This window comes from Pseudoliparis swirei, chromosome 16 (assembly GCF_029220125.1).
Source record: "Pseudoliparis swirei isolate HS2019 ecotype Mariana Trench chromosome 16, NWPU_hadal_v1, whole genome shotgun sequence".
NCBI classification, from domain to species: domain Eukaryota; kingdom Metazoa; phylum Chordata; class Actinopteri; order Perciformes; family Liparidae; genus Pseudoliparis; species Pseudoliparis swirei.
Genome location: NC_079403.1, coordinates 10,692,432 through 10,751,864, shown reverse-complemented (window position 1 = coordinate 10,751,864; position 59,433 = coordinate 10,692,432). Strand labels below are relative to the sequence as shown.

Genomic DNA, 59,433 nt, shown 5'->3' with positions numbered 1-59,433 from the left:
GGGCGTCTCTCGTCCATGCATGCTCTCTCAGAACCTGAAACGAAAGGGACAAAATGCAGACCGCGTACAGTCTCTGCGTGGAGAGTCATTTGTCCTGCTCTCAAGCTGAAACGAAAGGGAAAAAGAACATTGCAGCCAACTCTATCTTGACCGTGGCGTGACAAACCACCTTAATGCATGCCTTCACGTTGAAGCGATCTTCTGTCCCTGCGTTGGGCGTCTCTCGTCCTGCTCTCTGAACCTGATGATTTGTGTCTATTTACACACTCTGAGAGTGAGTAGTGTGATGTCACACAGCGAGGTCATCAGCTCTCAACCAATGAGTTTTAGTCAAAGGCTCACTGTGACCTCTAAATCAAATAGGAGGAGCAATAAACTCTGTGACTTTGATGGAATCAAAGCCATTTGTGAGGTCATAAGCTCTCAACTCCACTGTACCACATATGTGTCACAGGGAATAGATAAACCATGAACAGTTGTATTTTTTGGAAAAGGCCGGGACGGCGGGGTACACGGTGAACCGGGACACGGCAAACTAGAACCGGTGAAGGGGCACTTGGAACTACAACCTGCCAGGACTGGGATGAAACAGGAGGAACTAGAGTCGGCCGGGAAGAAGAAGGGTAACGGGGAACTTGGATCGGCCGGGACTGCAGAACGGGGACAGCAGCGGGAACTTTACGACTCCTATGACAAGTACACACACTGACTCAATCTTCTTCTTCTTATCTTTTTCTTTTCTTTTTATTCTTCTTCTTCTTGATGTCTAACGGCGGTTTGCATCCATATATTCGTTGCATTACCGCCACCTTCTGACCCGGAGTATACAACCTAGGTAGATGCATATAGGTGGAGGGGCTAGATTGAATTTTCCAATGTTGGGCACCCGGCGACAGGACAGCCGGAAGCGGGACAGGGAATAGATAAACAATGAACAGTTGTTTTTTTCAGGATTTAAAGGATCACATTCAGTGCTCTACACTGTTCTGCTCAGTGTTCTATCCTCCTTCATTTATTTCGTTTTACTACCATTTTTTTTTTTTTTTTACAGTATGGTCACAAGTAATGTTCAGTCTTATGATGTCAAGTGTTGATAGTCTGCTGATCACTTTGTCAGACCGTATCGACAAATGCTCCAGTTTAGTTGTAAGTTTTAACGGTGAATTGGTTTCGTAGCACACACATCTTTCCAGAGGTCATCTCGACAACGCGGAAAACATCAACTGGCAAAATAAAGGTTACGTGCTTTGACCAGATACATGCGCATTTGTATGTGATTTTTTAAAGTTGAGGTCTGGGGGGGGGGGGCGCGTGTGTGTGTCGGCCCAATCGCTCTTTCCGTTTTTGTTGAATTTCCTGAAAAGACCGTCCTGCCAAGCACAGAGGGAGCATGTGTCCATCAAAGTCGGGCTGATATGAGGCGTGAGGGCTGAGGCCTGCTCGTGAGATGGAAAAGTGGGACTGACTCATACAGAAGCTCAGGAATCAGCACGTCGCTCTCAGCACAGCAAACTGCCCCCGTGTATCAATGCTGGGTCTCTGGAGAAACTTCTGGATCCAATGCCAACACAATATGTAACGATATCAAGAGAAGAGCAGGAAAAATATTAGTCGACAAAGAAGGAGAATAGTGTCACTGTTTATTCAGAGGAACATTTACAAAATGTGTCACATGCAGATATGCCGTGGAAGAAGTAACAACAAAATAAAAACTATCACTTTTTGATATCTGGCAGAGAAATCCTAACAAAATGTAAAAGTGTATATATATATATATATATTTATAGTATATAGTATTGGTTACATATTCTATATGAAAATTTGTGTGTCGTGACGTCCCCGTGATGTCACTATAGGTGTCTGGAGAGTCCTTGTGAAGCTCAGAGTGGGTGACTCCGGCCGTTGCCATCTTGGAAGTGACGACACAGTCTAATCCAAAAATGTGTAAGGAAGATGAGGCGATCCGGGTGACGCGGCAGAGGAGACGGCCTGGCAACCTGAGAAATGTTTAGATGATTCTACACATCTTCTAAACATTTGGAAATGTTCTCTATACAATAATCAAAACATTAATTTGGCAACAAACAACACTTTGCGGTAAAGAATAAGTGCAGTCAGGCTGAATGAAGACTTTCCCCCTCTGTGTGTGTTGTAACTGCTTTGCTTACATAGCGGTGTGGACTGCACATGCCTTTTAGTGCATGTGATGCATGGAGCTCTCGTCCGCCACTCTTCATTTATTTTATTGGCTGTAAAAATGCTGAATATCACAGCAGACGATCGGTTAACCCCTTCTGTGGAATCAGTTTTTTTTTTTCTCTGTCAAACTCAATCAATGTTCAGTCCTTGAGCTTTTGAAGTTGTTGAGCTGAAAACACACATCGGATCTTGCACACCCACAGACACACATACACATGCTCACCTGTCCGCTGTCCACCTACTCGCGAGTAGCAGGTCTCTATATCTTCCTGTCAAATCGTCTGCTCAGTCTCAGAGGCCCGGAGCGTCCATCAGGAAGGCCTGTCGCTTGTACGGTCTGATTGGTATTCATAACTTCTGTCAAAGCGGTGCCATTCAGTCGGGCCCCCCAGCCTCTGAAGAGCAGCAGCAGTGCTCCGTAACGTGGATATAATATCTAAAACTTGCTCAGATGATGTGGCTTCGTTGCCCGAGACCATTTGAATGTTACTGCTTGTCAAACAAGCTCAAAGGTCTTGAGTCACGCTACCCCTGTAGCTGGAGACCCAACCCCGGACCCTCATTTTCACCCTCACGGATTCACTCAATTTATGGATTCTCTCCATACCTCTACTCTGAAATTTAGAGGTTGGGATGTTTGTTGAGGAAACAGTGGGCAACGTTATTATCAAAAACATGGGACTTCTGGAAGGAATACATTTGTATGATTTTTACTGGCACTCTTTCACACATTTTGTCCCAACAGCTCCTGCTGAAAAAAAGTATGAATGCAATAGAAACGATACAGAGCAGTAAATAAAGTTGTTGTAATGACAGCAAAGTCCCTCACCTTGTGAGAAGCTTGTTTTCAACTTCTGTCATTCCGCGTTGCTGCGGGTGATTTTTCCGCTCTCTTCAGGGCCACACTTCAAAGAGGACATGTATGCATTGTAAACATGAAGATATGCCTTTATTGGGAGGTGTTTCTACTAAGGTCAGCTGCAGCAACCCCGTGGCACATTTAACTAAACATTGCCACAGGAAGGTTCATTCCCACTGGTGAAGTGTGCATGAAGGCGCTGCCCACATTGTACCTTTTCCTCTGAGGGGTGGATTTAATCAGTGCGCAGTCAAGAAAACCGCTCGTTAATTAATGAGACCTCCATGAGACATCAACATGCCAGAGCCTTGCAGATTCAGAACAAAATAGTCGTCGACTCAACAGTAGTCGCTTCAGGGCTGTGCTCAGTATTTATTTGTTGTTTTATTTTGCATGTTGTTGTTTTCCCTTATTGCAAGCCCAACTGGGGGCACCTTAATTCTCTAAATGACTTTTTAAGTAGTGCCTGTGCTCTGCATGACCCTGGCGATTCTAATCCTTTTCCACCAGGGGAAATGGTCTTTATTGCAGCCTGTGGTCAGTTTGTTTTGCCCCAGCCCACAACATACGGCATTTAACACTCTCATAATTAAGTAGCTGAAGCCAAAGTGCTCTGCCCAATCTGAGGCTATAGGCTGGCGCTGATTGACAGACGAGCAGCAGGACAGTTGAAGTCATGCTAACATTGTAAATGCACACATGAAAATGATTCCAACAGCTGTGAACAGACCTGGAAAACTGTGATTTTTGGATTTGATATAAATAACTCTGAATAATATTTTAGGAGTATTTGTTGTGTTAACAGGTTTCCGTTAAGCAGAGCAAAATTAATGTATTTGCTGGAGATAAGCACTCAAACAATAATTACATGCACTATTTGGGAGTCTCGACAGTGTCCCGCTTGCCGTTTATCCTGGTCTTTTCTAGCCAACTGGGTGAAGGATACTCTGCCTGTTTCCCCACCCAAACTCTCGGTCCCATCTGCTCACAGAAAGGCACAACATTTGTCAAAGTAGACTGGATAATGGCTTTGGCATCCTTATTATAATCTCAGCATAATCTTCATTTGTCCACTTTTGGCATTGGGACACTTCTGGGTTTGGGAAATCGGTCAGCACTCTTAAGTGTCCTCGTTTCGTTTTCATTAGCTCAAATCTAGGCATGAAAGCTCATTTGATTCCAATTTAAGCATGATCGTTCTGTGTTTTTCAGAGGCACACAGAGAGCTGAGGTTGTTTTCCATCCTACTGTGTTTTAGCACAAGTAAAACTCCCCAAATTAAAGTGATTTTACAAGTAAAGCCTCGTCAATCTGTGAGTCTGATTATGGACTTAATATTTTCGGGTTGTGTGTCCTGATCTTCTTCTGTCTGACAAATGTTAGGCATAACATCACGAGTGAGGCATTGGATACAAATCGGTATCATTGATCAACAAGACGCAATCATAGCCACGTGGAATATTGTCTTTCTATCGTTGAAGAAGCAATAACATACGAGCTAAACAGACTTAATTTATCGACTTAATGTGTGTAAAGACAATAGAGGGACACACTCCATATCATGTCTCTACATTCTCCATTAAGGTTGTGGCTCTCAGTTGGCTACTGCTCCCCCTGTATGTGGGTCACACACACCGTTCCCAGCTGTGCAGCCCAGTCAGCTGTGCCTTTTGCCATGCCCGCCAACATCTGCTCCACAAAAACAATATCCAGCTTTTAGCACTCAAATGGAGGTTACACCATATGCCAGCAAGCCACTTAGTTTCTGCCGAGGGAGCTGGGGCCTGGTCGCACTCGTCGAGGTAACAATGAAGGAGAGCATCGCTGGGATCTGAAGGAGAGCTCATCTCTCTCGCTACCCGCTTCCTTTTCTTCTTTTATTCAATCTTTACCTTTAGCTCTCATTTTTCTTTCTGACCTAAATCTTTAAATGTCATGTTCTCTCTCTATTTTCTTTTTGTGTAAACCCTTTGCTCTCTTGTACTGTTTCTCTGCAGCTCGTCACTCAGTGAGCATCTGCTTAAGGTGCTTTGGCAGCATCACCTTTTGAATATTAATACACCACCTAAACAACAATTTTCAAGCAAGGTATACACCTTTTATGTTAGAGAATATTTTTGTGTAACCCTGGTTACTGCCTTGCAGATGGGTGTCATTTATGCCAAGACTCTACATTACTTGTAAGTCTTTCTTAACTTCTTTTGGGGAACTGGAAGACCGATTGAATGAAAAGAAATGTAGCCATTTAAGACCAATTAAGAGTGCAGGTCTGGATAGTGTGGGCTAAAGTGCTGCTCACTATGCTGAGAGGTGATAATGGATTTTTAATTAAATATGGGAACCAAAGGTCCCAAAATGGAGCTTACAGCTAACCAAGCAATAGCCATTTGGTGACTGTACAGACAAGGTCCATTATTAGTCTCTCTGGCCTTGAGTCTCTTTACTTCCTGCTTTGCTCGGTGGTCCGGCCGCTGTCCAATCCCTCACGGCTATCACACAAAAAGATTGAATAATTTTTTCTGTTGCTTTAACAGTGACTCGACATTAAATTCAAAGCTGGTGATTTATTTTTCTATCATAAATAATATCAGTGAGCCTAAATGTAAATATGTCCTTATTTTTTTGAACGCAAACAAAACATGTTTCTATTTATTCTTTGTACATACTGTGGCAGTGATGATTGTATTCATCAAGCTCTTGTCCTTGTTCAGTCTGCGCTGGGGGGGGGGGGCAGACAGAGCCACGCGCTAGGGGGTGGATCCACTGAGAGGCTGTGGGACGGCAGGTCGGGGCTGCCTTCTGCAGGTCACGGTTTCACTTGTGGGTATTAATTTGGGAGGGACCAGCACACAGCAGCTGTGTGTGTCTGTGTGTGTGGGTGAGGAAGAGATGGCCATGGTGGGAGTTGTTTGAGGAGCTGGTGAGCAATAAGGAATCACCTTGACAGGGCCTGCACTGTATATCATATTAAGAGCTGATGCCATTGATGAGTGCTGATTACAGTCTACTGGGGTTTAAATGACTCTGCTTGGATGCTGTCGCTGGTTTTGGTTCAAGTCTCACAGGAGCAGTTTGTAAAGTCTATGAAAAAGAAGGATAGACAACAACTTTGAGTATTGTCTAGTTACCAGCTGGTTGAGCTTAGAATTATAGCAACACAGATAATAACTTAATCAAGAGGCTATGCTGGCAATGAGAATACATTTTTGCTCTTGAAAGATAATTTTGTTTGTAACATAGCAACATACTGTGACTTTTTCTCTCTCCAAATTGTTTATACCCACCTCCAGTTTATATTTATTAATCCGATTGCTATTTTTTGTCGAAATTCACACTTGTCACATTCATTTGATCAAATCACATCCGTCTAAGAGTCACTGCTTGTGTCGTAGAAATGCCAGCACTTTTGGCAACGGCAGCAGATTTCTGTCAGCGTCTATCTTTGAACACCTCCCACATCATGTTCCGAGGAAGTGATTCCTATCCGTTGCCAAAGGGGTGCAGTCCAACAACAAATGGCACTGGATAGGGTGCTGGGGAGGGGGCTCCCATCCACCGACGGTGCATTCTCCACAAGAAATAAAAAGCTATCTTGAAGTCATCTTTTGTTGAATGTAATAACTTGGAACAGGGATGAGGTGTAGCTTGGTTGCCATACTGGTTGTATGCACTTCCTCGGACAGTCAGAGGAGGGCAGTGCTTATGTGGAAACAAATCAGAAGCTGTCAGGGTACAATCGGCTTCATGCACGTGTGTGTGTGTGTGTGTGTGTGTGCGAAGGTGTCATTTGTATCCTTGTTTATATTCTGTGAGCCGTGTGGGTCTCTCACTGGTCAAAGGGAGTGTGTGGTTTGCTATTATCCGCAGTGTGTAACATGCTGTTGGGTGTCTCTAGTGTGCTATACATTACAGTAAGTAACTCGGACAAACTAGCACAGAAATTATGCAAATGATGACAGTGATTATGTTAATTTGACTTTACCAGCCCAGTGATGCTGTGCTTACATGATTATTAATAGGATCACAACACGTTAGATCACACGATAGTTAAGTTATGCTTGAGGTCTTTAAATGGATTGTCTGACACAAAAAATATCAAGCCAAAAACAGAAATACTTATTCTATTGTTTTGTAATGCATGTTACTATTTCAGTAAGAATATATCTCACAAAGTAGAGTTTTAGTTGTTCCAGTTCACAAATGTATTGAAATAGATTGACAGTTCCTGATGTTGCTTTAAAATGTGGCTGCAAGATTACAATTTATAAGTTTGTCTTTTTTCCTGTCGAAGCAAACTTTACCTCTGACTTAAATCAGAGCTTGACATTCTATCTCTGTCGCATTTAAGGTGAAAAGTAAGTGGCTTTTATCTCGACTCCAGCTGTGACTTCTCTTAAGAGACGCCTTTTAAGGCCATTGCATGACTGCTCAGAACGAGAGTGAGACCTCAACAAATGTGTTCAGCCAGTAACCACATCTGGGTGTGATGCATCATGAAGACCTGTCAGAAAACTTTGATCCTGATCACTGTGAAAAGTGTAGACAAGGATGTAATATTGAACGTCCAGATGGTTTCCAAGCAGGGACAGACGTGCGGTGGCTTGGCGTTATCTTTAATTCATATCTGCTCAGCCGTTCTCCCTGCATTGTTAGGCCCTGTCTCTGGGCACTGGGAGATGTGCAACTCATTTAATATGGGGGAACAAACAAACTAAGTTTAGTCAGTGTCACTTTGGCTGGCACTCCAGCTAATGTGTGGAAACAGTATTGTGTATGATATAGTGCAACATGGTGAATGCTTTCTCTTACAATTGGAAATGACTTTTTGGTGTGTGTTGCCAAGAGCTTGATGATGATGCTCAGAAGCCCAGTATGGTTCATGCCTCACTGCTTCAAAGCAACTGCTCAGCTCTTCTCAATGATATGACGTGCACCATTATTGTGGTTGACTTATTTCATATACCTGTGAATGTCTTATTTGATTACTCTTTGCTTATTGTTGCATTCACAAAGAATACATTTGTAAAAACACAAAATATTACATTTTCTTGACTTATCCTGTCTGAATTTGACGGACCTCATGTGGGGCTTGAAATGCATAAAAGCAGCAGTTTTCAGTCCATATATTTTATAACTTTTAAAGAAGGACTTCGGGACTGTGTGAGGGAGCTGGACGTGCAAACGAAGGAAGAGGAAGAAAGGAGCCAAGCGCCTCCTTTCTGTGGGGCACGGTTTAACCATTTGGGTCTGAGAGGGCAGAGGTGATAACAGATTCAGAGGGTTGGACACACTCATCTGCTCTCGATTATTGTTGCAGATGTGCTTATCTGTGTGTGGCTCTTTGATTGACATGATGTGCGATTCCCACCAACAGACTGGCACGGTTCAGCATGTGAATGCACAAATGCATTTCAGTTGCAGGATGTTTGCTTGGAAGATATCCCAGATTTGAGTTATTCATTTTAGTGGTGAAGTATATCGATACAATATCTTCATGCGATTAATTTTCAGTGCGTTTTAGAGTTGAATGCTGATGTAGATCAGGTGTTGAGAAGATGAACTTTCTCTCCTTGGAGGAAATTCAATGCATCTGCTTTTCAGAAGCAACTGACAAATGTATGTAAATGTGTTGGCAGGATTTAAAAAGTGAAATGAGGCAGCCCATCTTTTCAGATCAGTCATGTGTCACAAAGCCAGAGCCTCAGCCCTTTCCTCGCTCCTCCATGGGGCTGGGGTGACCTCAATAATTAAGAGACAATTTTAAAATGCATTTCTAATTTTCTACCAGACCGAAAAGCTTTATTATGGAATAGCTGACAAAAACCCTCCCCTTGAATGGGGGTGACTCCTGGGCTTCCACTAAACTGGTCATGAATGCACAAACCATCTGTTTTTCTGGCCGTTTGTCAGTGTGAGCGTGGCAGAGGCAGCTGTCGGAGTGGCCCCGGTTTGAATGATGGAGCACACAACCTTTGTTTTGCTCGGCAGTGGCTTTGGGAGCTCTGGCTCGTCTTGCTCGTGCTGCCCCGTGCCGGAATAAGGCGGGAGATGGTTTCTGTTGTCGGCCCATCAAACGCCACCAAATGCCACCAAACTACCAGATAGACGGAGTCAGAGAAGTGAGAGATACACTTGGAGAGAGCTTGAGGAAATTACATGAACAAAGAGAATGAATGAGAGGGAAAGAAAAACGAGGACATGGACAGAAGGGATGTGGTGAGAGTTAAAGAGAAGGGAAGGTGTATGGTTGGTGAGTGCATTGTGTTGGTGAATGAGGATCTGGGGCATTGTGTGCCGGCCAATCTGTAGCTCAGTGGGTGAGGTTGTCAGGAGCCTGAGCCAAAGATGAGGGCCAGAGGGCCAGGAGAGAAAGGTGAGAGCAGCTAGCAGGTCTGAGGAGAGTGGAAGCATGACCAGAAGAATGTGAGCGGAGATGTGAAACAAAGGAGTTAAAAAAAAAGTCGATTTATTTAGAATTCATGGCAAACATGCATGCTCTGGAGAAAGTCCAATTGAGTTGCTATGATAAGAAAATAAACTGTGAAAGTGCCGTTTTAAAAGGTGATGTTTGTCGTGTGGGCCTGTATTCAAAGGGGGGCCTCCAGGTTATTGTCCATTTCAAATGTAATTTCCTGGCTCCAGCATGCCTTTTATATTTCCAAATTAAAGGCCAGCACTGGGTAAGCACAGCATATTGGAGGGTAATTTAATTATAATCATGCACAAGTGTACTCCTGTGCTATCTGCTTTATGTATTTATTGTCTTATTCATTACGGTGATTCCCTCAGACAATTGTGTACCCCCTGTGCCCTGATAGGATTCTACATTTATTAACATACTGACTGTTGTCCACTGTGTGGATCACACTGGCCAGCATGACCTAATTGCATACATTTGCCTGGCTGATGCACTTGACCGGAACAGAGGCTGTGATTTTAGGATACAGGGTCAACCCGTTTGTGGTGGGGGGTAGAGGATGTGCAGTGTGTGTGTCTTATATCACCTGACACAAGGAAACATATGGCAACAACATCATTATCATAAAGGTTTTTGAATAGAAATTGCAATAGCAATCATTGGCATCATGTTTGACCATTTAAAAAATATATAATTTCTGATATTCTACCCGACTTGGGAAACTTCCGACATTATCAATGACTGAGTTAGTGACAGAAGTTGCCTGAAGGCTCCAAGAAAATGCTGGCCAGCTCTCATGTGTGTGGTTTTACAGCTGAATAGAAGAGGAGCTGAAAGGTGAAAGCTCGTGTTCTCACTAAAACTAAGAAAGAGATCACATCACTCCTGCACTAGCTGCTCTGCACTGGCTCCCAGTAAAATCAAGAATCACTTTTAAAATTCTTCTCTTAACCTACAAAGCCTTGATTGGTGATGCTCATCATATCTTAAGGAGCTTGTCGTACCATATTGCCCACTAGAGCTCGCTCACTAAATGCGGGACTACTTGTAGTTCCTAGAGTCTTAAAAAGTAGAATGGGAGCAGAGCCTTTGGTTATCAAGCTCCTCTTTTATGGAACCAGCTCAATTTCAGTCCGGAGGCAGACACAGTCACCTCGTTTAAGAGTAGACTTAAGACCTTCCTCTTTGACAGAGCTTATAGTTAGGGCTGAATCAGGTTTGCCTGGTCCAGCCCCTTGATATGCTGCTATAGGCTTATAGCTGCCGGGACGTTTTAGGATGCACTGAGTACCTATCTCCTCTTTTCTCTCCTTAAGGATGAATTTTCATCTCTCAATCACCGTTACTAACTCTGCTTTCTCCCGGAAGTCCTTTTGACTTTACGTCTCATGGGGTCATCGGACCCTATGAGACGGCGCAAATCTATCTGCCTGATGGATCGTCTGGGTCGTGGAATTCCTGCTCATGACTACGCCACTGTCCTGTTGAGACTCCGCCTCCTCCTCCCCACCGCCATCTGCCTGATGGATCGTGGAGGTCTCCATCGTGGAATATGCCTACTATGAACTATTCATACACTCTGTCATATTCATTGAATGTATTTTAACTCTAAATCTGTCCTTCTGTACACATTACATCTATTGCATCTGTCCATCCTAGGAGAGGATCCTCCTCTGTTGCTCTCCTCCAGGTTTCTTCCTTTTTTCCCCTGAAGGGTTATTTGGGAGTTTTTCCTGGTCCGATGTGAGGTTTTGGGGCAGGGATGTCTATGTGTACAGATTGTAAAGCACTCCGAGACAAATTTGTAATTTGTGAAATTGGGCTATACAAATAAACTGAATTGTTGCCAAGAGCTTGATGATGATGCTCAGAAGCCCAGTATGGTTCATGCCTCACTGCTTCAAAGCAACTGCTCAGCTCTTCTCAATGATATGACGTGCACCATTATTGTGGTTGACTTATTTCATATACCTGTGAATGTCTTATTTGATTACTCTTTGCTTATTGTTGCATTCACAAAGAATACATTTGTAAAAACACAAAATATTACATTTTCTTGACTTATCCTGTCTGAATTTGACGGACCTCATGTGGGGCTTGAAATGCATAAAAGCAGCAGTTTTCAGTCCATATATTTTATAACTTTTAAAGAAGGACTTCGGGACTGTGTGAGGGAGCTGGACGTGCAAACGAAGGAAGAGGAAGAAAGGAGCCAAGCGCCTCCTTTCTGTGGGGCACGGTTTAACCATTTGGGTCTGAGAGGGCAGAGGTGATAACAGATTCAGAGGGTTGGACACACTCATCTGCTCTCGATTATTGTTGCAGATGTGCTTATCTGTGTGTGGCTCTTTGATTGACATGATGTGCGATTCCCACCAACAGACTGGCACGGTTCAGCATGTGAATGCACAAATGCATTTCAGTTGCAGGATGTGTGCTTGGAAGATATCCCAGATTTGAGTTATTCATTTTAGTGGTGAAGTATATCGATACAATATCTTCATGCGATTAATTTTCAGTGCGTTTTAGAGTTGAATGCTGATGTAGATCAGGTGTTGAGAAGATGAACTTTCTCTCCTTGGAGGAAATTCAATGCATCTGCTTTTCAGAAGCAACTGACAAATGTATGTAAATGTGTTGGCAGGATTTAAAAAGTGAAATGAGGCAGCCCATCTTTTCAGATCAGTCATGTGTCACAAAGCCAGAGCCTCAGCCCTTTCCTCGCTCCTCCATGGGGCTGGGGTGACCTCAATAATTAAGAGACAATTTTAAAATGCATTTCTAATTTTCTACCAGACCGAAAAGCTTTATTATGGAATAGCTGACAAAAACCCTCCCCTTGAATGGGGGTGACTCCTGGGCTTCCACTAAACTGGTCATGAATGCACAAACCATCTGTTTTTCTGGCCGTTTGTCAGTGTGAGCGTGGCAGAGGCAGCTGTCGGAGTGGCCCCGGTTTGAATGATGGAGCACACAACCTTTGTTTTGCTCGGCAGTGGCTTTGGGAGCTCTGGCTCGTCTTGCTCGTGCTGCCCCGTGCCGGAATAAGGCGGGAGATGGTTTCTGTTGTCGGCCCATCAAACGCCACCAAATGCCACCAAACTACCAGATAGACGGAGTCCGAGAAGTGAGAGATACACTTGGAGAGAGCTTGAGGAAATTACATGAACAAAGAGAATGAATGAGAGGGAAAGAAAAACGAGGACATGGACAGAAGGGATGTGGTGAGAGTTAAAGAGAAGGGAAGGTGTATGGTTGGTGAGTGCATTGTGTTGGTGAATGAGGATCTGGGGCATTGTGTGCCGGCCAATCTGTAGCTCAGTGGGTGAGGTTGTCAGGAGCCTGAGCCAAAGATGAGGGCCAGAGGGCCAGGAGAGAAAGGTGAGAGCAGCTAGCAGGTCTGAGGAGAGTGGAAGCATGACCAGAAGAATGTGAGCGGAGATGTGAAACAAAGGAGTTAAAAAAAAAGTCGATTTATTTAGAATTCATGGCAAACATGCATGCTCTGGAGAAAGTCCAATTGAGTTGCTATGATAAGAAAATAAACTGTGAAAGTGCCATTTAAAAGGTGATGTTTGTCGTGTGGGCCTGTATTCAAAGGGGGGCCTCCAGGTTATTGTCCATTTCAAATGTAATTTCCTGGCTCCAGCATGCCTTTTATATTTCCAAATTAAAGGCCAGCACTGGGTAAGCACAGCATATTGGAGGGTAATTTAATTATAATCATGCACAAGTGTACTCCTGTGCTATCTGCTTTATGTATTTATTGTCTTATTCATTACGGTGATTCCCTCAGACAATTGTGTACCCCCTGTGCCCTGATAGGATTCTACATTTATTAACATACTGACTGTTGTCCACTGTGTGGATCACACTGGCCAGCATGACCTAATTGCATACATTTGCCTGGCTGATGCACTTGACCGGAACAGAGAGGCTGTGATTTTTAGGATACAGGGTCAACCCGTTTGTGGTGGGGGGTAGAGGATGTGCAGTGTGTGTGACTTATATCACCTGACACAAGGAAACATATGGCAACAACATCATTATCATAAAGGTTTTTGAATAGAAATTGCAATAGCAATCATTGGCATCATGTTTGACCATTTAAAAAATATATAATTTCTGATATTCTACCCGACTTGGGAAACTTCCCGACATTATCAATGACTGAGTTAGTGACAGAAGTTGCCTGAAGGCTCCAAGAAAATGCTGGCCAGCTCTCATGTGTGTGGTTTTACAGCTGAATAGAAGAGGAGCTGAAAGGTGAAAGCTGAAAGTCTGTTCTTGTGTCTCAATGCAAAGCTTATTTCACATAATTTGCTGTTAAGTCAGAGGCTTATTGTGTCTGTGTGCTAAGAAAGTGTCTTGCTGTGAGTGGTTTAATGAAGTGGCAAGCATTATCCTTTGCCGTTTTTATTATTTGTAGAACTCGGTAAGATCAGCAACAGCAGATGGTAAGTAAGATATTAAGAAAGTTTTTTGGTGTTTGGCAAACAATGTTTTGATTTTATTGGTTTGAATGTAACACTTTTGGCAAACCGTATGCTGATATGATTTATGAAGATCCCTCAGCATTGGAATTCCTGCACTGTTGAGCTGTATGCCATTTCATTTGTTGGTGTGCACAACTATAATGAACAATATTCCTTTTCATTGATCTTATTGCACCCCATTCCCTTGTAATGGCCCAGTGATATGTGCCGTGGTCTGTTGGAGCTTATGGTGGTAAAGCAAAGCTTCGCGGAAAGCAGTTGTGTTCTCTCACACGGCAGTCTGAGCATGGCGTTTTTCTGTAGCCCCGGGGCAGGCAGGCACCCAGTGCGAGCACTGCCAGGCCCAGCCCCTCCCCATCTGTGTGTCACGAGTCGGATCTCGTTAGGGATGACGGCTCTCTGATGTGGACAAATTGTCACTAAGGGGGGACCTGGAGACTGAGAGACACAGCTTAGGCTACTTTGAGTGGAGAAAGTGGAGGAGAAATATGTGTTCAGAGGAGGCCCCCCCAGAGGGCAATTCGCTAGCCTGCTCCTTGCTGCGAGGTGTGGAATATCTCAGGGGTTTCATCCAGCTCCTCATGTGGAGCTAACTATGTCTGGGTGCTCATATCTGCCAGGGGGTCTGTTGAAGTATTTAGCTGCATTGTCTGTAAGGGGGTAGCAGAGAAACCACCACCGTGGGTCTCCGTCCTTTGCAGAGATGTTGAAAATCAGTGTCTCAATTGCTTGAAAATGAAAATGTACGCCTTTTATTCAATTGGGCCACTCGAGTAAACAAAGTAGCCCCCTTTCGCTTTCAAACGAGATGCTTGAATTGCATCAGGTGCAGATCCTCAGTTCAATTGTGTGGATGGAAAGCTCCAATAGACTGCCAAGCACTCATTCATGATCTCACACTTTTGTCTCGTAACCTCAAAGGCCCACAATAGGCAGTGTGGTGACAGAATGGCCCCTTTTTTAATGGTTAACGGGCCAAGAGAGGCCAAGCATCAACACCAGGCTTTGAGCAGAGGCTGGAGAAGCATATGGAGCTCGAAATAAAATTCAGATCAAGCACAATGATAGCTGAGGTCTGCTTTGTGTTGGGACGACATGGTGAAAAAAAGGGGTGGAGTGGAAAGTTAGATCCCTATAATAAGACCGTCGAGCATGAGCAAATGAATGTATGGTTCTGTAATGCGGCATGCGTTTGAGTCTGGAGGGAAGTTGCAGCAGTAGTGTTATTGTCAGCGCCAAACTCTGCCCTTTATTACTCTTTAACGGTTGGCTTCAATGAAGCCTCCTCATCTGCTCCGAGTTCTGCTCCTAATCAATGACACTGACAGTTGACAGATTTTCCAGGCCCGCGGTCTTTGTTGGAGGCTGATGACCTGAAAGAGCTTGGGTGGTAGGGCAATGAATAAGACGTTTAAAACCAATAAATAAACCCTCCAAAAGCTGCTATGGTGTGTGTGTGTGTGTGTGCGCGCGTGTGTGCAGTAGAAGGGGTGTGGGGGGATTTGTCTCTTTTCCTTTTTCACTCCCTCTTTTTTCACACTTGCAGAATCTGCGGCCTTTGAAGAACTTGTGAAGCCGAAGGCATCCCGTTGCTCAATCAAACAGATTTAGTCAGTCAGACAAGCAGCGATCTGTCCCATTCAATAAAGTTACTTTTGTCATGCTGGATCTCAGAGGGCCTCCTCTGTGCATGACACCCGGCTCTGACATGTCACTATCACACTGTGACCAGGCTTCCTTTCACTGGGCTTTAGTTTGTGGTTTTTCTTAGGTTTTTGCATACTTATAACATACGTGGCTTTATTTGTTTACCTGTTCTTAATATAGTTGTATGATTAATATTATAATGTTTTCCTAAATAACAGATTTTTATTTTATTTTATTTTGAGATATTCTAATCTAATCTTCACCAAAATGAGACGAAACTGAACAATGATGCCATGTGAAATGTCTTAATCCTCTGATCTGCGAAAAGGTGTGTGTGTCGTATTTCTAAAGCACGGGCACCCCAGTAATGAGGACATCTGTTTTCATATGGTCCTTGACACGTCGCACCAGAAATTTGATGTCATCCTGTCCAAACTGGTACATGGCTGGCAGACAGCATGGCGTCCTGTGATTGGTTCTGACAAGCCAGTGACAGCTCTGGAGGTGAGGAGGGTGCATGACAAAGGGCAAGCAGGGGATGAGGTTTGTCTGTCTGCCTGTCTTTTTTACCTCCTCCACCCACGACCCCCTCATAACCTCCATCACCCCGTCGTAACACGCTCCCATCAACACCCCCACCCCCTTCCCTCACTGCCTGCCCACACTCCTAATCAGACCAATCAGAGCCAAATATATGACTTCCTTGCTTCTAATGATATGCCATGGCTACTTCTGTACTCTTTAACTTGAATTTGTTATATTTGGACCGTAAGTGTGGTATGTTTCTGTTATTACATGATGTTATATGTGCCAACCACTGTGGTTTATGGCTAGTACTGTATGTAGATCACTGATTTAAAGATGGCCACCTGCCATGATGAAAATCAGGGTCTGCGATGCTTCTGCACACAGCTGAGTGCACTGTGGGAGCCAACGAAGCCTCCTTGACATCGAGTGTACAACTGATTTTTGGCAGTGATACCCCTTTTTATCGTTTTCTCCTCACAGACATAACAGGAATCCTCTATTTTATAGAAGCACCATTTATTAGAGCTGCTAATGAAAAAAGGGCCCCGTTTAACACACTGACATTTTATTGTAGGGCATGATGACTACATCAGTGGTTTGTGTCTTTGTTGAGCTCACAAGGCAAATTGGATGGCTGTTTTCACCTCATGTGGCCAGTCTCCAGTGTGACCTTGCATTAGTGCATATGCTCACAGCAGGGTCACTGGTTGAGGGCATGATCTGTCAGCCTTTGTTTATGAAAGGCAGACAGCACAAGCCTGTAAGATAACATATTTCATGCAATTAGTGGTCTGCTCCACTGCATTACAATTTCTGTACAACCACAATAAAAAACATTGATTTAAGTGTGTTGTTCAGCTTCATGTATTAATCATTTTTTTGTTTGTAATACTACAGGAGTTTTCTTGAAGTAATGTTGTTCTGCTTGACGTAATAATCTATTATGCATCAATTATCCACCATATATAGTATTTAAAAAACAGTTCAAACATGTAATGGTAACGCATAAGATGCAACAATCTCTCCTATTGCTTCAAGGGACTATTTGTTTTGTATTTTGATTTCTCGATTTGTTTTACAGAATGTCAGAAAATCCCCTCACATGGTCGGACAAAACATTTTAAGATGCCACTGTGTTCTGGGAACGGCAGCAGAAAACTCACATATTCAGTTCATGTGTGGCAGAAGAAACCTGGAAATATTCAGATTCAAAATCCTTGATGCAAAACGGCTAAAATGATCTCGAATGAATAGGCTGTCGATTGACGAATCAATCAATCGACTAATAATTGATGCTCTACGATCAAGTACATCTTAAAAAAATTAATTATGTTTTTGCTTAGTTTAATCGTCTACATAAAAATTAAAAAAGCTACAACATATGGGTACAAAACAAAGTCCACATGCTATGAAAAGAAGCATTTAAAAACCTGTGTGCATGTTGGATGTGTGTACTTCCTGGATGAGTTTGACAACATTATTGAGATGGTTTGGATATGATAGAGATCGGTTGACAGAGTGTGTCAGTGCGGAGTCGGCAGCAGCTCTGACAGTCGCTCTATAAGGCTTGGTAACCAGCCTTTTTCCTGGGAGGTGTTTACTGTCACTGTGCGTTGTGGGAGCCTGGCAGCAGTATTTCTCCAGGCTGTCAATCTCCACAGACACTAACCTGCCATGTTAGATTTGACCTCCACAGGGGAGATTACTGTCTCCAAGCTTTGGAGGCATCCTTCATGTTCTTTCTTCCTCTGCTCTGTGGGGATACCTGGGAGAAACAACATGGGCATGCATGCAATATTTACAACATACGGTGAAAATTAATTTATCTGAAAAATAACGTCATCACTGCTTGCCGTTTTAACAGTGCGCATGCTAAGATATTAATTTCTTTATTTTTAGTTTCTGACACGCAAATCAACAAATTTCCAGGAAAGGCAGCAATGTGGTATTTTTATATTCTGAATGGAGATTATTTAAATGAAAAGATAAACCACTGCTATGCAGTGACAGGAATGTTTGGCTGTGTAGTAGCACTGCATATCCCGGTTTCTGTAGAGAAGAGCGAGTTTTGGATAAGAACACTGGCTGCGAGTTTGATACAGTATGTGTGTGGGAGGCCTCAGAAATGCCTGTTAATTAATGGTGTTACATGATAGCTCTCAGCACAACAGACCAATGTAGATTACAGACTGACTTAGCTTTTACTAGGTAGTATTTTAGGATGTGCTATTTTTTGTGGATACACCTTTTAGTATGTCAGTGAGATGTGTGGTAAGTTTCCGATAATGGTGTCTTGTTTTTTGTCATTCAGCCACCAAGAAACCAAAATACTCCAAACTGATTTTATGAAATCTTGGAAGAACTTTGGGATGTTAACCCCTGTATTTGACTCCTGGTCTTACTTGCACGATCCTTTAATGCAGACTGTGGCCACTACACCACATTCTCCTCACAAGAAAGTAAATAATCCCGTTTCCTTGACTGTCAAGCTATTCCTTTAAGGAATCAATTCTACATTCCTTCCTAAAATCCACTAGAGATCTGATTACACAGCTATTAATGACATTACATTGTAATGAGCTAGTGGCTAGTGAGTTATGTAGTACACATTACAACAGACGAACTATGTAAGTTCGACTACACTACATTTTATTATATTATTTTGGTGAAATAGATGCTGGATATTTTAATACACTTTGTTCAATTGAGTTGTCAAAGGTAATATTGCATAAAAATTATATGCATATTGAATTGTCTGATATCCTCTTTAAACATGTTCTGAGTCTCTAGTATATAAGCAGCTGTCCTATCAGAAGCTGCTTTGGCCTGTAATTATGTGTTTGAGATGATCGTATAGAGATTGCACATATATTTACAGCTTTCTCCATTCTTATCATAAATTGAGTGGGGTGCTATGAACTGGGCTCCTACAGCCACATAAAATATCCTGTTATGGCCTGTGTCCTGTTTAGCCCTTGATAGAAACGTGGCGTTGTTTCCTGGTGTATTTCTGACCGTGAAAATTATAATATGAAACCAAGATTAGAATTAAATTATTGTGGCCGGAAGGCATTTACACACCATTCTGAGGCCCACTACGCAGGCTTAGGGGAGGGGGAAAACCCTGGGCCCCAAGAATAATGATAATACATTAGGCTGTGAGCGTGCTGGTATTATTGCTGTACATTATGTATGTTCCATTTATACTACCTCACACAGCCCAACCGCTGCTGACGGATAGGTCATTACTCCCCGCACCGATGAACTCTTATCAGGCCCCACTGCTGTTTATGGCCAGAATGAAGAGCACTTGTCAGTCAAGGTCACTGCTTTGTGTGTCCTCTTTAATAGTTCCTTCTTCACAGTTGTTGAACTTTGTATGCTGGCTGGGCCCCCCTCTAAGTGGTGAGGGAGATGGGCCGGCTGCTTTAACGGGGACATTCAGTCTTTTATGTTGTGTGTTTGACCAGTGGACATGCTGGAGAGGTTTCAGAGGTCTGAGCAATGTTGAGAAGCATTAGTTTGCCTTCGAAAGAAAAGAAAGCTGAGATTTTAAAAAACGGATATAATATCCTATAATGGTCTGTGTGTACTTGCTGCAGCAAACAAGCTGCTTTTTTCGTGTCTGCATGTTTGTGTCTGACGATGTGAGAGTGTGTGTGTGTGTGTGTGGGAGTGTATGATAAGTTTGGGTGACAGGATCCTAAGAGCCTGCTCTAACTGGAGGGCCAATGCTAATGCATGGCTGGTTGCGTTACACTAGCTAGTGCTGAAATCAGAAGTTGCCCCAGTCCAGTACAGCGTTCGGCCCTGGGACAAAAACAGATTCTGGTTGCCTTTGATTCTTTTAGCCTCAAGTCTCTAATATTTGTCATCTTTGCACAAGTTATATTTATGTATGTTGTAGCACCATAGGACTTACAAGCAAAGATGCATAGTTGTTTCTCCAGACTGCTTGGGTAGAAAGGCTTGCCCCATGGTAACTGTCGATGTTGTTTTGTGTTAAGCTCTGATCATGTTTTTGCTTGTTTTATGAAATCTGTACCACACAAATTATCATAATTCAATCTTCAACCTTTTTTTTCTCCTTCCATCAAAATAATGTATTATTTCTTCTTTAATGTGCAGTGCACATATTTGCAGCCATGTCTATTCTCATGAGATTGTTTTTATCATAAAGACGTTCAAATTTAATGAGTAAGATTTAAACATTTTACCAGCCGTTGACTATGTAAAAAAAGGGCAACAAGCAAATGATTAATTATATTTCCTTCAAAAAAGTAGGATGAATTCACAGGTTACTCTGTGCTGCAGCATGCAGGCAACACCAACAGTAGACTCTTGTCACATGAGGTTCACGTGAACGCTGGCGTAAATAAACTAGATCTCGAACGTCTCCCTTCAACTTTAGTCTTATTTTGACTCCGCTGTCATAAATCCAAATGGGTGATGGTTGACAAGGTGCTTTTCATTGGCATAATTTTTCCCGTAAGTCATCCACCATAATTTACGCTGCTCACCTTCCCAGTCTGTTTCCCCAGAACCTCCCCACACAGTCCAACTCTCAGCTGTAAAAATGAACAGTTCCTGCTTCTCCGCTTTGATGCAATGCTGACAGGAGTCACTTTGATATACTTGGTAGTATGAAATTTAGATCTGTCCTGTTTTTTTCTTTTTTCCTCCCGAGGCTTCATCTTTGCAGACATTGGGAGCTGTCATTTCGCGACACCCTGTGACGTGGGTGACACTCAGCCGATATGACAGGTGCTGGACAGCAGACGCGCTGCTAGGCGAGCTTGGCAATATTTCTAAAGGTAAAAATGCCAAAATGTGTAAAATATATTTCTATACATTTATCACATTTTTTTAAATATATATAAAAACAAATATTACAATCATTTGTCTCTACTGGATGTTAGGAAAAGATCCAAACATATCATTAGTAATCACTGGTTTGGGGTTTTGCAGATATTATGTTCTTATTTGCTCATATTTGCTGGTGCTATTTGCTAATATGTGTGAAATGTCTTTTGGCGCCAAAATCTTAACAATCATTTCGTCTCAGACTCAACCTTCAACAATCATGAAACAAACACCAAATATAATAATCTTACCCCATTAGTATATTGTTTAGGAATTATAAGATCTTGAGGGTTTTTACGACTTAACAGTAAACAGACTGGCTTGTTAGGATGGAAGATTTGTTGCGGTGTGGACTGGGATGGAGGCTATGCAGTGCACAGTGGGAGCCCACAGGGTGTATGTTTGTAGTGTTTCCTGGATTAGACACCTTGGTATGGCCTGTGGAGAGATGTTCGTCGTCCGCTGTTCACACAATCTGGCTGCTACAGCTGAGCTGCCCTTTGCCAACAGGCCTAGAGACAGGACGGACAGATTTAGATCCACATGTCGCAGTTCTCCATGGCGCAGCTCACCATTTAATGATGGCTGGGTTGATTCCGTTTAAAGTTATTTTAAAGGACAAATAAGGATATTCACATTTGTATATTGGTTCGTAGATGTGGCTTCGGCTGTACGATTGTCATTGTTTGCGTAACTTCTTTGCAGCAAGTAATACCAATAAGTGAGTGTTACGAGTCCAGCTGTGTGAAGCCACGTACTGTGTATCAAAGTCAGTAATTTTCTATTAGATTTCGGGGGAACGAAGTTACGTAATGACTTCTCCCACCTGACAAAGAAATGTCCTTCTCGAAAACTTTTCAAAAATTGCCTCAAATATTGTCTAATTGCTGTTTTGTAAGAGTTTTTTTTATGGATTAGTGTTCTTGTCTTTCTTGTTTTAGCTGTTATATCAAAATATTTAGCTGTTTCACTCATGGGGACTTGTAGCATTACTATTACTTAGGAAATGACACAGGGGTATAATCCAATATCCCTGAACAAACGCAAGCCATGCTTACTTGCATACACACACACTCACACATGCACACTCATGCCTATACAGACTCGATATAATTACATTATTTTTCTTTCTTTTGTTGTTGTTGTTGTTGTTGTTGTTGTTGTCTATCTTATGCATTTTTCATTTTATGTTTGTAATTTTGTAAAATGTTAAATATTATATAGGTGGAGGCTTCAAATAAGCCCAGTTCGCTTCTAGTCTCTTCCTGCACTGTGATTCATCTCTGTTGTCAATTTTTCGTTATTGTTTGAATTGTGCAAAAAAAAGAAGAAGCAATATCTCTGAAGTCATTACACTAATTCTGTGTGTCAGTGGACATGGATACGTGCATTTGCTTTTATTTAGTGTTCATATTTACTGAGTTCTGTGAATATTGCTCTGTCTGTCCAATGTGTTGGTGTCTCAGTTACTGGATAACCTGGCAGTTCTGTCCATAATAGCAGAGTTCACAGCTTACAGGACCTATTGTTTCACCACACACACACGCACACGCACACAAACATGTTGACATGCTCATCTGTCACCAGCAGAACCGCCACAGGCTGTGGCCTTGGCACAAAGACATTCACTGAGCTGAGTGAAGACGCTTGGAGCCAAGATGCACCCAGTCAAAATGTTCAGCATTTCAGATGCCAGAATAGACGAGCACAGGCGTTGATTTGAGGAGAAATGATGTTGAAGCAACTGTAAAGATGTAGATGCATATTACAATGATGCTTTGTGTTTCTGACAACTACGTAAACTGGTTGGTTGTGTAGCTTTGAAGAGGAAAATAAATAAATATTAATAAATATAAATATAAATATTGAAGCTTGAAAGCAGCAATTGTTGCATATTTGGCTCCCTAACAATATTGTTGGAAGACAAAACTTTTCTCAAAATGTTTTTCCCTCTGAAAATGTCGGCCAAAAACTCTTGCTGCCTCTAAAATGGTGTCTTCATAAGAGCTACAGCAATGCAGAGCTATTGAGACACCATGTGTTCAGGGTGTGGTCAAGAAGGATTGTTTACATCTAAGCAGGAGCTGTAAGTAGGCATTATTATCATAATTTTACATCTGCATTCGTTCAAGAAACAGCTGTTGAATTTTGAGCAAAATGTAAAGTGGCAGGGCCCGGAGTTATTCTTGTTCATTCAGCTAACTGAGCTTTGACATGATGGCTTCTGGCAGAGTTTTGTGCTGAACTCAACATCTGTGACAATCGTCAGCACCACTGACCAGTCTTTCTTCTCTCTGTCTCTTGTTCTATTCAGTGTTTACATATTTCCCTTCGTCTCTCCTCCATCTTTCCCTGCCTTCCAGAATTGCCAGTTTGGGGAGTTGAGCCCAAAGTGGGAAAAATGGGAACCATTGAAGCCACTAGATCAGTTTCTTCTGCCAGTACTGATCTCCATCACTGCCACATCAGCTGGGCCCAAGGTTGTGAGGTCATCCAAACATCTGGCCCCTCCACCATGTTTTCTAAGGTCAGTGGGTAGCATCTGTTTATAGACCCCACCACCATCAACGTCTCTGACGACGAGGATCACGCTGAGGAAACCGGACAAAATACTTTGATTAGTCATAAGTGTTGACAAGCTGTGAGTCTGACGCAAGTTAACCTGCCTCAGCCAATACTTTACCGCTGCACATGGGGTGGAAGTTAGCCATTGTTTTTTTCAAATTGTACAAATATTGATAATCAGCAATCACAAACATATTATGCTATAAAACTTACAATTACCTGATAAACTAAATCGCAGTTTATATTGCTTGCAAACCATTTTGGCATATTTTCTCATGATTCCCTCAACACTTTTTCATATATTTTTCTAAACTATACAATTTAAGCTCAGGTGACTTGGCCTCTATTATTTTATTGAAAACTAATATATCAAATAAGCTTTAAAATGCTGCTAATTGATTGCAGTTGAGTTTGTAATTATGTTTCAGTGTTTCATGGAAAGTCCATTTCAATGAGGTGTATTATTTTGTCCACTACCTGTGTGCGACATACACCCAACAACAACAGAATCACTGACGAGGTGATGCAGGTTTTTTAGCCAGATGATTTTGTGGCAGGCACCTGTCCCTTTGTGTCAGGTCTTGGGGAAGTTTGAGCAGCAGCCGGTGCTGTGATGTCAGGGGCTCTGAGGGGTCAGGACGGGAATTATTGAACAGAGGGTGGCTGACAGAGGAAGCTGGCACTGGGAGCAAACAGATGTTGCGATCTTAAAGAAATACACAACCTCTGAATTAAATATGAAGAGCGGGGGCGGCAAAAGGGGTGACTTTGTCTCTGCTTCTTGGCCAATCGCAGTGCTTAGTTGCAAGTTAAAGTACCAGTGATTGGTCAGTTGTTGTGACGAGAACCAGGTGATTCATCTAAAAAATGACTTAAGAGATGCGACCGAAACCCTTAAAAAAAGTTCTAGGAAGAAGACAGCTGGTCGGAGCATACTGTAGATTCATTATTCAGGAGCACTGGGTCTCTGGACGCAGCATGTTATGTCAAAGTGTTTTAAAGCATTTACGCCACAGCAGCTCAGGGGTGAATTCTGTAAAAAGGAGAGGAATCTGACAGAATTTCCTCAGAACATTGTTGGACCACAAGTGTTCTGTTTCCAAGTCATTTTTACACAGCTTCTCACTGACAAGGAATCTGTCTGAATATTTATGGCTGCAGAAACTACTTCCGTCTTCACTGAGAGAATCAGTCTCAAGGTCTTTCCAGCAAATCAATTAAAAGTTATTTGGACCCTGATTCCAATTTTATTTTGTAGGACTGAAATAAAGTAGAGGATCTGTGTTTTAGCAATAACTATCACCAATAGCATGTAATGTAAACACTTTGTGTATTGTAAATGCCCTTTAAATTTTGTTGTAAAAATAAATCAATTTTGTCTTTATTGTAGTTTGAACTAGTTTGTGATATGAATAAAGTTTTTTTTTTCACAGCTGTATCATAATACTGAAATATATCATGATGACTTTGAGCCTTAAATCCACCGCTGCATATCTCTGTCTGTTTATCTCTGAAGTGGATGGCCTTCTGCCAGTTAGGCCTGGCTCCGAGTGCTGCAGTGTCAACACTACAGAGTGAGGGCCAGAGGGGTGATGTAAGTATTGATACACTCCTTGAAATCACTTTGTCACCGCCAAAGATGCCAAGCTGCTGGAGTAACACAATAGCAGGAAGATGGTTGTGAATTCTTGGCAGAGGGTTGAGGGATGCCATTAAAAAGGCAAATGTGATTAATTTTTAGTGAGAACGCCCTCTTCTTGGCGATTGTCAGCGAGGCCGGGCTAAAGGGATGTGACACAGAAATTACTCTTCCTCCTGGCGTCTAATGCGACTCGTCGCTCTGAGGAAATATCTCGTAGATGGGACTCTGACAAAAGCGCGTTCATCTAATGGACTAACTATTTGTTCAGGGCTCGTGCGGCAGGGATCTGGCTCAATAGCGCTAAGTGATCAATTGCTTAAACACCACAGATCACTTGTGATTCAACACAAACAAAAGTGTTTTATCTCAAATTGTCACTGAGGGCTTCATCACATTTGTATGGATGAGGAACCAAAGCAATTTAGTACAATCAGGGAAGCATAAAGAATAGATGCAATGCATTCTTCTACGGCGTCATATTCTGTCCTTTCAACTCTCTTTGTGAATGTCATGATAAGTGTCGGTGGTTATCTGGGTTTTCTTTATTCCTGTTCGACCTGAGACTACCACCCCTGTGGAGTGACGTTTGCCACATTTCAGCCCAACCACTTCATAAACAATGAAAGGCTGCATCACTTATGACCGTCGCTTCTGTCTCTTCCTGGAGATGTTTTAACAACAAAAGACAGGTCATACTAAAGGTCATGTCTTTATTAATTTCATGCAGTTTCTGACACATGCTTTTTACAAGTGAATATGTATGATAATTGGTATATGTTGGCAACAACTAATTGAACAATCGGAATCATACAAATCAGCCATTACTGAAGGTACTGTTGGGTTTTAAGGAATGTTATATATATATAGTTCAGAGGTTTTATCGTCTTTATGTATCAGTTAAAGATAGGGTTGGTAATGTTCTTCAGAAAAAACTTTTTATTGTTTGTTAAAATAAATTGATCTGATATAAACCTCTGGTTTCTGTGGCTGCCACAAGACTGTAATAGGTTTGTCCCAAAAGTCAAGATTGTAAAATGTCTGTTTTTCTGTCACTGATCCCTTATAGATATCCATGTACTGAGCTAAACTATAGATCTGATAATCCAGTATATTTTTTAATCTGCGCAAAGAGAGTAAACATTGCCAGTTTGACTCTGAAAGAAGAAACTGTAGAATGTTTCTATTTCTTTATAAAACTGAAACTCAAATTATTCTGAGCGATGAATCTATTCTAAAAGTCATATTCTAAGCGATCACAATTGTTTAGTGCCTTGCTTTGTAATCTTGCTTTAGTCCTTTGCTTGTGTGACTGCCTCAGGAAAGGACTCCCACTGGTACATGTTGGCAGGACGGGATGCTGCACACAATGCTGTACTTTACTTTGTGAGAAAGCGGCTCACGTTCTTGTTCCCATTACCGCGATCACCTTGAGATAAATGGCTCTTTCTCCCCTCTGCCATAAGGTTTGATATCAAACGACATGTGTTTAGTATCTGACTGCAGATTATATTGTTTCAGCGGAAATAAAACAATCACTTCTGGGGCTGTTTCTGGGCGCCCGGCTGAGGTGTGTAACTGCTGGACAACCTATACACTCTGTTTATAGACGTAAGGAAGAGGACAGTGGCAGCTGACAGCTTAACTCTACTGTGTAAATTCCTGGGCCGTGTATGATGTAGCCTGTGATCCTGCAGTCCTTGATTAGATCTGAGCTAGTAAATATCCTGTGATTAATCAAAAGGGCTTGTTCTGCGTGTAGCGTCCCTGTGTCACCTTCACAGCTGGGGAGCAGGGCCGCCTTGTTTACCACACTCCACCTCCATCTCCTGAGACCCCATCCTCACTCGCAGCTCATACAGGGCGAACATAAAAGGCTCCTGCAAAACCACAAAATTAGATATTAGAGCAGACAAAAGCATTTCCCAATATGTCCACAGTGACAGTGCATCCCACTGTCGTGCTTTGTTGCACATTTATGTGAAGGACTTTGTGAACAGACATGTTTGTTATTTGTGATTGATGTGCTTTTGTAAAGAGATTTTTTTCCGGAACAGATCATGTGACAAAATGACATTGTACACGTGCTATCAGCAGCGTTGTAATACTAGAGATAATTATTTCTGTTATCCACACTATTGCATTGGGTTTAATTTTCCTTCATTAAGATGAATATTGTAGTTCATGTTGAGTCAATCCCACATACACACTGCTGTAGTGCACCTCATGTATATTAATGCACAGCTGACAATGTACTCTTGTTTGACTGATATCTATATCTGTGTCGTTTTAAGATTTCCGTCTTCAGATGAAACTAATGAGGCAGAGTGCCACAGGAAGTGTGGTGGGGTTTGAAAGCATTGAGAGACGAACTAACACATTGTTGGCTTTGGTCTTTTTTATAGAATTTGTTGACGGTAAGAAATAACGACTAATGCCAGGCTTATCCTTTTTAATTACAAAATAATTAGTACTCAAACAGAGAATATCCCCTAGAAACTGCTTTGTTACAGGCTCGTTACATAAATGAAACATGTTCACATGAAGGCCAACATGGTAATGGGAGGTTATAGTAATTAATAGACTGAACTAATTACTTGCGCCAATAGAGATTCATTTAATGCTGAAGAGTAGGGGGTGTTTGAGCGGAGCGTGTCCAACTGAAACTACACCATTTCTAATTAACCATCCTGCTCTGCGAGCTTACAGTAAACGTAACATTATCTGACAACTGGTGTTATTTTAGTTACTTTCCGTTTGTTACATCTTCTGAGACACTTTCTTCTGTCCCCAGAACAATTCACTTGGAAAATACATCATGTCTTGTCTAGTCAACACAGTCTACTCTGCAGAGCACAGACTTAACTGATTGCTGCCCCCCTTTGCATTATGACCCTTTGATTGTCATGCGAAGACTGTGTAAGGGACACGCATGTCATGTTAATAAAGACACTAAACCGCATGTATCGCTTCACCATAGAACAAAGTCCGGACCTGTCTGGGAATATAGATCTCTAATTGCTTTTGCGTGGTGGTGCAGCAGAATTGTGCTTCCCAGATGTCACCTCTGCCAAACCCGAGTGCACGTCACTGTCAATAGGCCGGAGAAATCTCCCTAACAAGCTTGCGATTACATAAATCTATAGCCGCTCTGGATATTGCTCCAAAGAGACTGGACAACTTTCAAGGAGACTTCATGTTTGATGTTCCAGGGCTTGATTGCATTTTGAAGAAAAAAAGAAGCGAAACCCACTATATTGGGAATGTGTCCAAACAGTCTAGGTTTGCTAATTTTGTCAGAGTCATTTTCATAGCGCGGCCATGAGACTGGCCGACGATGGAATGAAGTTCCTGAGTGCTTTGCAGAGGGGCGTGAGTGGGTCTGACAGGCCCAGTGAAATATGCTCCACTGTACCTTTTTCCATTACAGGAGCACGGTCCAAAAATGCAAATCTGGGGTCCTCTCTCAGGAGGTCGTTAGAAAAGTGACATATCAAACAACTGGCTTCAAGTGGCAGACAAAATCTTACATTATTGCTACATCGACATTTTCATATCTTAATTTGTGAGATTATTACCAGGGCTTTTCATACTTACCATTTCAATAAAGAGCTGTTTTGTTTTGAGCAGCTCTCTGAAGCCAATGTTTAGATGGCCTCACGTCCATGTTTAATTCGGCGGAAATCCTTGATCATCAGAATAGTAGCCACATCCTCAAGAGAGTGACTGACTGATAGACTGGATCTGTCTCATGGCCTTCTCTGAAGAGGTGATGCATTGGCTTAATGGTTAGTAGACCAGAGAGCCACGCTAAGGGGGGTGAGAGGGGACATTAAATGACATGATTTTATAGCCTATCAGCATTGTCATACCCCCGCTGTAATTTCAGCCTCCTTTTTTCTCTGCACCATAACGCGTGTTGGATGTTAGGCCCTAAGCTCGGTTAAACACAACTCTTCTACCTGCTACCAGGATGCCATATGTCACATCGCCTGTAAATAAACTTGACACGCTGGTTGAGGCTCTAACCATGAGAACCGATACTTAAAAGTTCGACCTGATTTGTTCTTTTACATGTTTATTGTAATGATGCCTGTCTGTCCCTGTCAGTCAGTTGGTCGGACCTATTATTCAAAAGATATCCTAACCTTTAATCTATAGATGCTGCGTTTAGCGTTTAGCTCAGAACTTCCTCACGGAGGCGATCGCTGCACAGTCGGCGTCTTGTCAGTATGAGGCAAGGAAGCCTAATGGGTACTTTTCCATCGCAGTGTGAAGATGCATATAATAAGATCACACTTGCTTGAACCCACTCCAACATGCGCACCAGAAGCCGTAAACGCTGTGACCCATTAGAGATACTCTCCTTGAGTATTTCCCAGCCTGCTTTCAACACAACTCATTATTTGTGATAAATTAGCAGGCTGATTGTAGTGATGTACTCTAATTTGTAAATGAGTGGGGTGCACCTGTCAGTAAGACTCATTTACTTATAATGACCATCCACTGAATAAGTAACGACCTTTCTAATTTCAGTTGACTTCTTAACCGTCTGATTTGTATTATTCTGTCATTTCCTTGTTGCCGCAGATGGATTCTTCCTTTCAAACTTGTTTATTGTTGTTCCTCCTTTTGTTAATAAAGCTGAAACTATTTCTGTAGGTGACTATTATATTAATTAATTGACAGAAAATTAATCGCCATCTATTATGAAAATCAATTAATCCAGATTGTTCAAGCAAACGTGAGCATTTGATCCATTGCTTTGTCAATGGAATAAAGTGTATTTTTGGTGTTATACTGTTCGGATAAAACAAGAGTAATTCACCTTTTTGTTCTCTTTACTTATTATAAAATCACAATTCTTTGACACTGATTAATCACTAATGGAAATAAAGTACAGCCCGATTCAAACTCTGAACATTTTGACATACTGTGAAAATAACGTGTACCAGGTTCTTTTTTCATTCGGAAGATTGAACGTGTAGAATCATAAATCCTGTGGGAACAGGAGCAGCAGGGTGGGACTTTACAAAGGCCTTGTGGTAATACAAGACAAGAGGGTATTTGACCTTCAGCCATTAAACCATCCTGTTAATTGTCTAATAATAAACTGTTTTTATTGTGCAAAAAGCCTTCAGTATAATTGAATTTCACTCTGCTTTTCACTCATCTTATTTTTATTTCTATCTTTTTGCTGAGGCCGTGAAGCCTCACCATTACTGGTGCTAATGACGGTGTGGGATTGGTTTTTCAGGATTGCCGCTCTAACTAAGCTCTATTGGTTCGGCCACCTTCTCATTCTTTTTCCTGCAAATTCAACATTTAAACCACTCTCATTACGGCACAGATTACAGGGGCCTATTGGTCCTCATTAGCGCCCACTGATCCTTGGCTGGGCCCATGTCCTAACATCTTTTAATTAGCATTCTGGAAATCTAATCAATGTAATAACTGAGAATAATCTCCCCTTTTGCACTTATTTTCACCCATTCTTTTGTTCCAGGATGTTCTTGGCTGGAAAACTCAAAGGCTGATAGAAGGTGCTCTTTTTCTGAGCCTGCCAGGTATGTGACATAAAGGGTAAGGAGACCTTGAAGTGCTTTAGTTGAAGGGTGAACTGGATCAGTGGATTTGACCGCACTCTGTGAACTTTGATCAAACAAATGCAGTCTAAAAAGACAAATGATGTGTCTGAGATGTAACGATTCTGATTTTTTAAAGCGTGGTGTGCAGTTATAAGATCGACGTGCTGCAGAGGAACATGAAACGCTTCATATAGCCTACTGGTGACGGATGTAGACGGGGGGCTGCACATTTCTCTCTAAATGCCCTGTAAAGCCCTCCGTCCTCAGCCAGGCCCTGTGGTGTGATGCGAAGTGAAAGCCAAGGTGGGGTTTGGCACTGGACGGCCATTTTGTGTCTGATGCATGGTTTCTCTGGGTGTCACTTTGGCTACATATCAGAGTCGGTGGTGGCGGCAAGCGAAGCTGCAGGTCTCATTAGAGTACGTTCACTGCAACAGTTGCATGGTGTTGAAAAAACACCATGTTTTCTAAACACTAATATTCTATATCAGAATACTCTCATGATAAGTGTAACATTTAAAAAACAGATGCCAACATACATTTTATTTCCCCGTAATAAAGCAAAAGATGACTGCTATTAGGCCATTGTGACTAGCGAGTGATGGCGAGAAGCCCCGGCCAGCCTGGTATTCATACACCTTTTGTGTCCAGTAAAGCAGTGTTTCTATGCCAGGTATCCAGGGCAGACATTTTGGCACAGCGTCGGCAGTACAGACAAAGACGCCAGGGTGTGACAGACCTGCCATTTCCCAGCAGCCCTGGCATGCCTCTCACTGTAGAATGATGAATGGTTACACACGCATGCCGCGCATTTGCTCATGCACACACATGACGCACATACATAAACATGCACAAATGCAAAAATGCAAAAATAGACAGGCAACCCTCCTGGTCCGGTCAACCAGGCTTTGGCATTGCCTCTTACACGCACAAACACACAAAAACAGACCGGCTTCCGTACTGTAGCGCTGCATTATTCAGAGCCAGGTGTAGGAGGAAGGGGGAATAAGGTTGTGTTTATTAGCTGCTCCCTTGGTGTTCTCTAAATTGCCTTGTTTGCGCGGCACAAGCACACAAACAGATGCTGTCCTCTCTGCTCTGGGTAATTCTCTGGGTCTCTGGGTATTTAGTGAAAGGCCTACCGTACCACACACGGCCTCATTTGTGCTTGTGTATACAGTCCACGCATACAAACACACATGTCTGACCAGGCTTCTAGAAAAGCACATTTGCGCGCTAATTCTGCGCTGGCGTTCAGAAGTACAGTCTGATTCATTCAAAGAAGACGGTGTCTCTCTACATAAGTAATTGGAGTGGCCCATACAGCCACCCTCAGTCACTAACCCTCTCAGCCACACAATTTCACTCTTATTAAGAAAATCTGCATTTAGGAGGGACCAATGCTATCAGTCGAAATTAATCTGCTTTGACTGATCCCTAATGTGACCACAGTCATCGAGTAATTATTGTCTGGATGGCTGTGCACCAGCCTCATAACCACTGTCCGCCTCCCCCCCCCCCTGAAACACGGGCTAGTCTTGGTGTGTGAATCCCTCTGCAGTGCGCTGGTTACAGTGGGTACGGCAGGCATGTCATTTAGCGCTTGATCAGTGAGTCGTGATTAGCCTGCCTCGTATTATTGTGATTAACGTCCACCGAGCGGACGACTGTCCTGTTGTCACCAGTGATGCCATCTGAGATCCTGAGACTCTGGGATGAGGGCCAGGGGAAGAACCAGGTTGTAGGGCAACACAGAACCGCTCCCTCTGATGATGGCTGCGTCTCTACACTGCACACAGGCAAACGCACACTTCAACTTGTTTCCCGTCAGTCACACAATCGAATGTGTGTCGCGAGTGCAACACTCTCTGCCCATGCAGCTATGTGTTGTCTGTTTGTCTGCTTGGATTAGTTAAGCCACTTCCCCTTGTGTAGCTAGCGTGTTGTGTGTTCTTTCCATCAGGCCGCATGCTTTATGTCTCCAAAAGCACTGAAAGCCACGACCTCGTCTTTTACGGCCCTCCGTTTCCCTCCTTTATCTCACACCTTCTCGACCAACAAAGTCGATTTGACCGCGGCTGATTATAGTAACGAAGGCAGTCCAAGAGAATATGCACATTCTCAGTGTACGTCAAATTAAATCACAGCAAGGGGTTGGGGGAATGCTGCGCGCTGACCCCCGTCTCTTCTCCTCAGACAATCGGTCGCTTACACAGAGGGAGCTTGTGAAAACAGGCCTGTGGACCGGACTGGTTGATGGCTCACTGCGACAACACGCAGCACAAAGAAAGATATCCAGGGGAAATTAGAGGCTCAGATGAAATAGATTGATCCCAGAGGATGACAGAGACAAACAGTTCACCTAGTTTGTGAGGAAATAAGAGTATTTAGAGTGTTTCTGATTTTGCATCTGAGCTTTATGCAAAAATGTGGCACTTGAGAACTAGAGAAGGGACAATTTCTGTCTCTGTACATCAGGATCACAAAACAGTAAATCTAGAGATGCAAACTTGTTTTTATATTTTGAAATATTTGTCTTGGTAAATTGAGATATTCTATGTAAATCAGAATTAGTTTTTCGAAATGTTGTGGCTATTCCTATTGATGTAGCATTTTGTGCATATATGTGTGTCATTCCTTTGTAATTACTCGCCTAAACTCAGACCCCCTTCTCGCGGCTCTTGTGCATCCGCCGGTGGAAAAGAGTCAGTTTTGATTACAAAGTAAACGCTGCAGCATCAGACAGGGGGTTACATGCTGATATGCATTCTATCAGGATGATTTATGCACATTATTCCCGCAGGAATCTCTCTTCGGAAAGTGCCAGGATAAATTGCCGGAAATTAGCCATAAAATTCACTGTGCAGGGAGTGTGAGGTGAAGGCCGCCGAGGAGCCAAGGACATTGGGCCGCCATGGTTACGCTTGGCCTGGCCTGCCTCCCCCATGCTTGGCATTCATGGCTGTTAAAGACCTCTGCTCAGACAGATACACTGAAGCCTCGAGTAGCACTCAGCACATCAGTAAGATCAGCCAAGCAAGTGTTACACTAACGGCCGTGGTTTCATGCTCTAGTAACATGACAGATTTTCAGGAGAGAGAAGCAGAACATTTTAGATTGAAATGCACTTTATTATTCTACATTCCTAGAAAGGGTGCGATTGTGATATAGTAAATGACTTCAAAATCTTTGTGTTTTGTCTTTTTTTTAATGCAGTTGTTTACAGTATAGTTCACCTTGGTATTAGTTCATCTTAATCTTCAGATTACACTCCAATCAGAAACCTGTACAGCAATCGGGAAATGAGGTTGTTGGAACAACACGCAAACAAGTAGCTGCCAGTATCATAACACACACTTCAGGCTGTGTTAGAGAGCGTCTTCTTTAGCTTTAACAGCAACTCTGTTGGTCAGGCCGTTCATTTGTCTGCGTGTGTGTGTCAGGGAAACAAAGACAGTGTGTGTGTCTGTGTGTATATGAAATGAGCAGGGAGCGATTCACACTGTTATGTCATCATGTCTTTATTTCAATCTGGGAGCCAGAGTAAGTTAATGAATCTCAGACTGGAGATGAAAAGCACCTCCCTTAACTGTAATGAACCCTGAGAGGGTCAGGATCTGCATTTTTATCAGGAGTGATCACGGCTCTCTGACACCAACCGCACAAGAACACACACGTCTGTGTGAGCAGAGACTTCCAGATACAGAGATTCCAGCAATTCCAGGTTAGTTTAATGTAAACTTTAGTTCATCACCTTAAAGCTGAGTTTGCAGCAGTGTTCTGAATGTGTGTCTAAGTCTGGAGTATCATGCTGTTTTCCCCAGTTCACATAATCCAGGGAGCTGCTGGGTCACTGAGCTCTACTTCCACTCTCATCACACAGTGACACATTCTCTGAATGATAAGGTCACAGAAATGGAAAGTTCAGAGCTGTCTGGGGAGCGTTGAGTACCACACGACCACTGTGTATACACACTATAATACACTACGTTCATTTAGGAATATCAACTACTTAAATTATCTGACGAAAAACAAAGAGCTCAACTTTATATATAATGTATACCTTTATTTTGATCAAGGCGTTTTGGACCATTTAAGCAATTTTTCAATGTTAAAATTCAAGGAGCGTGATGAAAAACACCAGAGCTTAAAGCTTCTTTGAAGCAATAACAAGTCAACAAATCAAATGAATTGTCTCGCGACAGCAGTCAGAATTTGATTTACGTGGTGCAAATGTTTGCACAATGAAAGCGCTTTACTCCATTGCACCTGTTTTTTGTTTTCTCAAATCCAGAGTGAACTGTTGTTTTGGTAAAAAAAATAAAAATAAAAAACCTGTACGACGACAGCCCGCTCTGTTCAAAACAACAGCACACATTACTGCGCTCTGCCATGACACGTTTTAATCCCCGCGGAATAAAAGAACATCAGATTAAGGCACAAAATCAGAGCCATCGGTAAACAGGGATTAGGGGATTGGGACTTTAATCTGATTAATATGGAGGCAGTTTGAATATTAGAGATGTTACTCAACAATTGCATTCCAGATGAAAGGATACTACGTCATGTATTGAGCTAAACATGCTACCATATGTTTACCTGACCTCTAGGCTGCCTCAGAGGAAAAACACATTCCCACAATGAATTAGGAGGCAGGAAAACATAGTTAGAAATGTACTAGACATTTTATTGAATCATGTTAGTATTTCAAGATGACCTGAATGAACTTGATATACTTTTAATAAATTGTTGGAAATTCTGAGAAATCTTAAACTAAATGCTTCAGTCAAGCCGTCAATTTGTTTGCAAGTCTCAGCCACGCAGAGGGATAAAATCACATTATGTTATTAATATTTCATATCATATTAAACTAAACTAAATAAGATGCATAGATGGTGTGCAAAAGGAGGAGTGAGGGGTTGGAGGAGGTTTACAAATCTCAGGAGTTTTATAAATATTACTTCTGTGGCTGAAGATGAAAACAAGCGTATTTCTTAAATGTACTGTATATTCAATAAATCCACAAAGTTGAAGAAATTGATCGTTGCCGCTCAAATGTGGGAAACAATGTAATACTTTAAGTACCATGGCACCTCCATAGCTCATAATGAAGGTTGAATAGTTCACATACATAATGTGTAGATACAGACGCTGCTTTGACCCCCTCTAGTTGTGTGACATGCATTCTGTGTGCACAACACAAGCACAACATTGTGCTTTGATATCAGCAGCCTGACCAAAGTGAATTACCACCCAGCAGCTGATTTGGTGCCTCAGCCAGTGCAGCACATATATCTCTCTCCACAGTGTATGACACAGCGTGGATGAATACATTGCCAGAGTTTAGCCTGTTACTGATATGAAGGGGACATTTCAATTCAATGCTCTTATGTATATTTTGACTTTCATGTTTATCATCCTTAGCAGACATCACATCCGCATTATGAATGGCTGCCCTGCTCGTCCTTGATATGGTAAATTGGATGTTTTATGGTATATGAAAAGCGGTGTTTTTTTAATCTTCCACTTGTATTCATGAGCCCTGACTCTCGCTGTAAATGCCTTTTAAGACAGATTCAGCTTTATTAGACACATGAATAAAAACGATGTTTTTCCTGTTATGACCTGCTGTGGTTGGTGGACACTGAAAAAAACTTCTCTTTCCACGACACTCCTGAGTGCCGTGTCATGGCCCAGTCCAACCCACCGACATAACGTGTCAGAGACCCCTGTGTGTACAGGACATTTCACCAGCTCGAAGGCTGAAACGCAGAGTGTCCACAGTTAGGAATATGATTGCTTTCGATTGATAAATGTCTAACTTAAATCATGCGATGCTTGTCGTCCTCTTGGTAGTAAAACGCTCTGTGCCTTTGAACTGATATTTGTTGTGCTGTGGTCCGTTTCCATTTGAATCCTGTGTGCAGTTTTCCACACGCATATGGCTCTGTCTCACCCCTGGGGAGTTTCCTCTTCTGGGCTAATGTGAATATTAGTATGGGTTAAATGCTCCAGTCATTTGTGCATTAATGCATATTGCATAATTAATGTTTTTTGTGAAGTCTCAGTTACTGAGCAGGAAAAAAATCATTTCTCTGTCAAAATGTGAAATATCTGAGTGAAGTCCTGAGAAGAGATGATGCCCAACAGGAACTGCTGACAGGATTTCTATGCCAGAGCCGTTGTGATGTCTCCTGATTATTCCCGTTGTTGATTAAGTGCTGATCTGTGAAGATTCAAGGCGTTCGGTAGTGTGATGGGATTAACTGGGACACTGTAATGACCCTGTTGTCGGAGTGGCTCATCATACAGACCCAACGCTGAGATCGGCGACTGAACAACCACAAACCCATTGGTAAACTGGGGAGACAATGTCAGGATTGTTCACGCTATCGAAAAGGAGATAAATAATTTTCTTTTTATGTCAAAATTATTAAAAGAAACTGATATTATATTGGTTTTATTTGTTCCTATTTGTGTCATCTTAAAGTGAGTTCTTTTAAATTACATTTGGATATTTTTTGTTTAATTTATTAAGAAATAAAGCGACACACTTATCATGTTTCCACATTTTAACTCAAATGAAATCTTAAGCAAATACCATAGTAGCTGGTAATCCTTTTGACTTAATAAAAGATACAATATGCATCTAACAACAGTTATTTAGATGCCTGTTGTCCACTTGCAGTTTATTTAAAAATCTTCACATATTGAATTAGGATTGTTTGCCATAGACCTGTGGATATCTGCATGTCTAGCAATATTATCCAAGCTGTTAGTTTGACAGAAAACGATTAATGGTTAAAAAGCCACAATTACAAAAAATAATGACATGAATTAATCTGAGACAAAAATAGTTCTTCTGAATGTTGCTTCTGTCCATGGTGCTGAAGACAAGTACATTAACACTTACATCTCTATGTATGTGACAAAGTATTGAGTATTATTCACTTAAGAGAAAATGCTTTTTTAAAATGTGATATTAGCATTTTGATTGTGACTTTTATACATTGTAGTCCTGCCTTTGTGCATAATTGGATAGAAAGTGTTTTAAGGATATGCGTTTGAATCCTCACTCCTGTCTCACCTTCTCTTCCTGTCTACATTTAAATCCGAGTGACAGTTTTTGGGATTGAGATTATGTCCTATATTTAATGAATATTGGTCACACTTTTGCTGTTTGACCCTCATCGTGATGTTTTAGTATGGACAGACGACTGAGGAGGACAAAGAGTGAGTCGATGGGAGTGCAGCTGATGGCTGCGTTGTGATTAAAGACACCAAATTACGGCAATGAACAGTGTCGTAATTACATTCCTTAATCACATTCTGGAGGTCTAATTGCCTTAACGATGTGTTTCATTATGTGAAGCCAGGTATTACAGTCGACAGTTTTCATCCACACTTGTTTTCGAATTAACGTATTATTACACACCGTCATGGAAATTGTTTTAATCATCACGATAAAGGTTGCTACAGTTAGTTTTTTGTTCCAAGAGCAGAAGCCTATTTTTTTTTTTTCCGCCTCGAGGCGATATTCACCCACCAAGTCGCTCCCAAGACTTGGCGTCACTTTACAGCTTGAGAAAATAAAAGTTATCGGTTTTGATGGGGCAGAAAATTATGGAATAATTCTTTCTTAGTGTACTTGACAACTCGTGAGAGTCTGCGACCGATCAGCACTACGTCACCCCCAGAACCGACGCTCCAATGGTGTAATAAGCGATTGAAAAACATAATAAAATGTCTTCATCAAATGGGCAAAATAAAAGGCCAAAGCGGTTTGCTGTGATTCCACTAACACTAAACTTCACATCAGATGAATAATCAGAAGTATTTCTGTTCAAAATATTTTAATAAAGCTTTTCAACACTGAAATACATACAAATGGCCCTCTTTGCTCATATAATAACTAAAGTATCTACAATAATTCACATCTTGACCTGACAACGCGATTCATCTGAAAACCTCAATTATCTTAGAGAAAACTCAAAATATACAACTAAGATAAACACTACAATGTGCAATGCAAGCAAATTATCCAATATAACCATCCAAATTAATAAATTACAAAAGACACACCCGAAACACCTGAAACACCATAAATCAGGTTTTCTGACATTTTATTATATCACAGTGCCCCCAAAAAATAATTGTAATAGGCGTGCGCAACTATTAACACGTGTCTGGATTAGCACATACATATCTGACTGATTACACGACTTAACTTCATCTTTATCATCTATTTCATTTAACTTTCCCTTGTTCATGACATTCCACGTGCTCAATAGAAAAGTTCATGAAAACAGGCCTTGCACCAGGAAGCAAACAGCAAGTGTCTCTGAGGTGAATGAAAGAAAACCCGCAAAATAAATAAGGAAGCAGCAGAAAGTTGGACTAACGCTCCAGGAAGGTGTCCATCTATTTAAGTGAAAAAGTCGCAGGTTGTCAGGTCACTCAAATCTCCAAAAGGTTCCATAACAGGGCAAGTGATCCACAACTCACTCAACACTTGAAGCCACACTCAGGCCTGTACTTGTGTTTGGTCTTCACTGTCATTCATACCAGCACTTAAAGGATGATTTATATACATAATCAAGTATTGTTTAAACAAAAAAGCGCGTTTTGAATGCATTTAGTAAATATTATAAAAGTATTCATCGGCATTACTTCTTTGTCTCTAGCCTACTGACTTCAACAACAGGAGCCTCACAGGTTTCTCTCTCCAAAAGTGTTCTTAAAGGTGGTGTCCGATATCCCTGTGCTTCTCTGAGTCTTTGCCAGACGCAGTTAAGGCTTGTCAGTGCACTGTTTGCAGAGGCTGGAGGTGGCGTTGTTGAATAGGGCACATTTATTGGGGCAGGAGGACGCAGCTACCCCGGCTGGGAAGGGAAATCCAGGCGGCTGGTCGTACGCGCCCAAGCCCGGAGCTGCGAGGGCAGTGGTGGCCGGTATCGAGGCAGCAGAGATGGCTTGGCCCTGGTTGAGATACGCTACTAGCCTCCTCATCTCTTCCAGTGCCTGTGCCTGCATGAGGATGTAGTTTTTGGCGAGCAGCAAAGTGGCAATTTTGGAGAGTTTACGCACAGACGGGCTGTGCGCGTAAGGGATGACCCCTCTGAGCTCATCCAGCGCGTCGTTCAGGTCGTGCATCCGTCTTCTTTCTCTGGCATTGATGTTCAGCCTCAGTGATTTCTGCTCTTTGTTTTTCTTACCTCCTGGTTTCGACACGGCCACTGACCGCCCGTCTGTCAGAAGGACCATGTCACACCTCTCGTCACTGTCATCGTCGGGACTCTCACCGCCGCTGCTCTCCGCCGCCGAGGTCCTGCTGGCGCTCTCACCGAAATTGACACACAAAGATCCGGTCGGCAGACCAAGTGGCCCCCCTCTACCTCCTGCCAGTCCTCCCGGCTGAATCGAGTCCTGATCGGTCTGATCAAAGCAGCTGATCGGTGACTGGCGGTCTCTGGCTGGTAGTTCGATGCCGGCGGACGACCTGAAAGGGTCAATTTTTTTAGTGGACACGGCGCTGAGAGTTTTGTGAAAAATGTCCCCCTCGCTGCCGTTCAAGTTCATCCTTCTGTCCATAGTCTTGAGGATTCCGCGTTTCTGCAGGCAACGGTCGCTGCTGGAAACTCTGTGCGCGCCTCTATGAGTTTGTTCCTCTGTTTGTCCTTTACGACTTTAGTTGTGTGTCAGTGGTGAAGTTGCAGGTTTGCTCGACTTGTCAGCTGAGGTGTGGAGATGAGGAGGAGACTCGTGTAATAAGTGCCCTCTCTCTCTCTCTCTCTCTCTCTCTCTCTCTCGTTCTCTGTGTGTCTCTCTCTCTCTCTCTCTCTCTCTCTCTCTCTCTCTCTCTCTCTCTCTCTCTCTCTCTCTCGTTCTCTGTGTGTCTGATTCACCTTCACCGGATCTCCACGATGATCCTCGTTACGCACGAGACGCCTGGGTCTTTTTACATCATTATCTCGAGGCGGGTTATTAAAAGCGATTCGCCTATTGGGATAGAGACACCCTCTCCCCTCTCACTCTCTACCCAATCAGGTTAACGTGGTAATTAATGGCATTTAAACGATGACAAACAATACCGCGTGCGCCCTTTGTGTGTGTGTGTGTGTGTGTGTATATATATATTCCATTGTATCATAAAAGGACCTGTTTCAGTGTTTTGCTTTGGTAACATTCTCTTGTGTTTTAAAAAAACATGTTTTTATTTCATATAACTTTTGTAGGATTTCGTTTTTCTGCACAATCCAAATCATATAGACTTTTTTTCTTCTTCTTTTGTTACTATTTTCTTAGTGTGCCACCAAAAGTTCAGAGACAGAACTTTACTAACAGACTTGACATGTCACTCTGCAGCAGTCTGGAGTTGCATTGATTATATATTGTTATTGAATACACAACCATTCGTTCAAGTCCCCCAACATGAAGGTGGATTCCTATGTTTCCCTACTGTCGGACGTTTTCCCATGACGGATGCGCTCTTACTAAGACGTAGCTGAGGTCATACTGCCATCTGCTGGTTGTGTAGGATAACACACTCATAATGGCTAAGGACAGACGTCATCAGGATCAACAACTAAGCTTTATTCACAGCCATCAATACCAAAAATATATTATATGGTTTAAGAAAAGAATAGTATGTCTGACTACTTCTTTTAAATCAATTCTAAACATTTTGGAGCTAAATCTTTTTCATCAGAGTTAGTTGCTCTACCGCAGTGGGAGCTTTCAACAGTTTACACCTCTCCAATCCAAAGAGTTTATACCCAAACTCCACAGGTACCTCTTAAATCGACCGTGGCCCAATCTCCATACGGACACACAGACTTTGAGTTGTGTTTCTGCAAAGTGTGTAAGGGTTGAGGGTTTGAGGTTTTGAGGGCTTTAGGGCTTTCTCGCAGACATGTTGATCTCTTTATGAACACTTTCTGTAAGACTGCATTTCTGCAGACTTTTCCCACACTTCATGTGACCTTAAACGCGGGATTACCAGGGGAAGCGTAAGCTGGAGACGTAAACAAAAAGGATGACCCGTGTTCTGGCATATAACATTTACACAACTGAAAGACATTCAAACCAGGGAGTAAAAACTATAACATAATTCTACAATTCATGGCAATGTGATTGGTGTCAGAAAAGGGCGGCCCCATTATTATTTACATAATGTTAGGCTCTTTCAGCCTCTCACACTGACGCCACCTGTAAAATGGTTGAGGGTTCAGGCTTCAAGGCTTTAAGGGGGGACATCCGTAGCCCTGGGAACCCTAAAGCTCACAAAGATTCAGTGTGACCAACTCGGTAACCGCCTGCATGGAGAACACATTCCTCTTCACCTCTTACACATCAAGCTATTCAGTAATGACTCTCTCTAGAAGCCATTTGTAGATACCAGCTACGATGCATTAAGGACCCAACTCTTCCTCCACTTCCACGTTACCATGGCTCAAAGGAATGTGTGCCGTCCATATTAAAGGTATAGCAGTGATGACAGTTGACCCCTGCCAACTGAGACCACAGTCACGATGGTGTGGATGTGTTCACCCTCTGAGATGGATCCTTTGAGATGGATCCTGAGCAGATACATATTGTTTTAAAGAAAAGGCCGCTCTGCCTCCTTCAGTGTGTCTCACACTAAAGACGGCAACGTTTCCCTGAAGAAGCGAAGATGAATCCTTACACACTTTAATAACCAATAATATTTTTTAAATAATGATAGAAAATAATTCTGAGATTTATATGTAAAACACTATAAAATTAACTTTGTAGATATTTCTTTTACAATTTCAGCTTGTGCTTCTCATTAGCCATTCGATAACTTTTGATTGAGAGTTCTTCATTTAAATACGTCGAACATCTTCGACAAGATAAGATAATCCTTTATTAGTTCTGCAGTGGAGAAATTTACAATAAACCCTTTTGTGAAATCCCAAAGCACAAATTAATTATTTCTATGAAAATGGAAAACATCAGGCAACATAATTAAAAGGAGTTCCTAAATAAATCTCTACTCCCACATACATTGATTCATAACAATTACACAGGTCTGTTATCAACTTTACGTCTTTTGGCACAATATTTTTGCATTCAGTATAATAAAATCATGATAGGAAAAAATAACAGATACATTATTATCGTTTAAGAAATAGCTCTTGAAAACATCACTGAGGAGCTGACCTGCATGAGCTGGGGCATCATGTTGCTGAATAAATATTGGATCTTATGTTTTCTCTAAGAATGTTACATACTGGTTAGTAACATACAAAGTAAGTGACCAAAGGGCGGCTTTACTGAATTTGAATACCAAGTAAGCAAAGAAATATATGTTCATGCTGAATTTTTATATTTTCCCCAGGTTGGAGCTCAATGTTCATATTTAAAAAGTTCTTTGCAGCTGATGCTCGAACATAATTGTCTAATACGTGCTTAACACATTCAAGGTCAGTGCTTTATCCCTTTTTCAGCATATTTCAATTAACGTTTGTTCAGTGTCTCTGCTGCTCCAAGAGAGGCCATCAGGGCAGAATACTGGAGGAGTTATGATCTAACGAGTGGCAGAGACAGTCACTTTGTCCTGAGACAGCAAGAGAACACCTTCATGGCCAATCAGGTCCGGCTAATGAGACAAGATGGGCCAGCACGGTGCCACGGCCATTACAGCCACAGTCTGTCAGCACTTTGGTAATGAAGAGACTGTTGAAGGCAAAACTCTTCGAAAAGAGAACAAGCATCAATTTAGATAGGAACAAAAGAGAAGTTTAGACACAGGAGCATGACAGGAAGTGTCCGAACCATTAAGGAAACTTCCACACAGACAACAGGATTCATAGTGTGTGTGTGTGTGTGTGTGTGTGTGTGTGTGTGTGTGTGTGTGTGTGTGTGTGTGTGTGTGTGTGTGTGTGTGTGTGTGTGTGTGTGTGTGTGTGTGTGTGTGTGTGTGTGTGTGTGTGTGTGTGTGTGTGTGTGTGTGTGTGCCATGTGTGCAGATAGCTCAGCAAAACTGCACATATACAGTATAGTGCCAGATCTTGTCTCCACTTTAAATGCACATGGGCTCTGTGTGGGCGCATTAGTAGTAAATTATTTATATATATATTAAACGTATATATATATACGTTTAACATGTGAAATTTATGATACTTTTACAGTCCATTTTCAGGCTAGTCTCATTTAGACTGATTATAATTAATCCCAGTGTAATTAATTTAATTTAGTTTTTGATTGCCCATTTTAATTGAATCTCTTCTGAATTCAAATGAAGCGTCCCCCCCCCCCCCCCCATGTTCACCACAAGAGGGCAGGCAAAGACCTGTCATGGTAAAAGCAGTTCAACGCTGGAGCTTCTGAGGGTGAGCTTGTGAACATGCTTTACCGCAGCCTCGTGGATTGTATTCAACTTTGAAGATGTTGGTTATCAGTGGAAGCCAGACTCTCAGGCTGTCGGGACCTGATATGAAAGTTACATTTTGTCATGTGGTGCTCTACATCGAGACCCAGCAGTAAACCCTATTCATGACATCAAATGTAGCCTGCTCTGTTTATTCTGGAGGCGGCCAAGTTGCCGTTTAATTGACTGTTAACCCCCCGAGCAGGTAAATGGTGCAGCTGTCTGCAACATTGATGCTCACTCCTGTCATGTTTTGACTGTAGCACCTGACCACACGCAAGATGAATGATCTTGTACTCGAATGTGTTTGTATTTTAGGACTGGCAGTAAATCTCTCCTTATTTAATTGTGTTTAATATAGATAAACTCTCAAATGTCCCCTCGCCCTAGAGTTGATTGTTTTTGTTTTTGTTTTTACCATGCATTGCTTATTTGAAGAATTAAAGGGAAATAAACATGACTACATTAGTGAATTGATTGGATGGCCCTCCCCACTCACACCAGGCCCTTCCTCCATCCATCACCCCTTCTGCTATTCTCAGTGATGATGTGCATTAATCGAGATCTGATTATTGTTTGCTGTCATAGTGTTCACTAACAACATTGACATGTTCTCTGTCTTGACAAGAAAAATACAATAAATTCCTCCAGAAGTTATTTGGTGTGAAGTGTAGCTCCAACTTAGTAAAATTCCGGTTATTGGTCAAATGATCAATTCTGTAAAAAGCATGATCCTCTATCGTGTTTTAATATCCAGCCTGCAGCGCCCCTGAACGCCACTAGGCGGCACACTAATATTGGAGGATGTTATTTCATGCCATAAGACTCGCCAGCTACTGCATCCATCGACTCTCATAAGGTTTGTTTCCAAACCTCTTCATATCAGCCCACTTCCTCATTTACATTCCACACTGGCGTCGTGCTATGAAATTAATATGCAGATCAATTATATCATGCTTATATATATCGTGCACTGTCCTTGTCATGCAAGGTCGTTTTAGGTTATTGGAGGCTGGTGAAACTGGGCCTGCTTCACTGTGAAAATGATCATTTTACCTCATCTTTTTATTTTCTCAAAACAAGTGGGAGAGGAATGTGTCGCTGGAACCGGATATTTACTTCTTCACTGCAGATCTGCTCCACACCTCTTGAAAAAAGCGACGATAAATTCACTTAATCACGCTGCTGTTTTTATTCAGATTATTTTACAAACCGCCTTAGTTAGACCACTGTCCTTGAAATAGTTCGTCCTTTATAATTCAAGAGAAATCGTCAACTCCCTGAAATAACTGCATGTACGTTTTTGTTCTTCTTTTCTCATAACCTCCAATATCTTGTGCCGTAGCCTTCTTGTGATGTTCATATGCCGCCGGGTCCGGGTTGCATTCCTCCACGACAGTAAGTTGATCCATGTCCGCCTTCACACACGGACAGGCGAGTGAAACAAAAGGCGGATCGGTGGTGCGCAGATTTCAGCACCACAGAAGGTGGACAGCAATCTCGGGAAGCCTGTGTGAGGTTGGACAGCTCCCAATGTCACACGCACACACACACACACACACACACACACACACACACACACACACACACACACACACTGCAGCCATCACATGCATGCTCACATAAATAAAACAGAGCTTTAAAGTGGTTGTGTGTATTTACTTTATTTTTGGTGGAGAGGGGGAAGGAGACAGTCATGCGTGACAGAAGCAAACCTTCACTGAGGAAACCACACCGATAGGCTACTCTCTAAATGTCACGTGTTTATTGGCTCTGCAGACATCCGAAGAAAGAAGGATCATCTCTTGGCATTCACCGCGTGCCTTAATTGTAAGACATTAAATCAAGGTCCGCTGTGAACACGGAGAGACGCATCCCGCTCGTATGTGCGTGGTTGCGTGCGCAAGTGTGTGTGCATGTGTCGTGTGTGTCCGACTGCATTCACTCTACTGTGGGAAGCAGGCGTCGTATACCTTTCTGTCAAACCTGTTTTTACACATATAAATCATATGCTTGTGTAGCCCTCGAGGCCCGTGGTGTGTGACAATTATGGTCAAAAATTTAGAAAACAAATCCCAAGAACGGGTCCAAAGAGATCCAATCCTCTCCTGGTGGCTGTGCAGGTCTACCGTATTATGTACAAAATTAAATAATCCACAACATTAAATTTGAGGAACAAGAGGTTATAGTTTACAGGAATAACTTAAACGCAACACAGCAGTGAGATTTTGGGCCAAAGTGATGATAAATTCCAGGCCGCCTGTGCAGGCGCAAAAGAGCTCGGCGTGATGCTTCCCGTCGACTGATTTGTCCAAAACTGCAGAAAGTTTAAAAGTCCTCCATTAGCCCACAGTGCACCTACAAAAAAGAAAACACAAAATGCGTCATGAACTTAATAAAGAATTGCAGATCACACAAATATAATATTCCCCATTGACCTGTTAAAAAAGATCAGTTGGCGTCCATTAATTAGCAAAAAAGTCAATGTCCACGTCCAAAATATTGATTTTCCTACTCTCACACAAACACAAACACACACACGCATGCATCCTCTTGCGAGTCGCACGTTAAAACTGCCGCAACCGGGGCAGCTGAAGAGCCGGTAACTGCGGTTGCCCTGAACACAGCGGGGCTCTACGTATATGCGTCCCTGCACGCGCGGCGCGGGACACCGAGACCGAGCAGTGCAGCGCGAGCCCGGCACCGACACCGGCTAAACGGGACTGTTCCCTCTCCGTCCGGTCTTTTCCTCTGACTCTGGGATTAATGGCGCCCCAGCCAAACAAATGAGGCATCTGCCTTTAGCACAAGAGGATTGGGAAGAGGGGGTGTGGGGTAGGGGTGGCGGGGGGGGAGGGGGTGTAAGAGGGCGGTGTTGACGTCACCGGGCAAACAGATGTTCCTCTATATTACCCTTCGTCCTCCTCATGGCTACCCTGTGTCCTTGAAACTAGGAGGGAAATTGACGACTTCCTATTGGGAGTATTACCGTTTATCACCGAAATGTGTTAACAGTCCTGCGGTTGGTTTGTGCACTGTGTGCGCGTGCGCGAGTTTACGGGCCCAGCACAGAGGAAATGCCAACAATGGCTGCGCAAATTGTGATGCCCTGCTTATGGCATTGGTTGTGAACGGTTATGCAACATTGCACTATTTTGTTTTTTAAAGGAGAAAAAGAGAGAGGGAATACGCGTGTACGTACACACAAGCTGCAGACACCCACTCATGCACGGGCAAGCGCACATGCACTTGTTCTCTTACACTCACGAGGGAGGGACGCTTGTGTCATCCTGAGCCCGCTGTTTGATGGGATGAGCTGCGATGGATTTTTTGGGAGCTTGGAATACGATTTTAGAAATGACCCTAACTAAGCCAATTGCAATGTGTTTGTCATGAGTGTGACGCAAACGAGTGGTATGCGTGCTTGAGATGCGCATTAAAGAATAGATTACTTTCATAATTACGTTATTGTAATAGGATATCCATCCCATTATAATCCAGTATAATCTGCAGGGATACAGACAGAGAACCTTGTGATTTGCATATCTACGAGTGCAGGCAAAAAAATTGCTGAAATTTAAATAAAGCCAGTGCTGTCCAATCATATACTGCTTTATATCTGAGCCTGCCGGAGCCTCTGAGCTATACTGGGGACTCACTTTACATATGACAGCCCATGTTTTGCCATTAAAGAGCAAAATCCCCTGCGTGTAAAGCAGTGTGGTGAAAATGAAGGGGGCAGGCTCTCAGTTATGGTAATTTCAATGCATTACCCTCTCGCTATAACAGAAGATGAGAGGGATGCAGAAACAAAGGGAAACGCCATTTTAGACGGAAACGTCCCCATCCGCATGAGAATCCGACATCTCTGGTATCGACCATCCTATGGAGCCTCCTCACGGCTCGTCGGCACATCGCCATATTTCGGGTCCCTCACACTGGCCACCGACGGGAACACGACCCCTATTGTCCTCGAGCACCGCGCAACGGACACACGACGCGGCTCACACATCCCCCTGTCCGCTTCACCCTTCTTATTGATTGTGAAACCGTCGACATAAAACTGTCTCTCCACCCTGCTCGGGTTCCGGGATGTTTTTCTAATGCCTTCTTTTTGTTGGCTCTCTCCCAAATGTGGTTCATTCCCCAAAGCCCACAATAACAATGGCAAGTGCAGCGTGCAGCAAGCAGAAGAAACATATATGTGCAGACACAAAATAATCCCTATTATCATCTGGACTATTAAAAAGCAAAGTATACGAACAGGTGAAGCGAGACTACACATTCATATTGTACATATTTGATCAAAGGGTCGTGCATGAAGCATCAGATACTCACCATGATATGGTGCACGCCATATGGTGGAACCCAGAACACGGCGCTCTGATACGTATCCGTGCTCTGCTGTATTTTCACTTCACTCAAGCATTAACACCTCACTGCAGATCATTACATCGCGGAGGCAGTCGCTTGTATTCCCGGTTCCTTTCGGAGTGGCAGCGGACAAGCAGAGGCTCCGTGCGGCAAGAGGCTGGGACGAGCAATGAGAGCGACGCGGGAGCCTCTGCAAAGCATGGCTGCGCGTTCTGGCTTTTTTTCAAAAGAGGGCAGGTCGTTCTGTGCATTACAATAAAATATCTCTCCCTCTACCCCCCCCCCCCCCTCTCTCTCTCTCTCTCTCACGCACACGCGCACACACACGCTTTTAAACATAACCCACAAATGCGCACTCGCTTCCACTGAAACGCAAATGAATATGCGCGCTCTGGAAAACCCGACAGCCCATATAGTATCTTATTGTTTTTATCACATTGGTATTATTGCATGCTGTTAAACTGCTCCTCGCGGTGCAGTACAACATACTACAGTAGATCTGTCGTACGCGCAGCAATAACTGTTCCTTACAGTCTGAAGCTCTGCGTTCGGAGTGTGTGTCGCGGAATCGTCGCCTCGCCGGCCAAAATGAATCATGTTTAATGCCGTTTGTCTTGAGAGGTCCATTAGTGCGTTACTTTTACGCATCTGGCCGCTGGATAGCGACTCAATTTCTACTATGTTGGTCCAATTGTATTTGGAGCCTTCCCAGATAATCTGAGCAAGAACATAAAAATGATCTCCTGTTTGGTCTGTGATGTGCAGTAATATATCCTGCATGTTTGGATTTTAAGGCGATAAAGGAATCCTTTTTTCCTGTTTGCACACTTTGAGAGCATTTCAGCTCTTTCTGTTCCACAGATGTGATCAGAACCGACCTGTGCAGTGGAGTCTTGGTGTTCAGCATTGATGCAGCCATTGATTGAAGCCAGTGTAGTCCTGTACTGCTCTTTGTATTCCCTTCACTTCCTGCGGTGATTGACTCCGAGGAAAAGACCCAATCGAAACCAGGGCCCCATGTATGATGTCATTTGAATAACCTCACTAACCCTTTGGCCATGCGGAACACACAGGCCCGCTAATGCTGCTTCCCTCCAACCTATTACTACACATCTGATCCTAGCATTAGAAATAACCCGTATGGTGTTATTCGCGCTCTGTTTAGTCGACTCCTCTCCTCCTGTCAGCTCATCCTCTGCACATCCATTAATCTCTTTCACAGTTTCACTCTGCTACTGGTGTATTGTTTCACTCCGTTACAGTGTGAGCCTTTGACGGCGGCAAGAACCCTGCAGTCGGTGCCATGACGCAACAGTGGCGCGTGACGCAACGTGGGCTACCACGAACAGCGTCAACCTTTTGTCAACAGTGTTATTCTTTAGCTGTTTGAAGGGTGAGGGGTAAAGTCTGCTGTGGGCTTGCATCAGGCTACACGTCGAGGGAAGTTTGAAAGCTGCTTTCTCTCTGGCAGAGAGCGGGGTGACGCTATTGTTCCCCCTGAAACAATGGGAGCTGCGGGGCGACATGCAGCGGTGCGCACATGAATGGCAGGGCTCTGGGATGTGTTTGGGTCAGTGGCCCCGGGTCTCTGTCCCAAAGCCCCTTTCCCAGAGCCTCACAATGAACCCGCCCAAGGTCGGGGCTCCTAGGGGTCACAGGGCAACCCCTTTTGTCCCGCACTTCAAAACACATAAACATTTATTAATCAAGAGCCAGCTACTGGGCCCCCTGTTTAGAAAAAAAGAAAGGGGGTGAGAGGGGTGGCCTAAAGGGGGAACGGGGTGGGGGAGAAAGAAAGAAATAACTAGTGCTGCAGATGGAAATTCCATCATTTGGACAGAGGTGGAAGTTTGTCAAAGTTGCAGCTTAAGAGAGGAAGTCGGGGTCCTGTGCAGCAGTTAGTCGGCGGATGGAAACACACGGCCAAGTAAGACTGGATTTGGACTTATTATTAAACTGTAGCCCGTCCATTTGTCTCACTCTTCTGCTGGATACGCGTTCAACATCTCTGGAATGGGATTTCTGTATCCCAGTGACATGTTGTTCTCCACACCTGAGGACTCAGAGGACAGACGGGGGGATAACCGCCTGCACAGCACCGAGCCGATCTGACGAGATTGCATTAAATAATGTCGCGGCGGCGCGTTATCATAGTGAAGAGCATTCGTTTACTCCCAAAAGAAACAGCAACACACTGAGGCTGCAGGATCGAAACGCCCTTCTAATGCAGGGCTTTCTTTACATGGAGTTCCTTTACAGGAACTATAGTGCACAACTCGAACGCGACATCGATAATGTGTCTTTCTCCACGTGCATTTATTATTACACAAGCTATTCGGTTATCTGTAGTTAAGAAATCCCGAAAGCAGGCCTCGAGAATGTACTAAAATGAAAAAGACACACCTTAATTTTACCCCAAGATCAAATAGCATTTAGCACCGGCCAAATTGGCATGCATTTATTTAATTTGTAGACATTAAGGCTGCCCAATAAGCATCGGCGTTAGTCTTTTGGGAAGCAGTGAAACGAATTGAAAAATCAAATCGAAACAAAAATGTGGTTGGAAAATGTGTGCAGGCGGGAGGCTCTGCAGCAGTTAGCGCTGTAGTTGCATCAGTTTGAGCAACGAGATGCCCAAATAATCGCAGCCTTTCCATCAGCCCCCCCCCCACACACACACACACACACACACACACACACACACACAAACCCATTCAAACCGCCGAAACGATTTAGCTCTTCGTAATATATTATTCTGCATTAATTGTGTATCGAATCTTGTTTGAAATTTTGGTATTTCATCTTTTTTACACATCAGATATGGGTGAATAATTGTAATTGTAATATAGTTGTGAAGTCGTCCTGTAATTAATGTGTTTTTAGAAACAAATCCACATTATCAGTTTATTCACAATTTGACTTAAATAAAAAAAATTAACCAAAGTTTGATTTTAATGAGTACGTCTGCTTTCATATGTGTACAGACAGATGGGAGACAGCAATGTAACAATATTATCCTAATTGTTTTTCACAAATTCTTATGTATTTTCAGTTATATTTGAATTATCCAAAACTCACATATACTCAATAGTCAGTTTAGTGAGAAGCAGTCAGACCCTGAATATACACATGATGAAGTTTAAACCAGTATGGTTCCCTGGTGGAAATCCAAAGATTATTCTTCTATTGTTACAACAGCAGCACATAAGGAAACACACCTGCAGTACCACATAAGAAAGAGGGGGCATACTCTGTGTTTCCATAGGTTAAGTACAAATATATGGAATATTTATGAGTGGCATATTTGATTAAGAGTTTTCTTAAATAATGACAACTTCTTTCAGTTATGTTTTTTTGAAATATTATTTACATCAGGATGTTGCATGTATTAAAATGGCAATCTTGAAGATTGAGTCACCATCACAAATGGAGGCAACACAATGAGCCGGCCCACCGAAGGAAATATTGCAATATTCATAAATTTGCAGTATTACGAACAAGGTGTCTATGGCAACATTCCTGTAAATGCTGAATTGCAGTTTTTCTCCATTGTACACACGCAGGATTGAAACTATATCCACACAATTCTGGAAAACTGCATGTTAGTGTTACATTCCAGACGCAGCCTATAGACTCCAGACGGCTAAACTAAAAGTTTTTTATTTTCACTCAAATAGACATTTTAAATCATCGAGGACTGACATACTAAAGATTGCCACTCCTAACTACTTTATATTGAACATGTGTCTTGATTTTATTCAAATCTAAACATGAAATAAATGTATGAATTCAATATATTTGCATTGGCATTTTTGTCACAGTGGGAAAATGGCTTTTGGAGACAGATACATTTACGTACATCAGTTTGTACAAATGAATGAATAAAAACTCAAACACACTTTTCCTATATCAGAAAGTATATGTGTGGTTGTTATAGTAACCATGCATATTTTACAATATATATATTTAAATTAAAATATTGTTAATAAAGCTCTTATGCTATTAAACCATGATCACATGTTTATGCCTTTCCCCCATAAATACATATATTGCATTGTGTAGCAGTTTTTAGGACTACAATATCAAAATGGCGTCTGATGTAATCTCAGAAACAGATTATTTGTGTTACAATATTTCATGCCACCAGTCCTGCAATCAATAGACCCCAGAATTACACAATAACCCATGGATCTCGCTGTGTCTCAGAATAACCTCATTGCAATTATTTTCAATCTTTTTATTTTTTCAAACAAATCCTGACCATAACGTTTGCCTGCGTGGCCCGAGCAGGGACGGTACGCTCCCCAAGCGAACAGCAAGCAGCAAACAGCAGTTGTTGTTCGTGGCTGTGTGCAGCAGAAGCAGCAGAACCAGGTCATCTGCACTGGGCGGCGGGCCTGCTGGCTGTGTGTCCTCCAACGTGTGCGTCTTCCCTCACAGACATTCAGCTGTTCGCTCAGTATGAAATCATTCTTCTTTGGCTTTGCTTTAATTTCTCTTAAATGTACACATTTAACAAGAGCTTTCATTTAATAGAAGGGAATATAAGAGAGGATGTCTAGAGGTTTGATTTTGTGTAGGTGGTTTGTGATTTTGCTTAATTTAGCTAAATTTACAAGACAAAAAAGTTTCCTCAATAGAAATCTCTTCACGATAACTCAGAGCCTTATCAATTTCAACCCTATATTTTATGTTAGAAACCGTCATTTGAATTCTAGTCCATAAAAAATATTGTGTTGTCGAGAATTGTTATATTTTGGATGAGTTTCACCTCCCGCTTCATAAAACTGTAAAACAGGTAACCGAATCCTGTCTGTTATCACCGAGACAGATACGTTGGACTATCCGCCCTTGTCGTGATTTTGTGAGTGAAACGAGGAAGAGTGTGTGGGACCTTCCCCCTCTGACATTAGCAGGGGGTCAAATGTGCATGTAGGGCACCTGGCTCTCCACCTCCCCTCTCTCTGTGATGTTAAATGTCAACCAGCAGCATCCTGAGAAAGCAAGGTGAGCCTCCATTCTAATGCTTATGCCAGGAGATTATCATGTCTGACTCCCAAAGCCATGTTTCACTTGTGTAGGGCAATTAAAGCCGTAGGAGAGGGGAAGTTTACTGAATCATTAGCCTGAGGTTTTCTTGGTGTGCTGAAGGAAAGCCCTCTCTTTCATATGAATTGGAGATGAGCAGCTTAAGAAAGATGTGCTTTAACAGCCCTATATTTGTATATGTATAGTCAACACTCTCATCTTTAATGAGTAAACAGAAAGTAATCAGAAAGCAATAATTGAACAAATTAAAAATAATTAATTCCTGGTACAAAATACCGTTGTTCTAATAGCTTGTTTTCCAAAGCCGCTGCGTCAGTAAGTTTGTTTTCTTCTTCTTCAAATAGCAGGAGGGATATGATCAGATCACTGATTCTAGGCACGGTGTGGATTAATGTATAGTTCAATAACTGCATTGCACGCTTATCCAATAGTCTATCTGATTAGAGGTACAGTTCAGCATTGCCGTGGTGCACACGGGGTGAGATGTAAATCTGCACTATCAGCCGGAGAAACATCCTCGCTCTGAAATGGCAGCAGTCAGGACCTTCCTCTGCATTCCCACTGTTCCCTAATACAAAGCCCATCGAGGCCCAATCAGCAGGTCTGTTCCAGCCTTGTAAGTGGATTTCTCCCATACCCCCAAGGTTTGTGAAATGGGGATCAATGGGTCTGTTATTGTTTTTCTCCGCCTCTTTATCCCCACATAGCTCTGTGATGTCAACAGTGAAATGACGGAGAGAGCTGGGCCCTGGGAAAAAACAGAGAGGGAATAACTGCTATTATGATTCCTGTGCGTGTCTACTCTCAACAGGGCTGCAATTGTTCCAGTGGGCACGGGACGCGTACCCATATGAACAAGGGAAAGGGGTAAATATCACTTATCCCCTCACAGGTTGAAATGAAACAGCAGCAACTGGCAGATAGCTCCTGGAAATATTTGGTTTATACAGAAGCCGTACTGTCTAACAGTCGGTGTACAGGTCAGTACAAGAAGTTTCCTTTAGCAATGATTTCACACTTTTTTCTTATTGTCCTTAACCATTCCTGAAGCAAGGCGTGAACAGCTTTTCACCTATATGCTGTTAAATGAAAAAAAAGACACATTTATCGTCTTTAATGTAACTCTGAATGGTGACATTTTTAACAAATGTCAGAGGTGCAAATGGCATTGTTTTCCATTGTGTTACAACCTGCTGCCATTTATTAAATTAAAGTGGGGATCCGTTATGAGGTGGCATTGTTTGCCTCTAGCTGCAATGTGATCATTGCACCAAAGCACAGCCAAAGATTTATTTTGATATAATTGTATTAATGCAGCGAGTAATGGATGAGCATATGTTTCACACTGATTACTATCCCTCTCTGACTGCGTGTCCTCGTTGCCTTCCCATCGCCTGACTATCGGAATGAGAATGTGTGCCTTGAGTTAATGCTGATTGCAGCAGCTGCCAACACATGAATCTCCATGGCAACAATAACGGTTGCCAGGCAACCATGCTCTTTTAAGGGACACTGAAAGAAGCCCAAAGGCTTACTAAAAATATATATATATATATGGATAAAGTACTTCTTCAACGCCTCAACCGTATGCATGTAATGCACTGAGTGACAAACAGTGAAATGCTTTAAGATGCCGCGTGTTAGTCGCTGCTGCTCGGCGGCAGTGTGTGGAAACCGTGATGTTACCCGACTTTGGCATGAGCGCCGCGCTCCGAATGGAAGCCTCGCAAGCTGAAGCCCTTTAAGACATTAACTCATAGAGGCATGATGGAGGGAAGAATGCGTCTATAAGGGTATGTGCTGCATACGGGTTGGTGGGCAGCCTGCTTCAAGGAGATAGGGGTGTATTTTTTCACTTGAAAAATGGGACAACTGTCAGCCATTTTGGCTCCCACATCGAGCTTCCCCTTGCAGCTCGCACAGACCCAGGTGGCATGCGCACACGCTGTGGAACAAAGCATTCCATCAGCGCAAGTGACATCACTGCAGTCAGCTCAGCTGTTTCTGCCTGTGCTATAAATAGTGTGGCGGAAAGAGCGGATTGCCTATGCAAAAGAATATTTAACTCCTGACCCTCAAGCCTTGAGAGGAATAGATTTTTATATTCTTGCATGGATCTTTGCCAGTGCATCAATCATGAAATATGGGGGTGTGTTCATGTCTCCCTTATGGTTGTATGTCCAAGTCCTTGCACAGTATTTTGTAAAAGTGTGATGTATTATCTTGTGTTCTGTGGTGGATTTAGGATACGTTAAAAACTGATCCTTTATATTAAATATATGAGGGACATTTCACCGTTAACCACAATATTTAAAATATACATTATGAACTATTTTTGTTTGTCACAATATATATTTTATGTTATACACTGTGAACAATACTCAATAGCTTTGTAGCATTTGATCTGTTTTTATTTCTGTGTTAAATATGACTCGAGATTCGTTAGCGGTGAGTTGTTGGAACGAGGTGGTTCGCTCACAAAGTGTTGAGTTGGAGCCTCAACAAGGGAACGCAACGATAAAGCGAGGAGCAAAGCAGAGGAAGAGCTCAGTCACACACATCCTGAGGGTCGGAGTACCAATCGCAGTCATTGATAATGTACCATGTCAGCTGGCTTCCTGCCGTGGCTTCTGCAAATTCCCAGTTCCCTTTAAAAGAGCCACTCTCAAACAGCGGTCTGCTGCTGGAGAAGCTTTCTCTCACACCGGTGCTTCGCAGCTCTGCAGCAGCCTGCAGCAGCCTGCCAGTCCAGCTTACCAGACTGAGGGTCGTGGTGTGGCTGGCCAGGGGCCAGGACGTGTGCAGGGGGCTATGCCATGGTGTTGGCCCTCGCGGGCTGGCAGCATTGAGGAGCGTAAAGGCATTCAGGAGCGTGAATGTCCCTTTGTCTCAGAGCGGCGTGCCAGACTCGCTCTAATGAGGCAACTCTTTGTGGCAGGCCTCTCAACATCAAGTGGGCTGGTGGACTCATTAACCTGACTACTGCAAATAAAGCAGGCAGGCACAAGAGACGCCGATGATAGCACACTTAAGGCCCCACTGAATCCCCCCATCGCCGCCGTCATCCCTCCCCCTCCTCCCTCCCTCCCTCCCCCCCTCCCCTTCCTTCCTCGCTTCTTTTCCCTCCAGTCTCTCAGGCTTCCTAGGGCTCTTCTGATAGGAGGAAATCAGCCTATGGCCTATTTCAGGTGTTCCAAATATAAGCGATGGGGGTGATTTCCACTTTGCTTATCCTGTCTCCTCCCTACCTGAGCCTTAATCAGTTCTAGGCTCTGTTCTATAACCTGGTTTTGCTGAAAAAGGAATGAACTACATTTGCATGCTTCTGTGAAAAAGATGTAGTCTGTTGGTGAAAGGGCCTCCAAAGTGTTTTGACGCATGTGATCCAAGTTAATATGTTTTCTTACCACAATATTTCTTTCTGCAGATATCTCAGTTGAAGCTTATTTCCTCTAGTCTCATAAATATCGAATGCAATCTGCGAATAGATTTATCTGATGGATACAAGCGTTTTAAAAACAAATGGACAAAAACATTGAAGTGCTTTGGTTATTGAAACACAATTCAATATTCATTTGTATTTTAGACACATGGCACTCAAAACAAATTATTGTTTGTTGTTAGGGGTGGGCATTTAATTGCCATTTATTCATTTTGATCAGTAACCGCAACAGAAGCACAGCCAGACCAACTGCAGTAGAATCTGTTTTGGTATATTCGAAAGTGGAAAAGGGAGATGTCGATGATGTCTGGTGGAACATGTGTCAGTCCTCTCTATCAAATACATTTTAAATGTCTTATTCAAGTCCATGTGTTGGTGAAATATTACTTCCAAACACTTCTTCACTGTGACTCCTGCTGCTTCATTACTTTCTGTATTAGTGGAACTGCTGTCAGTCTGATTTTAGTTTCATGGTTAATGAGTCAACTCTTTTTATACCATCTTGAGTCTTTTAAACTTCTGTACTCGGGCAATGCGTTGATCAACTTGACTTATTTGGGTCAGTGAAGCTTTTATGAGTTGTTCTCCCAACTAATGAAGCAGTTGTAATGTCGAAACGAGCAATCGTAAGTGAATCTGTTGAAATGGATTTGCTAACTTGTTTTGATGACTTTTTTATAGTGGTGTGGAAGTCTTATAGCTCGCCGCTGAATTATGTATCTCAGTGAAATTGGGTCATGAGCAGCTGTTCTCTGCTCACCGACAAGGGCAGGTCAGATACTCATCTCACAGTATGACAGTGTGTTGTTTTATATTTCTTCTAGTTATTTATCTCTCCCCTGCCCTGCTGGTTATTAATGCTCAGCGTTACTGCTTATGGGTGTGGACCTCTCAGATATTGATTTGATGTTAATGTTGTGTACTGTTTGATATACGGCCTTTGAAACTGCTCAAGCATTTGATCAGGTTGCGTGTATGTAGATTAGATTCATTAGATATCGCCCTCGCTATTCCTCACATTAATTCGATGTCCTCTCATTGTCCTCCCTGCAAAGTAAATGATTTTAATCTGGTGAGGCTGTGTCCTCTGAATTTCAGGCAGCAGTGCAGAACGTAGGAATAGTCTAACACCACAATAAGAACTTGTCGTGCAAGCGCCTCATTTTCTGAAAAAGAATATTCATACCAACATCAAAGGAGTTAGCGCTCCTGACACCGACAAATTGCAGATGAGGTTTCATTCATTAAGGAGGTCACTAATGTTTATTTAAATGAAATTTACGGTTGCATTATTGATTTGCCTCCACAAAATGATATGACACGATGCACATGGATTGTGGCTCTCTGCCGGCAGCAGGAGTATGAAAGAGGAGTGATGTATATGTGCAGGGGGTCTCGGTATGTTTGAAGCCCAAAGATTGGAAGGGAAGAGGGTTAGGAATGAGTATAGTTTTCAACATGAAGGTGCCTTTGCCTATATGTCCTCAGAAGGAAGCCAGAGCCTGAAGGGAAAAGGAGGGTTTTTGTTTTCATTTAAATTGCAGACTATTCCCTCGTCACATCGAAGGAAAGAAAGAAATCTCTGTCACCACTGTTTCTGCTTTTATATTACATGTGGCAAATGAAAGCAGCAATAATTGACAGAAGTTTCACTTTAAATTCACTTGACTTCATTCAGGGTAGATAATACTGACATCAGAGGCTCATATCTCCTCTCAAGATGTACCACGCATCAATATTCCCTTGTGCACGCCCTCTAGTTTTCTGCCTCGCTAACTGGTGACAACCTCAGGTTTCCTATCTTTGTTGCTGACATCATTTTATATCTTGACATCCGTGTATTAAAGAACAACACATCTGCAATGCATAGCAAATTATCCTCTGAACCTAAAATTATTTCATACATTATTATCCTATTGATCCCAAGGGCAGGGTGTATGTGCATTTACACACGTGCACATGTTTGTCAGCCTTACAACTCAGTGCCGTTTGTCAACGCAACACATGTAGACAAATTGTTATTGACAAGAATTCACAATACACCAAGAGCTACTGAGAAGACTCAATAACGTTGAGGGATGGGCTTGTTGAGATCCAAGGCCTTTCTAATTCCCGTAATAGACTCCTCTTTGCTTTGAAATGTGATTTCGGCTGGATCGTGGGTTTTGGTAGTCTGTTAGCCACTCGACCCATCGCTCCTCCCTGTAACGGAGAGCATCAGCGTCACAGGCAGGGTTTTACCCAGCAGAGACGCTCACCGCAGCGTTCGGGCAACAACCACAGCCTTGTGTCCATCCCAATTCAATTCAATTCGATTCAATTCAATTCAGTTTATTTTGTATAGCCCATTCTCACACATTACAAATTTGCCTG

The 59,433-nt window shown here is 42.5% G+C and overlaps 1 protein-coding gene and 1 long non-coding RNA gene across 2 annotated transcripts; both read right to left on the bottom strand.

Moving 5' to 3' along the window:
* Window positions 1–38,631: 38,631 nt before the first annotated feature.
* On the bottom strand, window positions 38,632–40,517 carry bhlhe22 (basic helix-loop-helix family, member e22). The gene has a single exon (XM_056434246.1). The coding sequence runs from the start codon at window positions 40,391–40,393 to the stop codon at window positions 39,593–39,595; it is 801 nt and encodes a 266-aa protein (XP_056290221.1). The 5' UTR covers window positions 40,394–40,517; the 3' UTR covers window positions 38,632–39,592.
* A 5,322-nt stretch (window positions 40,518–45,839) lies between these two features.
* LOC130206283 (uncharacterized) lies at window positions 45,840–48,771 on the bottom strand. Its single transcript, XR_008834068.1, has 2 exons — window positions 48,534–48,771; window positions 45,840–46,553 (listed from the first exon to the last, which is right to left on the bottom strand). It is a non-coding gene; the product is annotated as an uncharacterized LOC130206283 (long non-coding RNA).
* Between the last annotated feature and the right edge of the window lie 10,662 nt (window positions 48,772–59,433).

What these genes read in the sequence shown, in the direction of transcription:
- bhlhe22 (XM_056434246.1), bottom strand. Translation starts at nt 40,393, where the DNA reads ATGGACAGAAGGATGAACTTGAACGGCAGCGAGGGGGACATTTTTCAC.